Here is a 71,602-nt window from a genome sequence, read left to right as displayed (position 1 = left end):
CTGTTTATGACATAAGCGGAACACCTCTTGCCGTTCCATTCTCAGAGCTCCTGAGTTAAGTAATCTGCGACTCTTGGTGCGAATGATAGAGGAAAACATTTCCAAAGTGTCTGGCAGGGAGAAACTGAACCTGGAGAACACCTTTGTCAGGAGCTGGCACCTGCACCTTACACACACACAGATTTGCATCACATCTAAATGGCCAAGCTCTTTCTTCGACAAGTTGAAAGCTGCTGTCAGAAGGCTGTGCTCCTTGTCAGATGGAAGCAGCAGCACGCACATAGCAGTTTGGCAAGCACTAAAGAGCCACAGAAGAGCGTGGTCTAGCAAAATGAAACAGGAAAAAGCATTTACTGCATGTGTCCTTGGTGTCGCCTAACAACAGGTAGCAGCATAAACCAGATGCGGGTGAAGTTCTTGCAGGCGACATCTAACGTCAAATGAGCAAGCGGGCTTACCACAGCTGCGGTCCTCTGGCAGTCTGAAAGCTTTGCGCACAAGCCGCATGCTAAGCGCCTTCCTTTGCCTTTTGGCAGTGCTCGTGCATTGATAGCACTAGGCGGGAATGGTCACTATCCCGCACACACGTTTCGTTGTGCCCGTTGCTAAGCGCTCTGGAGCACTGTTTATGACGTAAGCAGAACACCTCTTGCCGTTCCATTCTCAGAGCTCCTGAGTTAAGTAATCTGCAACTCTTGGTGCGAATGATAGAGGAAAACATTTCCAATGTGTCTGGCAAGGAGAAACTGAACCTGGAGAACACCTTTGTCAGGAGCTTGCACCTGCACCTTACACACACACAGATTTGCATCACATCTAAATGGCCAACCTCTTTCTTCGACAAGTTGAAAGCTGCTGTCAGAAGGCAGTGCTCCTTGTCAGATGGAAGCAGCAGCACGCACATAGCAGTTTGGCAAGCACTAAAGAGCCACAGAAGAGCGTGGTCTAGCAAAATGAGGCAGGAAAAAGCATTTGCTACATGTGCCCTTGGTGTCGCCTAAGAACAGGTAGCAGCATAAACCAGATGCGGGTGAAGTTCTTGCAGGCGACATCTAACGTCAAATGAGCAAGCGGGCTTACCACAGCTGCGGTCCTCTGGCAGTCTGAAAGCTTTGCGCACAAGCCGCATGCTAAGCGCCTTCCTTTGCCTTTTGGCAGTGCTCGTGCATTGCCAGCACTAGGCGGGAATGGTCACTATCCCGCACACACGTTTTGTTGTGCCCGTTGCTAAGCGCTCTGGAGCACTGTTTATGACGTAAGCGGAACACCTCTTGCCGTTCCATTCTCAGAGCTCCTGAGTTAAGTAATCTGCGACTCTTGGTGCAAATGATAGAGGAAAACATTTCCAATGTGTCTGGCAAGGAGAAACTGAACCTGGAGAACACCTTTGTCAGGAGCTCGCACCTGCACCTTACACACACACAGATTTGCATCACATCTAAATGGCCAAGCTCTTTCTTTGACAAGTTGAAAGCTGCTGTCAGAAGGCTGTGCTCCTTGTCAGATGGAAGCAGCAGCACGCACATAGCAGTTTGGCAAGCACTAAAGTGCCACAGAAGAGCGTGGTCTAGCAAAATGAAACAGGAAAAAGCATTTACTGCATGTGTCCTTGTTGTCGCCTAAGAACAGGTAGCAGCATAAACCAGATGCTGGTGAAGTTCTTGCAGGCGACATCTAACGTCAAATGAGCAAGCGGGCTTACCACAGCTGCGGTCCTCTGGCAGTCTGAAAGCTTTGCGCACAAGCCGCATGCTAAGCGCCTTCCTTTGCCTTTTGGCAGTGCTCGTGCATTGCCATCACTAGGCGGGAATGGTCACTATCCCGCACACACGTTTCGTTGTGCCCGTTGCTAAGCGCTCTGGAGCACTGTTTATGACGTAAGCGGAACACCTCTTGCCGTTCCATTCTCAGAGCTCCTGAGTTAAGTAATCTGCGACTCTTGGTGCAAATGATAGAGGAAAACATTTCCAATGTGTCTGGCAGGGAGAAACTGAACCTGGAGAACACCTTTGTCACGAGCTTGCACCTGCACCTTAGACACACACAGATTTGCATCACATCTAAATGGCCAAGCTCTTTCTTTGACAAGTTGAAAGCTGCTGTCAGAAGGCTGTGCTCCTTGTCAGATGGAAGCAGCAGCACGCACATAGCAGTTTGGCAAGCACTAAAGAGCCACAGAAGAGCGTGGTCTAGCAAAATGAAACAGGAAAAAGCATTTGCTACATGTGCCCTTGGTGTTGCCTAACAACAGGTAGCAGCATAAACCAGATGCGGGTGAAGTTCTTGCAGGCGACATCTAACGTCAAATGAGCAAGCGGGCTTACCACAGCTGCGGTCCTCTGGCAGTCTGAAAGCTTTGCGCACGAGCCAGATGCTAAGCGCCTTCCTTTGCCTTTTGGCAGTGCTCGTGCATTGCTAGCACTAGGCGGGAATGGTCACTATCCCGCACACACGTTTTGTTGTGCCCGTTGCTAAGCTCTCTGGAGCACTGTTTATGACGTAAGCGGAACACCTCTTGCCGTTCCATTCTCAGAGCTCCTGAGTTAAGTAATCTGCGACTCTTGGTGCGAATGATAGAGGAAAACATTTCCAAAGTGTCTGGCAGAGAGAAACTGAACCTGGAGAACACCTTTGTCAGGAGCTTGCACCTGCACTTTACACACACACAGATTTGCATCACATCTAAATGGCCAAGCTCTTTCTTCGACAAGTTGAAAGCTGCTGTCAGAAGGCTGTGCTCCTTGTCAGATGGAAGCAGCAGCACGCACATAGCAGTTTGGCAAGCACTAAAGTGCCACAGAAGAGCGTGGTCTAGCAAAATGAAACAGGAAAAAGCATTTGCCACATGTGTCCTTGGTGTCGCCCAACAACAGGTAGCAGCATAAACCAGATGTGGGTGAAGTTCTTGCAGGTGACATCTAACGTCAAATGAGCAAGCGGGCTTACCACAGCTGCGGTCCTCTGGCAGTCTGAAAGCTTTGCGCACAAGCCGCATGCTAAGCGCCTTCCTTCGCCTTTTGGCAGTGCTCGTGCATTGCTAGCACTAGGCGGGAATGGTCACTATCCCGCACACACGTTTTGTTGTGCCCGTTGCTAAGCGCTCTGGAGCACTGTTTATGACGTAAGCGGAACACCTCTTGCCGTTCCATTCTCAGAGCTCCTGAGTTAAGTAATCTGCGACTCTTGGTGCGAATGATAGAGGAAAACATTTCCAAAGTGTTTGGCAGAGAGAAACTGAACCTGGAGAACACCTTTGTCAGGAGCTTGCACCTGCACCTTACACACACACAGATTTGCATCACATCTAAATGGCCAAGCTCTTTCTTCGACAAGTTGAAAGCTGCTGTCAGAAGGCTGTGCTCCTTGTCAGATGGAAGCAGCAGCACGCACATAGGAGTTTGGCAAGCACTAAAGAGCCACAGAAGAGCGTGGTCTAGCAAAATGAAACAGGAAAAAGCATTTACTGCATGTGTCCTTGTTGTCGCCTAAGAACAGGTAGCAGCATAAACCAGATGCGGGTGAAGTTCTTGCAGGCGACATCTAACGTCAAATGAGCAAGCGGGCTTACCACAGCTGCGGTCCTCTGGCAGTCTGAAAGCTTTGCGCACAAGCCGCATGCTAAGCGCCTTCCTTTGCCTTTTGGCAGTGCTCGTGCATTGCCAGCACTAGGCGGGAATGGTCACTATCCCGCACACACGTTTTGTTGTGCCCGTTGCTAAGCGCTCTGGAGCACTGTTTATGACGTAAGCGGAACACCTCTTGCCGTTCCATTCTCAGAGCTCCTGAGTTAAGTAATCTGCAACTCTTGGTGCGAATGATAGAGGAAAACATTTCCAATGTGTCTGGCAAGGAGAAATTGAACGTGGAGAACACCTTTGTCAGGAGCTTGCACCTGCACCTTAGACACACACAGATTTGCATCACATCTAAATGGCCAAGCTCTTTCTTCGACAAGTTGAAAGCTGCTGTCAGAAGGCTGTGCTCCTTGTCAGATGGAAGCAGCAGCACGCACATAGCAGTTTGGCAAGCACTAAAGTGCCACAGAAGAGCGTGGTCTAGCAAAATGAGGCAGGAAAAAGCATTTGCTGCATGTGCCCTTGGTGTCGCCTAACAACAGGTAGCAGCATAAACCAGATGCGGGTGAAGTTCTTGCAGGCGACATCTAACGTCAAATGAGCAAGCGGGCTTACCACAGCTGCGGTCCTCTGGCAGTCTGAAAGCTTTGCGCACAAGCCGCATGCTAAGCGCCTTCCTTTGCCTTTTGGCAGTGCTCGTGCATTGCCAGCACTAGGCTAGAATGGTCACTATCCCGCACACACGTTTTGTTGTGCCCGTTGCTAAGCGCTCTGGAGCACTGTTTATGACATAAGCGGAACACCTCTTGCCGTTCCATTCTCAGAGCTCCTGAGTTAAGTAATCTGCGACTCTTGGTGCGAATGATAGAGGAAAACATTTCCAATGTGTCTGGCAAGGAGAAACTGAACCTGGAGAACACCTTTGTCAGGAGCTTGCACCTGCACCTTAGACACACACAGATTTGCATCACATCTAAATGGCCAAGCTCTTTCTTCGACAAGTTGAAAGCTGCTGTCAGAAGGCTGTGCTCCTTGTCAGATGGAAGCAGCAGCACGCACATAGCAGTTTGGCAAGCACTAAAGAGCCACAGAAGAGCGTGGTCTAGCAAAATGAAACAGGAAAAAGCATTTGCCGCATGTGTCCTTGGTGTCGCCCAACAACAGGTAGCAGCATAAACCAGATGTGGGTGAAGTTCTTGCAGGTGACATCTAACGTCAAATGAGCAAGCCGGCTTACCACAGCTGCGGTCCTCTGGCAGTCTGAAAGCTTTGCGCACAAGCCAGATGCTAAGCGCCTTCCTTCGCCTTTTGGCAGTGCTCGTGCATTGCTAGCACTAGGCGGGAATGGTCACTATCCCGCACACACGTTTCGTTGTGCCCGTTGCTAAAGCGCTCTGGAGCACTGTTTATGACATAAGCGGAACACCTCTTGCCGTTCCATTCTCAGAGCTCCTGAGTTAAGTAATCTGCGACTCTTGGTGCGAATGATAGAGGAAAACATTTCCAAAGTGTCTGGCAGAGAGAAACTGAACCTGGAGAACACCTTTGTCACGAGCTTGCACCTGCACCTTAGACACACACAGATTTGCATCACATCTAAATGGCCAAGCTCTTTCTTCGACAAGTTGAAAGCTGCTGTCAGAAGGCTGTGCTCCTTGTCAGATGGAAGCAGCAGCACGCACATAGGAGTTTGGCAAGCACTAAAGTGCCACAGAAGAGCGTGGTCTAGCAAAATGAGGCAGGAAAAAGCATTTGCTACATGTGCCCTTGGTGTCGCCTAACAACAGGTAGCAGCATAAACCAGATGCGGGTGAAGTTCTTGCAGGCGACATCTAACGTCAAATGAGCAAGCGGGCTTACCACAGCTGCGGTCCTCTGGCAGTCTGAAAGCTTTGCGCACGAGCCAGATGCTAAGCGCCTTCCTTTGCCTTTTGGCAGTGCTCATGCATTGCCAGCACTAGGCGGGAATGGTCACTATCCCGCACACACGTTTTGTTGTGCCCGTTGCTAAGCGCTCTGGAGCACTGTTTATGACGTAAGCGGAACACCTCTTGCCGTTCCATTCTCAGAGCTCCTGAGTTAAGTAATCTGCGACTCTTGGTGCGAATGATAGAGGAAAACATTTCCAAAGTGTCTGGCAGAGAGAAACTGAACCTGGAGAACACCTTTGTCAGGAGCTTGCACCTGCACTTTACACACACACAGATTTGCATCACATCTAAATGGCCAAGCTCTTTCTTCGGCAAGTTGAAAGCTGCGGTCAGAAGGCTGTGCTCCTTGTCAGATGGAAGCAGCAGCACGCACATAGGAGTTTGGCAAGCACTAAAGTGCCACAGAAGAGCGTGGTCTAGCAAAATGAGGCAGGAAAAAGCATTTGCTACATGTGCCCTTGGTGTCGCCTAACAACAGGTAGCAGCATAAACCACATGCGGGTGAAGTTCTTGCAGGCGACATCTACCGTCAAATGAGCAAGCGGGCTTACCACAGCTGCGGTCCTCTGGCAGTCTGAAAGCTTTGCGCACAAGCCGCATGCTAAGCGCCTTCCTTTGCCTTTTGGCAGTGCTCCTGCATTGCCAGCACTAGGCGGAAATGGTCACTATCCCGCACACACGTTTCGTTGTGCCCGTTGCTAAGCGCTCTGGAGCACTGTTTATGACGTAAGCGGAACACCTCTTGCCGTTCCATTCTCAGAGCTCCTGAGTTAAGTAATCTGCGACTCTTGGTGCGAATGATAGAGGAAAACATTTCCAATGTGTCTGGCAAGGAGAAATTGAACCTGGAGAACACCTTTGTCAGGAGCTTGCACCTGCACCTTACACACATACAGATTTGCATCACATCTAAATGGCCAAGCTCTTTCTTCGGCAAGTTGAAAGCTGCTGTCAGAAGGCTGTGCTCCTTGTCAGATGGAAGCAGCAGCACACACATAGCAGTTTGGCAAGCACTAAAGAGCCACAGAAGAGCGTGGTCTAACAAAATGAAACAGGAAAAAGCATTTACTTCATGTGCCCTTGGTGTCGCCTAACAACAGGTAGCAGCATAAACCAGATGCGGGTGAAGTTCTTGCAGGGGACATCTAACGTCAAATGAGCAAGCGGGCTTACCACAGCTGCGGTCCTCTGGCAGTCTGAAAGCTTTGCGCACAAGCCGCATGCTAAGCGCCTTCCTTTGCCTTTTGGCAGTGCTCCTGCATTTCTAGCACTAGGCGGGAATGGTCACTATCCCGCACACACGTTTTGTTGTGCCCGTTGCTAAGCGCTCTGGAGCACTGTTTATGACGTAAGCGGAACACCTCTTGCCGTTCCATTCTCAGAGCTCCTGAGTTAAGTAATCTGCGACTCTTGGTGCGAATGATAGAGGAAAACATTTCCAATGTGTCTGGCAGAGAGAAACTGAACCTGGAGAACACCTTTGTCAGGAGCTTGCACCTGCACCTTACACACACACAGATTTGCATCACATCTAAATGGCCAAGCTCTTTCTTCGACAAGTTGAAAGCTGCTGTCAGAAGGCTGTGCTCCTTGTCAGATGGAAGCAGCAGCACGCACATAGGAGTTTGGCAAGCACTAAAGTGCCACAGAAGAGCGTGGTCTAGCAAAATGAGGCAGGAAAAAGCATTTGCTACATGTGCCCTTGGTGTCGCCTAACAACAGGTAGCAGCATAAACCAGATGCGGGTGAAGTTCTTGCAGGCGACATCTAACGTCAAATGAGCAAGCGGGCTTACCACAGCTGCGGTCCTCTGGCAGTCTGAAAGCTTTGCGCACAAGCCGCATGCTAAGCGCCTTCCTTTGCCTTTTGGCAGTGCTTGTGCATTGCCAGCACTAGGCGGGAATGGTCACTATCCCGCACACACGTTTCGTTGTGCCCGTTGCTAAGCGCTCTGGAGCACTGTTTATGACGTAAGCGGAACACCTCTTGCCGTTCCATTCTCAGAGCTCCTGAGTTAAGTAATCTGCGACTCTTGGTGCGAATGATAGAGGAAAACATTTCCAAAGTGTCTGGCAAGGAGAAACTGAACCTGGAGAACACCTTTGTCAGGAGCTTGCACCTGCACCTTAGACACACACAGATTTGCATCACATCTAAATGGCCAAGCTCTTTCTTCGACAAGTTGAAAGCTGCTGTCAGAAGGCTGTGCTCCTTGTCAGATGGAAGCAGCAGCACGCACATAGGAGTTTGGCAAGCACTAAAGTGCCACAGAAGAGCGTGGTCTAGCAAAATGAGGCAGGAAAAAGCATTTGCTACATGTGCCCTTGTTGTCGCCTAACAACAGGTAGCAGCATAAACCAGATGCGGGTGAAGTTCTTGCAGGCGACATCTAACGTCAAATGAGCAAGCGGGCTTACCACAGCTGCGGTCCTCTGGCAGTCTGAAAGCTTTGCGCACAAGCCGCATGCTAAGCGCCTTCCTTTGCCTTTTGGCAGTGCTCGTGCATTGCCAGCACTAGGCGGGAATGGTCACTATCCCGCACACACGTTTTGTTGTGCCCATTGCTATGCGCTCTGGAGCACTGTTTATGACATAAGCGGAGCACCTCTTGCCGTTCCATTCTCAGAGCTCCTGAGTTAAGTAATCTGCGACTCTTGGTGCAAATGATAGAGGAAAACATTTCCAAAGTGTCTGGCAGGGAGAAACTGAACCTGGAGAACACCTTTGTCAGGAGCTCGCACCTGCACCTTAGACACACACAGATTTGCATCACATCTAAATGGCCAAGCTCTTTCTTCGACAAGTTGAAAGCTGCTGTCAGAAGGCTGTGCTCCTTGTCAGATGGAAGCAGCAGCACGCACATAGCAGTTTGGCAAGCACTAAAGAGCCACAGAAGAGCGTGGTCTAGCAAAATGAAACAGGAAAAAGCATTTACTGCATGTGTCCTTGTTGTCGCCTAACAACAGGTAGCAGCATAAACCAGATGCGGGTGAAGTTCTTGCAGGCGACATCTAACGTCAAATGAGCAAGCGGGCTTACCACAGCTGCGGTCCTCTGGCAGTCTGAAAGCTTTGCGCACAAGCCGCATGCTAAGCGCCTTCCTTTGCCTTTTGGCAGTGCTCCTGCATTGCCAGCACTAGGCGGGAATGGTCACTATCCCGCACACACGTTTCGTTGTGCCCGTTGCTAAGCGCTCTGGAGCACTGTTTATGACATAAGCGGAACACCTCTTGCCGTTCCATTCTCAGAGCTCCTGAGTTAAGTAATCTGCGACTCTTGGTGCGAATGATAGAGGAAAACATTTCCAAAGTGTCTGGAAGAGAGAAACTGAACCTGGAGAACACCTTTGTCAGGAGCTTGCACCTGCACTTTACACACATACAGATTTGCATCACATCTAAATGGCCAAGCTCTTTCTTAGACAAGTTGAAAGCTGTGGTCAGAAGGCTGTGCTCCTTGTCAGATGGAAGCAGCAGCACGCACATAGGAGTTTGGCAAGCACTAAAGTGCCACAGAAGAGCGTGGTCTAGCAAAATGAGGCAGGAAAAAGCATTTGCTACATGTGCCCTTGGTGTCGCCTAACAACAGGTAGCAGCATAAACCAGATGCGGGTGAAGTTCTTGCAGGCGACATCTAACGTCAAATGAGCAAGCAAGCTTACCACAGCTGCGGTCCTCTGGCAGTCTGAAAGCTTTGCGCACAAGCCAGATGCTAAGCGCCTTCCTTCGCCTTTTGGCAGTGCTCGTGCATTGCTAGCACTAGGCGGGAATGGTCACTATCCCGCACACACGTTTCGTTGTGCCCGTTGCTAAGCGCTCTGGAGCACTGTTTATGACGTAAGCGGAACACCTCTTGCCGTTCCATTCTCAGAGCTCCTGAGTTAAGTAATCTGCGACTCTTGGTGCGAATGATAGAGGAAAACATTTCCAAAGTGTCTGGCAGAGAGAAACTGAACCTGGAGAACACCTTTGTCAGGAGCTTGCACCTGCACCTTACACACACACAGATTTGCATCACATCTAAATGGCCAAGCTCTTTCTTAGACAAGTTGAAAGCTGTGGTCAGAAGGCTGTGCTCCTTGTCAGATGGAAGCAGCAGCACGCACATAGGAGTTTGGCAAGCACTAAAGTGCCACAGAAGAGCGTGGTCTAGCAAAATGAGGCAGGAAAAAGCATTTGCTACATGTGCCCTTGGTGTCGCCTAACAACAGGTAGCAGCATAAACCAGATGCGGGTGAAGTTCTTGCAGGCGACATCTAACGTCAAATGAGCAAGCAAGCTTACCACAGCTGCGGTCCTCTGGCAGTCTGAAAGCTTTGCGCACAAGCCAGATGCTAAGCGCCTTCCTTCGCCTTTTGGCAGTGCTCGTGCATTGCTAGCACTAGGCGGGAATGGTCACTATCCCGCACACACGTTTTGTTGTGCCCGTTGCTAAGCGCTCTGGAGCACTGTTTATGACGTAAGCGGAACACCTCTTGCCGTTCCATTCTCAGAGCTCCTGAGTTAAGTAATCTGCGACTCTTGGTGCGAATGATAGAGGAAAATATTTCCAAAGTGTCTGGCAGAGAGAAACTGAACCTGGAGAACACCTTTGTCAGGAGCTTGCACCTGCACCTTACACACACACAGATTTGCATCTCATCGAAATGGCCAAGCTCTTTCTTCGACAAGTTGAAAGCTGCTGTCAGAAGGCTGTGCTCCTTGTCAGATGGAAGCAGCAGCACGCACATAGGAGTTTGGCAAGCACTAAAGTGCCACAGAAGAGCGTGGTCTAGCAAAATGAGGCAGGAAAAAGCATTTGCTACATGTGCCCTTGTTGTCGCCTAACAACAGGTAGCAGCATAAACCAGATGCGGGTGAAGTTCTTGCAGGCGACATCTAAGGTCAAATGAGCAAGCGGGCTTACCACAGCTGCGGTCCTCTGGCAGTCTGAAAGCTTTGCGCACAAGCCGCATGCTAAGCGCCTTCCTTTGCCTTTTGGCAGTGCTCGTGCATTGCCAGCACTAGGCGGGAATGGTCACTATCCCGCACACACGTTTTCTTGTGCCCGTTGCTAAGCGCTCTGGAGCACTGTTTATGACGTAAGCAGAACACCTCTTGCCGTTCCATTCTCAGAGCTCCTGAGTTAAGTAATCTGCGACTCTTGGTGCGAATGATAGAGGAAAACATTTCCAATGTGTCTGGTAGAGAGAAACTGAACCTGGAGAACACCTTTGTCAGGAGCTTGCACCTGCACCTTACACACACACAGATTTGCATCACATCTAAATGGCCAAGCTCTTTCTTCGACAAGTTGAAAGCTGCTGTCAGAAGGCTGTGCTCCTTGTCAGATGGAAGCAGCAGCACGCACATAGGAGTTTGGCAAGCACTAAAGTGCCACAGAAGAGCGTGGTCTAGCAAAATGAGGCAGGAAAAAGCATTTGCTACATGTGCCCTTGGTGTCGCCTAACAACAGGTAGCAGCATAAACCAGATGCGGGTGAAGTTCTTGCAGGCGACATCTAACGTCAAATGAGCAAGCGGGCTTACCACAGCTGCGGTCCTCTGGCAGTCTCAAAGCTTTGCGCACAAGCCGCATGCTAAGCGCCTTCCTTCGCCTTTTGGCAGTGCTCGTGCATTGCTAGCACTAGGCGGGAATGGTCACTATCCCGCACACACGTTTTGTTGTGCCCGTTGCTAAGCGCTCTGGAGCACTGTTTATGACGTAAGCGGAACACCTCTTGCCGTTCCATTCTCAGAGCTCCTGAGTTAAGTAATCTGCGACTCTTGGTGCGAATGATAGAGGAAAACATTTCCAAAGTGTCTGGCAGAGAGAAACTGAACCTGGAGAACACCTTTGTCAGGAGCTTGCACCTGCACCTTACACACACACAGATTTGCATCACATCTAAATGGCCAAGCTCTTTCTTCGACAAGTTGAAAGCTGCTGTCAGAAGGCTGTGCTCCTTGTCAGATGGAAGCAGCAGCACGCACATAGGAGTTTGGCAAGCACTAAAGTGCCACAGAAGAGCGTGGTCTAGCAAAATGAGGCAGGAAAAAGCATTTGCTACATGTGCCCTTGTTGTCGCCTAACAACAGGTAGCAGCATAAACCAGATGCGGGTGAAGTTCTTGCAGGCGACATCTAACGTCAAATGAGCAAGCGGGCTTACCACAGCTGCGGTCCTCTGGCAGTCTGAAAGCTTTGCGCACAAGCCGCATGCTAAGCGCCTTCCTTTGCCTTTTGGCAGTGCTCCTGCATTGCCAGCACTAGGCGGGAATGGTCACTATCCCGCACACACGTTTCGTTGTGCCCGTTGCTAAGCGCTCTGGAGCACTGTTTATGACATAAGCGGAACACCTCTTGCCGTTCCATTCTCAGAGCTCCTGAGTTAAGTAATCTGCGACTCTTGGTGCAAATGATAGAGGAAAACATTTCCAATGTGACTGGCAGGGAGAAACTGAACCTGGAGAACACCTTTGTCAGGAGCTCGCACCTGCACCTTAGACACACACAGATTTGCATCACATCTAAATGGCCAAGCTCTTTCTTCGACAAGTTGAAAGCTGCTGTCAGAAGGCTGTGCTCCTTGTCAGATGGAAGCAGCAGCACGCACATAGCAGTTTGGCAAGCACTAAAGAGCCACAGAAGAGCGTGGTCTAGCAAAATGAAACAGGAAAAAGCATTTACTGCATGTGTCCTTGTTGTCGCCTAAGAACAGGTAGCAGCATAAACCAGATGCGGGTGAAGTTCTTGCAGGCGACATCTAACGTCAAATGAGCAAGCGGGCTTACCACAGCTGCAGTCCTCTGGCAGTCTGAAAGCTTTGCGCACAAGCCGCATGCTAAGCGCCTTCCTTTGCCTTTTGGCAGTGCTCGTGCCTTGCCAGCACTAGGCGGGAATGGTCACTATCCCGCACACACGTTTCGTTGTGCCCGTTGCTAAGCGCTCTGGAGCACTGTTTATGACATAAGCGGAACACCTCTTGCCGTTCCATTCTCAGAGCTCCTGAGTTAAGTAATCTGCGACTCTTGGTGCGAATGATAGAGGAAAACATTTCCAAAGTGTCTGGCAGGGAGAAACTGAACCTGGAGAACACCTTTGTCAGGAGCTGGCACCTGCACCTTACACACACACAGATTTGCATCACATCTAAATGGCCAAGCTCTTTCTTCGACAAGTTGAAAGCTGCTGTCAGAAGGCTGTGCTCCTTGTCAGATGGAAACAGCAGCACGCACATAGCAGTTTGGCAAGCACTAAAGAGCCACAGAAGAGCGTGGTCTAGCAAAATGACACAGGAAAAAGCATTTACTGCATGTGTCCTTGGTGTCGCCTAACAACAGGTAGCAGCATAAACCAGATGCGGGTGAAGTTCTTGCAGGCAACATCTAACGTCAAATGAGCAAGCCGGCTTACCACAGCTGCGGTCCTCTGGCAGTCTGAAAGCTTTGCGCACAAGCCGCATGCTAAGCGCCTTCCTTTGCCTTTTGGCAGTGCTCGTGCATTGCCAGCACTAGGCGGGAATGGTCACTATCCCGCACACACGTTTCGTTGTGCCCGTTGCTAAGCGCTCTGGAGCACTGTTTATGACATAAGCGGAACACCTCTTGCCGTTCCATTCTCAGAGCTCCTGAGTTAAGTAATCTGCGACTCTTGGTGCAAATGATAGAGGAAAACATTTCCAATGTGACTGGCAGGGAGAAACTGAACCTGGAGAACACCTTTGTCAGGAGCTCGCACCTGCACCTTAGACACACACAGATTTGCATCACATCTAAATGGCCAAGCTCTTTCTTCGACAAGTTGAAAGCTGCTGTCAGAAGGCTGTGCTCCTTGTCAGATGGAAGCAGCAGCACGCACATAGCAGTTTGGCAAGCACTAAAGAGCCACAGAAGAGCGTGGTCTAGCAAAATGAAACAGGAAAAAGCATTTACTGCATGTGTCCTTGTTGTCGCCTAAGAACAGGTAGCAGCATAAACCAGATGCGGGTGAAGTTCTTGCAGGCGACATCTAACGTCAAATGAGCAAGCGGGCTTACCACAGCTGCAGTCCTCTGGCAGTCTGAAAGCTTTGCGCACAAGCCGCATGCTAAGCGCCTTCCTTTGCCTTTTGGCAGTGCTCGTGCCTTGCCAGCACTAGGCGGGAATGGTCACTATCCCGCACACACGTTTCGTTGTGCCCGTTGCTAAGCGCTCTGGAGCACTGTTTATGACATAAGCGGAACACCTCTTGCCGTTCCATTCTCAGAGCTCCTGAGTTAAGTAATCTGCGACTCTTGGTGCGAATGATAGAGGAAAACATTTCCAAAGTGTCTGGCAGGGAGAAACTGAACCTGGAGAACACCTTTGTCAGGAGCTGGCACCTGCACCTTACACACACACAGATTTGCATCACATCTAAATGGCCAAGCTCTTTCTTCGACAAGTTGAAAGCTGCTGTCAGAAGGCTGTGCTCCTTGTCAGATGGAAACAGCAGCACGCACATAGCAGTTTGGCAAGCACTAAAGAGCCACAGAAGAGCGTGGTCTAGCAAAATGAAACAGGAAAAAGCATTTACTGCATGTGTCCTTGGTGTCGCCTAACAACAGGTAGCAGCATAAACCAGATGCGGGTGAAGTTCTTGCAGGCGACATCTAACGTCAAATGAGCAAGCCGGCTTACCACAGCTGCGGTCCTCTGGCAGTCTGAAAGCTTTGCGCACAAGCCGCATGCTAAGCGCCTTCCTTTGCCTTTTGGCAGTGCTCGTGCATTGATAGCACTAGGCGGGAATGGTCACTATCCCGCACACACGTTTCGTTGTGCCCGTTGCTAAGCGCTCTGGAGCACTGTTTATGACGTAAGCAGAACACCTCTTGCCGTTCCATTCTCAGAGCTCCTGAGTTAAGTAATCTTCAACTCTTGGTGCGAATGATAGAGGAAAACATTTCCAATGTGTCTGGCAAGGAGAAACTGAACCTGGAGAACACCTTTGTCAGGAGCTCGCACCTGCACCTTAGACACACACAGATTTGCATCACATCTAAATGGCCAAGCTCTTTCTTCGACAAGTTGAAAGCTGCTGTCAGAAGGCTGTGCTCCTTGTCAGATGGAAGCAGCAGCACGCACATAGCAGTTTGGCAAGCACTAAAGAGCCACAGAAGAGCGTGGTCTAGCAAAATGAAACAGGAAAAAGCATTTACTGCATGTGTCCTTGTTGTCGCCTAAGAACAGGTAGCAGCATAAACCAGATGCGGGTGAAGTTCTTGCAGGCGACATCTAACGTCAAATGAGCAAGCGGGCTTACCACAGCTGCGGTCCTCTGGCAGTCTGAAAGCTTTGCGCACAAGCCGCATGCTAAGCGCCTTCCTTTGCCTTTTGGCAGTGCTCGTGCATTGCCAGCACTAGGCGGGAATGGTCACTATCCCGCACACACGTTTTGTTGTGCCCGTTGCTAAGCGCTCTGGAGCACTGTTTATGACATAAGCGGAACACCTCTTGCCGTTCCATTCTCAGAGCTCCTGAGTTAAGTAATCTGCGACTCTTGGTGCAAATGATAGAGGAAAACATTTCCAATGTGTCTGGCAGGGAGAAACTGAACCTGGAGAACACCTTTGTCAGGAGCTCGCACCTGCACCTTAGACACACACAGATTTGCATCACATCTAAATGGCCAAGCTCTTTCTTCGACAAGTTGAAAGCTGCTGTCAGAAGGCTGTGCTCCTTGTCAGATGGAAGCAGCAGCACGCACATAGCAGTTTGGCAAGCACTAAAGAGCCACAGAAGAGCGTGGTCTAGCAAAATGAAACAGGAAAAAGCATTTACTGCATGTGTCCTTGTTGTCGCCTAAGAACAGGAAGCAGCATAAACCAGATGCGGGTGAAGTTCTTGCAGGCGACATCTAACGTCAAATGAGCAAGCGGGCTTACCACAGCTGCGGTCCTCTGGCAGTCTGAAAGCTTTGCGCACAAGCCGCATGCTAAGCGCCTTCCTTTGCCTTTTGGCAGTGCTCGTGCATTGCCAGCACTAGGCGGGAATGGTCACTATCCCGCACACACGTTTCGTTGTGCCCGTTGCTAAGCGCTCTGGAGCACTGTTTATGACATAAGCGGAACACCTCTTGCCGTTCCATTCTCAGAGCTCCTGAGTTAAGTAATCTGCGACTCTTGGTGCAAATGATAGAGGAAAACATTTCCAATGTGTCTGGCAGGGAGAAACTGAACCTGGAGAACACCTTTGTCAGGAGCTCGCACCTGCACCTTAGACACACACAGATTTGCATCACATCTAAATGGCCAAGCTCTTTCTTCGACAAGTTGAAAGCTGCTGTCAGAAGGCTGTGCTCCTTGTCAGATGGAAGCAGCAGCACGCACATAGCAGTTTGGCAAGCACTAAAGAGCCACAGAAGAGCGTGGTCTAGCAAAATGAAACAGGAAAAAGCATTTACTGCATGTGTCCTTGTTGTCGCCTAAGAACAGGTAGCAGCATAAACCAGATGCGGGTGAAGTTCTTGCAGGCGACATCTAACGTCAAATGAGCAAGCGGGCTTACCACAGCTGCAGTCCTCTGGCAGTCTGAAAGCTTTGCGCACAAGCCGCATGCTAAGCGCCTTCCTTTGCCTTTTGGCAGTGCTCGTGCATTGCCAGCACTAGGCGGGAATGGTCACTATCCCGCACACACGTTTTGCTGTGCCCGTTGCTAAGCGCTCTGGAGCACTGTTTATGACATAAGCGGAACACCTCTTGCCGTTCCATTCTCAGAGCTCCTGAGTTAAGTAATCTGCGACTCTTGGTGCGAATGATAGAGGAAAACATTTCCAATGTGTCTGGCAAGGAGAAACTGAACCTGGAGAACACCTTTGTCAGGAGCTTGCACCTGCACTTTACACACACACAGATTTGCATCACATCTAAATGGCCAAGCTCTTTCTTCGACAAGTTGAAAGCTGCTGTCAGAAGGCTGTGCTCCTTGTCAGATGGAAGCAGCAGCACGCACATAGCAGTTTGGCAAGCACTAAAGAGCCACAGAAGAGCGTGGTCTAGCAAAATGAAACAGGAAAAAGCATTTGCCACATGTGTCCTTGGTGTCGCCCAACAACAGGTAGCAGCATAAACCAGATGCGGGTGAAGTTCTTGCAGGCGACATCTAACGTCAAATGACCAAGCGGGCTTACCACAGCTGCGGTCCTCTGGCAGTCTGAAAGCTTTGCGCACAAGCCGGATGCTAAGCGCCTTCCTTTGCCTTTTGGCAGTGCTCGTGCATTGCCAGCACTAGGCGGGAATGGTCACTATCCCACACACACGTTTCGTTGTGCCCGTTGCTAAGCGCTCTGGAGCACTGTTTATGACATAAGCGGAACACCTCTTGCCGTTCCATTCTCAGAGCTCCTGAGTTAAGTAATCTGCGACTCTTGGTGCGAATGATAGAGGAAAACATTTCCAAAGTGTCTGGCAGGGAGAAACTGAACCTGGAGAACACCTTTGTCAGGAGCTGGCACCTGCACCTTACACACACACAGATTTGCATCACATCTAAATGGCCAAGCTCTTTCTTCGACAAGTTGAAAGCTGCTGTCAGAAGGCTGTGCTCCTTGTCAGATGGAAGCAGCAGCACGCACATAGCAGTTTGGCAAGCACTAAAGAGCCACAGAAGAGCGTGGTCTAGCAAAATGAAACAGGAAAAAGCATTTACTGCATGTGTCCTTGGTGTCGCCTAACAACAGGTAGCAGCATAAACCAGATGCGGGTGAAGTTCTTGCAGGCGACATCTAACGTCAAATGAGCAAGCGGGCTTACCACAGCTGCGGTCCTCTGGCAGTCTGAAAGCTTTGCGCACAAGCCGCATGCTAAGCGCCTTCCTTTGCCTTTTGGCAGTGCTCGTGCATTGATAGCACTAGGCGGGAATGGTCACTATCCCGCACACACGTTTCGTTGTGCCCGTTGCTAAGCGCTCTGGAGCACTGTTTATGACGTAAGCAGAACACCTCTTGCCGTTCCATTCTCAGAGCTCCTGAGTTAAGTAATCTGCAACTCTTGGTGCGAATGATAGAGGAAAACATTTCCAATGTGTCTGGCAAGGAGAAACTGAACCTGGAGAACACCTTTGTCAGGAGCTTGCACCTGCACCTTACACACACACAGATTTGCATCACATCTAAATGGCCAACCTCTTTCTTCGACAAGTTGAAAGCTGCTGTCAGAAGGCAGTGCTCCTTGTCAGATGGAAGCAGCAGCACGCACATAGCAGTTTGGCAAGCACTAAAGAGCCACAGAAGAGCGTGGTCTAGCAAAATGAGGCAGGAAAAAGCATTTGCTACATGTGCCCTTGGTGTCGCCTAAGAACAGGTAGCAGCATAAACCAGATGCGGGTGAAGTTCTTGCAGGCGACATCTAACGTCAAATGAGCAAGCGGGCTTACCACAGCTGCGGTCCTCTGGCAGTCTGAAAGCTTTGCGCACAAGCCGCATGCTAAGCGCCTTCCTTTGCCTTTTGGCAGTGCTCGTGCATTGCCAGCACTAGGCGGGAATGGTCACTATCCCGCACACACGTTTTGTTGTGCCCGTTGCTAAGCGCTCTGGAGCACTGTTTATGACGTAAGCGGAACACCTCTTGCCGTTCCATTCTCAGAGCTCCTGAGTTAAGTAATCTGCGACTCTTGGTGCAAATGATAGAGGAAAACATTTCCAATGTGTCTGGCAGGGAGAAACTGAACCTGGAGAACACCTTTGTCAGGAGCTCGCACCTGCACCTTAGACACACACAGATTTGCATCACATCTAAATGGCCAAGCTCTTTCTTCGACAAGTTGAAAGCTGCTGTCAGAAGGCTGTGCTCCTTGTCAGATGGAAGCAGCAGCACGCACATAGCAGTTTGGCAAGCACTAAAGAGCCACAGAAGAGCGTGGTCTAGCAAAATGGAACAGGAAAAAGCATTTACTGCATGTGTCCTTGGTGTCGCCTAACAACAGGTAGCAGCATAAACCAGATGCGGGTGAAGTTCTTGCAGGCGACATCTAACGTCAAATGAGCAAGCGGGCTTACCACAGCTGCGGTCCTCTGGCAGTCTGAAAGCTTTGCGCACAAGCCGCATGCTAAGCGCCTTCCTTTGCCTTTTGGCAGTGCTCGTGCATTGCCAGCACTAGGCGGGAATGGTCACTATCCCGCACACACGTTTTGCTGTGCCCATTGCTAAGCGCTCTGGAGCACTGTTTATGACATAAGCGGAACACCTCTTGCCGTTCCATTCTCAGAGCTCCTGAGTTAAGTAATCTGCGACTCTTGGTGCGAATGATAGAGGAAAACATTTCCAATGTGTCTGGCAAGGAGAAACTGAACCTGGAGAACACCTTTGTCAGGAGCTTGCACCTGCACCTTACACACACACAGATTTGCATCACATCTAAATGGCCAACCTCTTTCTTCGACAAGTTGAAAGCTGCTGTCAGAAGGCTGTGCTCCTTGTCAGATGGAAGCAGCAGCACGCACATAGCAGTTTGGCAAGCACTAAAGTGCCACAGAATAGCGTGGTCTAGCAAAATGAAACAGGAAAAAGCATTTGCCACATGTGTCCTTGGTGTCGCCCAACAACAGGTAGCAGCATAAACCAGATGTGGGTGAAGTTCTTGCAGGCGACATCTAACGTCAAATGAGCAAGCCGGCTTACCACAGCTGCGGTCCTCTGGCAGTCTGAAAGCTTTGCGCACAAGCCAGATGCTAAGCGCCTTCCTTCGCCTTTTGGCAGTGCTCGTGCATTGCCAGCACTAGGCGGGAATGGTCACTATCCCGCACACACGTTTCGTTGTGCCCGTTGCTAAGCGCTCTGGAGCACTGTTTATGACATAAGCGGAACACCTCTTGCCGTTCCATTCTCAGAGCTCCTGAGTTAAGTAATCTGCGACTCTTGGTGCGAATGATAGAGGAAAACATTTCCAATGTGTCTGGCAAGGAGAAACTGAACCTGGAGAACACCTTTGTCAGGAGCTTGCACCTGCACCTTAGACACACACAGATTTGCATCACATCTAAATGGCCAAGCTCTTTCTTCGACAAGTTGAAAGCTGCTGTCAGAAGGCTGTGCTCCTTGGCAGATGGAAGCAGCAGCACGCACATAGCAGTTTGGCAAGCACTAAAGAGCCACAGAAGAGCGTGGTCTAGCAAAATGAAACAGGAAAAAGCATTTACTGCATGTGTCCTTGTTGTCGCCTAAGAACAGGTAGCAGCATAAACCAGATGCGGGTGAAGTTCTTGCAGGCGACATCTAACGTCAAATGAGCAAGCGGGCTTACCACAGCTGCGGTCCTCTGGCAGTCTGAAAGCTTTGCGCACAAGCCGCATGCTAAGCGCCTTCCTTTGCCTTTTGGCAGTGCTCGTGCATTGCTAGCACTAGGCGGGAATGGTCACTATCCCGCACACACGTTTCGTTGTGCCCGTTGCTAAGCGCTCTGGAGCACTGTTTATGACGTAAGCAGAACACCGCTTGCCGTTCCATTCTCAGAGCTCCTGAGTTAAGTAATCTGCGACTCTTGGTGCGAATGATAGAGGAAAACATTTCCAATGTGTCTGGCAAGGAGAAACTGAACCTGGAGAACACCTTTGTCAGGAGCTTGCACCTGCACCTTACACACACACAGATTTGCATCACATCTAAATGGCCAAGCTCTTTCTTCGACAAGTTGAAAGCTGCTGTCAGAAGGCTGTGCTCCTTGTCAGATGGAAGCAGCAGCACGCACATAGCAGTTTGGCAAGCACTAAAGAGCCACAGAAGAGCGTGGTCTAGCAAAATGAAACAGGAAAAATCATTTGCTACATGTGTCCTTGGTGTCGCCTAACAGCAGGTAGCAGCATAAACCAGATGCGGGTGAAGTTCTTGCAGGCGACATCTAACGTCAAATGAGCAAGCGGGCTTACCACAGCTGCGGTCCTCTGGCAGTCTGAAAGCTTTGCGCACAAGCCGCATGCTAAGCGCCTTCCTTTGCCTTTTGGCAGTGCTCGTGCATTGCCAGCACTAGGCGGGAATGGTCACTATCCCGCACACACGTTTTGTTGTGCCCGTTGCTAAGCGCTCTGGAGCACTGTTTATGACATAAGCGGAACACCTCTTGCCGTTCCATTCTCAGAGCTCCTGAGTTAAGTAATCTGCGACTCTTGGTGCGAATGATAGAGGAAAACATTTCCAATGTGTCTGGCAGGGAGAAACTGAACCTGGAGAACACCTTTGTCAGGAGCTCGCACCTGCACCTTAGACACACACAGATTTGCATCACATCTAAATGGCCAAGCTCTTTCTTCGACAAGTTGAAAGCTGCTGTCAGAAGGCTGTGCTCCTTGTCAGATGGAAGCAGCAGCACGCACATAGCAGTTTGGCAAGCACTAAAGAGCCACAGAAGAGCGTGGTCTAGCAAAATGAAACAGGAAAAAGCATTTGCTACATGTGTCCTTGGTGTCGCCTAACAGCAGGTAGCAGCATAAACCAGATGCGGGTGAAGTTCTTGCAGGCGACATCTAACGTCAAATGAGCAAGCGGGCTTACCACAGCTGCGGTCCTCTGGCAGTCTGAAAGCTTTGCGCACAAGCCGCATGCTAAGCGCCTTCCTTTGCCTTTTGGCAGTGCTCGTGCATTGCCAGCACTAGGCGGGAATGGTCACTATCCCGCACACACGTTTTGTTGTGCCCGTTGCTAAGCGCTCTGGAGCACTGTTTATGACATAAGCGGAACACCTCTTGCCGTTCCATTCTCAGAGCTCCTGAGTTAAGTAATCTGCGACTCTTGGTGCGAATGATAGAGGAAAACATTTCCAATGTGTCTGGCAGGGAGAAACTGAACCTGGAGAACACCTTTGTCAGGAGCTCGCACCTGCACCTTAGACACACACAGATTTGCATCACATCTAAATGGCCAAGCTCTTTCTTCGACAAGTTGAAAGCTGCTGTCAGAAGGCTGTGCTCCTTGTCAGATGGAAGCAGCAGCACGCACATAGCAGTTTGGCAAGCACTAAAGAGCCACAGAAGAGCGTGGTCTAGCAAAATGAAACAGGAAAAAGCATTTACTGCATGTGTCCTTGTTGTCGCCTAAGAACAGGTAGCAGCATAAACCAGATGCGGGTGAAGTTCTTGCAGGCGACATCTAACGTCAAATGAGCAAGCGGGCTTACCACAGCTGCGGTCCTCTGGCAGTCTGAAAGCTTTGCGCACAAGCCGCATGCTAAGCGCCTTCCTTTGCCTTTTGGCAGTGCTCGTGCATTGCCAGCACTAGGCGGGAATGGTCACTATCCCGCACACACGTTTTGTTGTGCCCATTGCTAAGCGCTCTGGAGCACTGTTTATGACATAAGCGGAACACCTCTTGCCGTTCCATTCTCAGAGCTCCTGAGTTAAGTAATCTGCGACTCTTGGTGCGAATGATAGAGGAAAACATTTCCAATGTGTCTGGCAAGGAGAAACTGAACCTGGAGAACACCTTTGTCAGGAGCTTGCACCTGCACCTTACACACACACAGATTTGCATCACATCTAAATGGCCAACCTCTTTCTTCGACAAGTTGAAAGCTGCTGTCAGAAGGCAGTGCTCCTTGTCAGATGGAAGCAGCAGCACGCACATAGCAGTTTGGCAAGCACTAAAGTGCCACAGAAGAGCGTGGTCTAGCAAAATGAAACAGGAAAAAGCATTTGCCACATGTGTCCTTGGTGTCGCCCAACAACAGGTAGCAGCATAAACCAGATGCGGGTGAAGTTCTTGCAGGCGACATCTAACGTCAAATGAGCAAGCGGGCTTACCACAGCTGCGGTCCTCTGGCAGTCTGAAAGCTTTGCGCACAAGCCAGATGCTAAGCGCCTTCCTTCGCTTTATGGCAGTGCTCGTGCATTGCTAGCACTAGGCGGGAATGGTCACTATCCCGCACACACGTTTCGTTGTGCCCGTTGCTAAGCGCTCTGGAGCACTGTTTATGACGTAAGCGGAACACCTCTTGCCGTTCCATTCTCAGAGCTCCTGAGTTAAGTAATCTGCGACTCTTGGTGCGAATGATAGAGGAAAACATTTCCAATGTGTCTGGCAAGGAGAAACTGAACCTGGAGAACACCTTTGTCAGGAGCTTGCACCTGCACCTTAGACACACACAGATTTGCATCACATCTAAATGGCCAAGCTCTTTCTTCGACAAGTTGAAAGCTGCTGTCAGAAGGCTGTGCTCCTTGTCAGATGGAAGCAGCAGCACGCACATAGCAGTTTGGCAAGCACTAAAGAGCCACAGAAGAGCGTGGTCTAGCAAAATGAAACAGGAAAAAGCATTTGCTACATGTGTCCTTGGTGTCGCCTAACAGCAGGTAGCAGCATAAACCAGATGCGGGTGAAGTTCTTGCAGGCGACATCTAACGTCAAATGAGCAAGCGGGCTTACCACAGCTGCGGTCCTCTGGCAGTCTGAAAGCTTTGCGCACAAGCCGCATGCTAAGCGCCTTCCTTTGCCTTTTGGCAGTGCTCGTGCATTGCCAGCACTAGGCGGGAATGGTCACTATCCCGCACACACGTTTTGTTGTGCCCGTTGCTAAGCGCTCTGGAGCACTGTTTATGACATAAGCGGAACACCTCTTGCCGTTCCATTCTCAGAGCTCCTGAGTTAAGTAATCTGCGACTCTTGGTGCGAATGATAGAGGAAAACATTTCCAATGTGTCTGGCAAGGAGAAACTGAACCTGGAGAACACCTTTGTCAGGAGCTCGCACCTGCACCTTAGACACACACAGATTTGCATCACATCTAAATGGCCAAGCTCTTTCTTCGACAAGTTGAAAGCTGCTGTCAGAAGGCTGTGCTCCTTGTCAGATGGAAGCAGCAGCACGCACATAGCAGTTTGGCAAGCACTAAAGAGCCACAGAAGAGCGTGGTCTAGCAAAATGAAACAGGAAAAAGCATTTACTTCATGTGTCCTTGGTGTCGCCTAACAACAGGTAGCAGCATAAACCAGATGCGGGTGAAGTTCTTGCAGGCGACATCTAACGTCAAATGAGCAAGCGGGCTTACCACAGCTGCGGTCCTCTGGCAGTCTGAAAGCTTTGCGCACAAGCCGCATGCTAAGCGCCTTCCTTTGCCTTTTGGCAGTGCTCGTGCATTGCCAGCACTAGGCGGGAATGGTCACTATCCCGCACACACGTTTCGTTGTGCCCGTTGTTAAGCGCTCTGGAGCACTGTTTATGACGTAAGCGGAACACCTCTTGCCGTTCCATTCTCAGAGCTCCTGAGTTAAGTAATCTGCAACTCTTGGTGCGAATGATAGAGGAAAACATTTCCAATGTGTCTGGCAGGGAGAAACTGAACCTGGAGAACATATTTGTCACGAGCTTGCACCTGCACCTTAGACACACACAGATTTGCATCACATCTAAATGGCCAAGCTCTTTCTTCGACAAGTTGAAAGCTGCTGTCAGAAGGCTGTGCTCCTTGTCAGATGGAAGCAGCAGCACGCACATAGGAGTTTGGCAAGCACTAAAGTGCCACAGAAGAGCGTGGTCTAGCAAAATGAGGCAGGAAAAAGCATTTGCTACATGTGTCCTTGGTGTCGCCTAAGAACAGGTAGCAGCATAAACCAGATGCGGGTGAAGTTCTTGCAGGCGACATCTAACGTCAAATGAGCAAGCGGGCTTACCACAGCTGCGGTCCTCTGGCAGTCTGAAAGCTTTGCGCACAAGCCGCATGCTAAGCGCCTTCCTTTGCCTTTTGGCAGTGCTCGTGCATTGCTAGCACTAGGCGGGAATGGTCACTATCCCGCACACACGTTTCGTTGTGCCCGTTGCTAAGCGCTCTGGAGCACTGTTTATGACGTAAGCAGAACACCTCTTGCCGTTCCATTCTCAGAGCTCCTGAGTTAAGTAATCTGCGACTCTTGGTGCGAATGATAGAGGAAAACATTTCCAATGTGTCTGGCAAGGAGAAACTGAACCTGGAGAACACCTTTGTCAGGAGCTTGCACCTGCACCTTACACACACACAGATTTGCATCACATCTAAATGGCCAAGCTCTTTCTTCGACAAGTTGAAAGCTGCTGTCAGAAGGCTGTGCTCCTTGTCAGATGGAAGCAGCAGCACGCACATAGCAGTTTGGCAAGCACTAAAGAGCCACAGAAGAGCGTGGTCTAGCAAAATGAAACAGGAAAAAGCATTTGCTACATGTGTCCTTGGTGTCGCCTAACAGCAGGTAGCAGCATAAACCAGATGCGGGTGAAGTTCTTGCAGGCGACATCTAACGTCAAATGAGCAAGCGGGCTTACCACAGCTGCGGTCCTCTGGCAGTCTGAAAGCTTTGCGCACAAGCCGCATGCTAAGCGCCTTCCTTTGCCTTTTGGCAGTGCTCGTGCATTGCCAGCACTAGGCGGGAATGGTCACTATCCCGCACACACGTTTTGTTGTGCCCGTTGCTAAGCGCTCTGGAGCACTGTTTATGACGTAAGCGGAACACCTCTTGCCGTTCCATTCTCAGAGCTCCTGAGTTAAGTAATCTGCAACTCTTGGTGCGAATGATAGAGGAAAACATTTCCAATGTGTCTGGCAGGGAGAAACTGAACCTGGAGAACATATTTGTCACGAGCTTGCACCTGCACCTTAGACACACACAGATTTGCATCACATCTAAATGGCCAAGCTCTTTCTTCGACAAGTTGAAAGCTGCTGTCAGAAGGCTGTGCTCCTTGTCAGATGGAAGCAGCAGCACGCACATAGCAGTTTGGCAAGCACTAAAGTGCCACAGAAGAGCGTGGTCTAGCAAAATGAAACAGGAAAAAGCATTTACTGCATGTGTCCTTGTTGTCGCCTAAGAAGAGGTAGCAGCATAAACCAGATGCGGGTGAAGTTCTTGCAGGCGACATCTAACATCAAATGAGCAAGCGGGCTTACCACAGCTGCGGTCCTCTGGCAGTCTGAAAGCTTTGCGCACAAGCCGCATGCTAAGCGCCTTCCTTTGCCTTTTGGCAGTGCTCCTGCATTGCTAGCACTAGGCGGGAATGGTCACTATCCCGCACACACGTTTCGTTGTGCCCGTTGCTAAGCGCTCTGGAGCACTGTTTATGACGTAAGCAGAACACCTCTTGCCGTTCCATTCTCAGAGCTCCTGAGTTAAGTAATCTGCAACTCTTGGTGCGAATGATAGAGGAAAACATTTCCAATGTGTCTGGCAAGGAGAAATTGAACCTGGAGAACACCTTTGTCAGGAGCTTGCACCTGCACCTTACACACACACAGATTTGCATCACACCTAAATGGCCAAGCTCTTTCTTCGACAAGTTGAAAGCTGCTGTCAGAAGGCTGTGCTCCTTGTCAGATGGAAGCAGCAGCACGCACATAGCAGTTTGGCAAGCACTAAAGAGCCACAGAAGAGCGTGGTCTAGCAAAATGAAACAGGAAAAAGCATTTGCTACATGTGTCCTTGGTGTCGCCTAACAGCAGGTAGCAGCATAAACCAGATGCGGGTGAAGTTCTTGCAGGCGACATCTAACGTCAAATGAGCAAGCGGGCTTACCACAGCTGCGGTCCTCTGGCAGTCTGAAAGCTTTGCGCACAAGCCGCATGCTAAGCGCCTTCCTTTGCCTTTTGGCAGTGCTCGTGCATTGCCAGCACTAGGCGGGAATGGTCACTATCCCGCACACACGTTTCGTTGTGCCCGTTGCTAAGCGCTCTGGAGCACTGTTTATGACATAAGCGGAACACCTCTTGCCGTTCCATTCTCAGAGCTCCTGAGTTAAGTAATCTGCAACTCTTGGTGCGAATGATAGAGGAAAACATTTCCAATGTGTCTGGCAGAGAGAAACTGAACCTGGAGAACATATTTGTCACGAGCTTGCACCTGCACCTTAGACACACACAGATTTGCATCACATCTAAATGGCCAAGCTCTTTCTTCGACAAGTTGAAAGCTGCTGTCAGAAGGCTGTGCTCCTTGTCAGATGGAAGCAGCAGCACGCACATAGCAGTTTGGCAAGCACTAAAGTGCCACAGAAGAGCGTGGTCTAGCAAAATGAAACAGGAAAAAGCATTTACTGCATGTGTCTTTGTTGTCGCCTAAGAAGAGGTAGCAGCATAAACCAGATGCGGGTGAAGTTCTTGCAGGCGACATCTAACATCAAATGAGCAAGCGGGCTTACCACAGCTGCGGTCCTCTGGCAGTCTGAAAGCTTTGCGCACAAGCCGCATGCTAAGCGCCTTCCTTTGCCTTTTGGCAGTGCTCCTGCATTGCTAGCACTAGGCGGGAATGGTCACTATCCCGCACACACGTTTCGTTGTGCCCGTTGCTAAGCGCTCTGGAGCACTGTTTATGACGTAAGCAGAACACCTCTTGCCGTTCCATTCTCAGAGCTCCTGAGTTAAGTAATCTGCAACTCTTGGTGCGAATGATAGAGGAAAACATTTCCAATGTGTCTGGCAAGGAGAAATTGAACCTGGAGAACACCTTTGTCAGGAGCTTGCACCTGCACCTTAGACACACACAGATTTGCATCACATCTAAATGGCCAAGCTCTTTCTTCGACAAGTTGAAAGCTGCTGTCAGAAGGCTGTGCTCCTTGTCAGATGGAAGCAGCAGCACGCACATAGGAGTTTGGCAAGCACTAAAGTGCCACAGAAGAGCGTGGTCTAGCAAAATGAGGTAGGAAAAAGCATTTGCTACATGTGCCCTTGGTGTCGCCTAACAACAGGTAGCAGCATAAACCAGATGCGGGTGAAGTTCTTGCAGGCGACATCTAACGTCAAATGAGCAAGCGGGCTTACCACAGCTGCGGTCCTCTGACAGTCTGAAAGCTTTGAGCACAAGCCGCATGCTAAGCGCCTTCCTTTGCCTTTTGGCAGTGCTCGTGCATTGCCAGCACTAGGCGGGAATGGTCACTATCCCGCACACACGTTTCGTTGTGCCCGTTGCTAAGCGCTCTGGAGCACTGTTTATGACGTAAGCGGAACACCTCTTGCCGTTCCATTCTCAGAGCTCCTGAGTTAAGTAATCTGCAACTCTTGGTGCGAATGATAGAGGAAAACATTTCCAATGTGTCTGGCAGGGAGAAACTGAACCTGGAGAACACCTTTGTCAGGAGCTCGCACCTGCACCTTACACACACACAGATTTGCATCACATCTAAATGGCCAAGCTCTTTCTTCGACAAGTTGAAAGCTGCTGTCAGAAGGCTGTGCTCCTTGTCAGATGGAAGCAGCAGCACGCACATAGCAGTTTGGCAAGCACTAAAGAGCCACAGAAGAGCGTGGTCTAGCAAAATGAAACAGGAAAAAGCATTTACTGCATGTGTCCTTGTTGTCGCCTAAGAACAGGTAGCAGCATAAACCAGATGCGGGTGAAGTTCTTGCAGGCGACATCTAACGTCAAATGAGCAAGCCGGCTTACCACAGCTGCGGTCCTCTGGCAGTCTGAAAGCTTTGCGCACAAGCCGCATGCTAAGCGCCTTCCTTTGCCTTTTGGCAGTGCTCGTGCATTGCCAGCACTAGGCGGGAATGGTCACTATCCCGCACACACGTTTTGTTGTGCCCGTTGCTAAGCGCTCTGGAGCACTGTTTATGACATAAGCGGAACACCTCTTGCCGTTCCATTCTCAGAGCTCCTGAGTTAAGTAATCTGCGACTCTTGGTGCGAATGATAGAGGAAAACATTTCCAATGTGTCTGGCAAGGAGAAACTGAACCTGGAGAACACCTTTGTCAGGAGCTTGCACCTGCACCTTACACACACACAGATTTGCATCACATCTAAATGGCCAAGCTCTTTCTTCGACAAGTTGAAAGCTGCTGTCAGAAGGCTGTGCTCCTTGTCAGATGGAAGCAGCAGCACGCACATAGCAGTTTGGCAAGCACTAAAGAGCCACAGAAGAGCGTGGTCTAGCAAAATGAAACAGGAAAAAGCATTTACTGCATGTGTCCTTGTTGTCGCCTAAGAACAGGTAGCAGCATAAACCAGATGCGGGTGAAGTTCTTGCAGGCGACATCTAACGTCAAATGAGCAAGCGGGCTTACCACAGCTGCGGTCCTCTGGCAGTCTGAAAGCTTTGCGCACAAGCCGCATGCTAAGCGCCTTCCTTTGCCTTTTGGCAGTGCTCGTGCATTGCCAGCACTAGGTGGGAATGGTCACTATCCCACACACACGTTTCGTTGTGCCCGTTGCTAAGCGCTCTGGAGCACTGTTTATGACATAAGCGGAACACCTCTTGCCGTTCCATTCTCAGAGCTCCTGAGTTAAGTAATCTGCGACTCTTGGTGCGAATGATAGAGGAAAACATTTCCAAAGTGTCTGGCAGGGAGAAACTGAACCTGGAGAACACCTTTGTCAGGAGCTGGCACCTGCACCTTAGACACACACAGATTTGCATCACATCTAAATGGCCAAGCTCTTTCTTCGACAAGTTGAAAGCTGCTGTCAGAAGGCTGTGCTCCTTGTCAGATGGAAGCAGCAGCACGCACATAGCAGTTTGGCAAGCACTAAAGAGCCACAGAAGAGCGTGGTCTAGCAAAATGAAACAGGAAAAAGCATTTACTGCATGTGTCCTTGGTGTCGCCTAACAACAGGTAGCAGCATAAACCAGATGCGGGTGAATATCTTGCAGGCGACATCTAACGTCAAATGAGCAAGCGGGCTTACCACAGCTGCGGTCCTCTGGCAGTCTGAAAGCTTTGCGCACAAGCCGCATGCTAAGCGCCTTCCTTTGCCTTTTGGCAGTGCTCGTGCATTGCTAGCACTAGGCGGGAATGGTCACTATCCCGCACACACGTTTCGTTGTGCCTGTTGCTAAGCGCTCTGGAGCACTGTTTATGACGTAAGCAGAACACCTCTTGCCGTTCCATTCTCAGAGCTCCTGAGTTAAGTAATCTGCAACTCTTGGTGCGAATGATAGAGGAAAACATTTCCAATGTGTCTGGCAAGGAGAAATTGAACCTGGAGAACACCTTTGTCAGGAGCTTGCACCTGCACCTTAGACACACACAGATTTGCATCACATCTAAATGGCCAAGCTCTTTCTTCGACAAGTTGAAAGCTGCTGTCAGAAGGCAGTGCTCCTTGTCAGATGGAAGCAGCAGCACGCACATAGGAGTTTGGCAAGCACTAAAGTGCCACAGAAGAGCGTGGTCTAGCAAAATGAGGCAGGAAAAAGCATTTGCTACATGTGCCCTTCGTGTCGCCTAACAACAGGTAGCAGCATAAACCAGATGCGGGTGAAGTTCTTGCAGGCGACATCTAACGTCAAATGAGCAAGCGGGCTTACCACAGCTGCGGTCCTCTGGCAGTCTGAAAGCTTTGCGCACAAGCCGCATGCTAAGCGCCTTCCTTTGCCTTTTGGCAGTGCTCGTGCATTGCCAGCACTAGGCGGGAATGGTCACTATCCCGCACACACGTTTCGTTGTGCCCGTTGCTAAGCGCTCTGGAGCACTCTTTATGACATAAGCGGAACACCTCTTGCCGTTCCATTCTCAGAGCTCCTGAGTTAAGTAATCTGCGACTCTTGGTGCAAATGATAGAGGAAAACATTTCCAATGTGTCTGGAAGGGAGAAACTGAACCTGGAGAACACCTTTGTCAGGAGCTCGCACCTGCACCTTAGACACACACAGATTTGCATCACATCTAAATGGCCAAGCTCTTTCTTCGACAAGTTGAAAGCTGCTGTCAGAAGGCTGTGCTCCTTGTCAGATGGAAGCAGCAGCACGCACATAGCAGTTTGGCAAGCACTAAAGTGCCACAGAAGAGCGTGGTCTAGCAAAATGAAACAGGAAAAAGCATTTACTGCATGTGTCCTTGTTGTCGCCTAAGAAGAGGTAGCAGCATAAACCAGATGCGGGTGAAGTTCTTGCAGGCGACATCTAACGTCAAATGAGCAAGCGGGCTTACCACAGCTGCGGTCCTCTGGCAGTCTGAAAGCTTTGCGCACAAGCCGCATGCTAAGCGCCTTCCTTTGCCTTTTGGCAGTGCTCGTGCATTGCTAGCACTAGGCGGGAATGGTCACTATCCCGCACACACGTTTCGTTGTGCCCGTTGCTAAGCGCTCTGGAGCACTGTTTATGACGTAAGCAGAACACCTCTTGCCGTTCCATTCTCAGAGCTCCTGAGTTAAGTAATCTGCAACTCTTGGTGCGAATGATAGAGGAAAACATTTCCAATGTGTCTGGCAAGGAGAAATTGAACCTGGAGAACACCTTTGTCAGGAGCTTGCACCTGCACCTTACACACACACAGATTTGCATCACATCTAAATGGCCAAGCTCTTTCTTCGACAAGTTGAAAGCTGCTGTCAGAAGGCTGTGCTCCTTGTCAGATGGAAGCAGCAGCACGCACATAGCAGTTTGGCAAGCACTAAAGAGCCACAGAAGAGCGTGGTCTAGCAAAATGAAACAGGAAAAAGCATTTGCTACATGTGTCCTTGGTGTCGCCTAACAGCAGGTAGCAGCATAAACCAGATGCGGGTGAAGTTCTTGCAGGCGACATCTAACGTCAAATGAGCAAGCGGGCTTACCACAGCTGCGGTCCTCTGGCAGTCTGAAAGCTTTGCGCACAAGCCGCATGCTAAGCGCCTTCCTTTGCCTTTTGGCAGTGCTCGTGCATTGCCAGCACTAGGCGGGAATGGTCACTATCCCGCACACACGTTTCGTTGTGCCCGTTGCTAAGCGCTCTGGAGCACTGTTTATGACATAAGCGGAACACCTCTTGCCGTTCCATTCTCAGAGCTCCTGAGTTAAGTAATCTGCAACTCTTGGTGCGAATGATAGAGGAAAACATTTCCAATGTGTCTGGCAGGGAGAAACTGAACCTGGAGAACATATTTGTCACGAGCTTGCACCTGCACCTTAGACACACACAGATTTGCATCACATCTAAATGGCCAAGCTCTTTCTTCGACAAGTTGAAAGCTGCTGTCAGAAGGCTGTGCTCCATGTCAGATGGAAGCAGCAGCACGCACATAGCAGTTTGGCAAGCACTAAAGAGCCACAGAAGAGCGTGGTCTAGCAAAATGAGGCAGGAAAAAGCATTTGCTACATGTGCCCTTCGTGTCGCCTAACAACAGGTAGCAGCATAAACCAGATGCGGGTGAAGTTCTTGCAGGCGACATCTAACGTCAAATGAGCAAGCGGGCTTACCACAGCTGCGGTCCTCTGGCAGTCTGAAAGCTTTGCGCACAAGCCGCATGCTAAGCGCCTTCCTTTGCCTTTTGGCAGTGCTCGTGCATTGCCAGCACTAGGCGGGAATGGTCACTATCCCGCACACACGTTTCGTTGTGCCCGTTGCTAAGCGCTCTGGAGCACTGTTTATGACGTAAGCGGAACACCTCTTGCCGTTCCATTCTCAGAGCTCCTGAGTTAAGTAATCTGCGACTCTTGGTGCAAATGATAGAGGAAAACATTTCCAATGTGTCTGGCAGGGAGAAACTGAACCTGGAGAACACCTTTGTCAGGAGCTCGCACCTGCACCTTAGACACACACAGATTTGCATCACATCTAAATGGCCAAGCTCTTTCTTCGACAAGTTGAAAGCTGCTGTCAGAAGGCTGTGCTCCTTGTCAGATGGAAGCAGCAGCACGCACATAGCAGTTTGGCAAGCACTAAAGTGCCACAGAAGAACGTGGTCTAGCAAAATGAAACAGGAAAAAGCATTTACTGCATGTGTCCTTGTTGTCGCCTAAGAAGAGGTAGCAGCATAAACCAGATGCGGGTGAAGTTCTTGCAGGCGACATCTAACATCAAATGAGCAAGCGGGCTTACCACAGCTGCGGTCCTCTGGCAGTCTGAAAGCTTTGCGCACAAGCCGCATGCTAAGCGCCTTCCTTTGCCTTTTGGCAGTGCTCGTGCATTGCCCGCACTAGGTGGGAATGGTCACTATCCCGCACACACGTTTTGTTGTGCCCGTTGCTAAGCGCTCTGGAGCACTGTTTATGACATAAGCGGAACACCTCTTGCCGTTCCATTCTCAGAGCTCCTGAGTTAAGTAATCTGCAACTCTTGGTGCGAATGATAGAGGAAAACATTTCCAATGTGTCTGGCAAGGAGAAACTGAACCTGGAGAACACCTTTGTCAGGAGCTTGCACCTGCACCTTAGACACACACAGATTTGCATCACATCTAAATGGCCAAGCTCTTTCTTCGACAAGTTGAAAGCTGCTGTCAGAAGGCTGTGCTCCTTGTCAGATGGAAGCAGCAGCACGCACATAGCAGTTTGGCAAGCACTAAAGAGCCACAGAAGAGCGTGGTCTAGCAAAATGAAACAGGAAAAAGCATTTGCTACATGTGTCCTTGGTGTCGCCTAACAGCAGGTAGCAGCATAAACCAGATGCGGGTGAAGTTCTTGCAGGCGACATCTAACGTCAAATGAGCAAGCGGGCTTACCACAGCTGCGGTCCTCTGGCAGTCTGAAAGCTTTGCGCACAAGCCGCATGCTAAGCGCCTTCCTTTGCCTTTTGGCAGTGCTCGTGCATTGCCAGCACTAGGCGGGAATGGTCACTATCCCGCACACACGTTTTGTTGTGCCCGTTGCTAAGCGCTCTGGAGCACTGTTTATGACGTAAGCGGAACACCTCTTGCCGTTCCATTCTCAGAGCTCCTGAGTTAAGTAATCTGCAACTCTTGGTGCGAATGATAGAGGAAAACATTTCCAATGTGTCTGGCAGGGAGAAACTGAACCTGGAGAACATATTTGTCACGAGCTTGCACCTGCACCTTAGACACACACAGATTTGCATCACATCTAAATGGCCAAGCTCTTTCTTCGACAAGTTGAAAGCTGCTGTCAGAAGGCTGTGCTCCTTGTCAGATGGAAGCAGCAGCACGCACATAGCAGTTTGGCAAGCACTAAAGTGCCACAGAAGAGCGTGGTCTAGCAAAATGAAACAGGAAAAAGCATTTACTGCATGTGTCCTTGTTGTCGCCTAAGAAGAGGTAGCAGCATAAACCAGATGCGGGTGAAGTTCTTGCAGGCGACATCTAACATCAAATGAGCAAGCGGGCTTACCACAGCTGCGGTCCTCTGGCAGTCTGAAAGCTTTGCGCACAAGCCGCATGCTAAGCGCCTTCCTTTGCCTTTTGGCAGTGCTCCTGCATTGCTAGCACTAGGCGGGAATGGTCACTATCCCGCACACACGTTTCGTTGTGCCCGTTGCTAAGCGCTCTGGAGCACTGTTTATGACGTAAGCAGAACACCTCTTGCCGTTCCATTCTCAGAGCTCCTGAGTTAAGTAATCTGCAACTCTTGGTGCGAATGATAGAGGAAAACATTTCCAATGTGTCTGGCAAGGAGAAATTGAACCTGGAGAACACCTTTGTCAGGAGCTTGCACCTGCACCTTACACACACACAGATTTGCATCACATCTAAATGGCCAAGCTCTTTCTTCGACAAGTTGAAAGCTGCTGTCAGAAGGCTGTGCTCCTTGTCAGATGGAAGCAGCAGCACGCACATAGCAGTTTGGCAAGCACTAAAGAGCCACAGAAGAGCGTGGTCTAGCAAAATGAAACAGGAAAAAGCATTTGCTACATGTGTCCTTGGTGTCGCCTAACAGCAGGTAGCAGCATAAACCAGATGCGGGTGAAGTTCTTGCAGGCGACATCTAACGTCAAATGAGCAAGCGGGCTTACCACAGCTGCGGTCCTCTGGCAGTCTGAAAGCTTTGCGCACAAGCCGCATGCTAAGCGCCTTCCTTTGCCTTTTGGCAGTGCTCGTGCATTGCCAGCACTAGGCGGGAATGGTCACTATCCCGCACACACGTTTCGTTGTGCCCGTTGCTAAGCGCTCTGGAGCACTGTTTATGACATAAGCGGAACACCTCTTGCCGTTCCATTCTCAGAGCTCCTGAGTTAAGTAATCTGCAACTCTTGGTGCGAATGATAGAGGAAAACATTTCCAATGTGTCTGGCAGGGAGAAACTGAACCTGGAGAACATATTTGTCACGAGCTTGCACCTGCACCTTAGACACACACAGATTTGCATCACATCTAAATGGCCAAGCTCTTTCTTCGACAAGTTGAAAGCTGCTGTCAGAAGGCTGTGCTCCTTGTCAGATGGAAGCAGCAGCACGCACATAGCAGTTTGGCAAGCACTAAAGTGCCACAGAAGAGCGTGGTCTAGCAAAATGAAACAGGAAAAAGCATTTACTGCATGTGTCCTTGTTGTCGCCTAAGAAGAGGTAGCAGCATAAACCAGATGCGGGTGAAGTTCTTGCAGGCGACATCTAACATCAAATGAGCAAGCGGGCTTACCACAGCTGCGGTCCTCTGGCAGTCTGAAAGCTTTGCGCACAAGCCGCATGCTAAGCGCCTTCCTTTGCCTTTTGGCAGTGCTCGTGCATTGCTAGCACTAGGCGGGAATGGTCACTATCCCGCACACACGTTTCGTTGTGCCCGTTGCTAAGCGCTCTGGAGCACTGTTTATGACGTAAGCAGAACACCTCTTGCCGTTCCATTCTCAGAGCTCCTGAGTTAAGTAATCTGCAACTCTTGGTGCGAATGATAGAGGAAAACATTTCCAATGTGTCTGGCAAGGAGAAATTGAACCTGGAGAACACCTTTGTCAGGAGCTTGCACCTGCACCTTACACACACACAGATTTGCATCACATCTAAATGGCCAAGCTCTTTCTTCGACAAGTTGAAAGCTGCTGTCAGAAGGCTGTGCTCCTTGTCAGATGGAAGCAGCAGCACGCACATAGGAGTTTAGCAAGCACTAAAGTGCCACAGAAGAGCGTGGTCTAGCAAAATGAGGCAGGAAAAAGCATTTGCTACATGTGCCCTTGGTGTCGCCTAACAACAGGTAGCAGCATAAACCAGATGCGGGTGAAGTTCTTGCAGGCGACATCTAACGTCAAATGAGCAAGCGGGCTTACCACAGCTGCGGTCCTCTGGCAGTCTGAAAGCTTTGAGCACAAGCCGCATGCTAAGCGCCTTCCTTTGCCTTTTGGCAGTGCTCGTGCATTGCCAGCACTAGGCGGGAATGGTCACTATCCCGCACACACGTTTCGTTGTGCCCGTTGCTAAGCGCTCTGGAGCACTGTTTATGACGTAAGCGGAACACCTCTTGCCGTTCCATTCTCAGAGCTCCTGAGTTAAGTAATCTGCAACTCTTGGTGCGAATGATAGAGGAAAACATTTCCAATGTGTCTGGCAGGGAGAAACTGAACCTGGAGAACACCTTTGTCAGGAGCTCGCACCTGCACCTTACACACACACAGATTTGCATCACATCTAAATGGCCAAGCTCTTTCTTCGACAAGTTGAAAGCTGCTGTCAGAAGGCTGTGCTCCTTGTCAGATGGAAGCAGCAGCACGCACATAGCAGTTTGGCAAGCACTAAAGAGCCACAGAAGAGCGTGGTCTAGCAAAATGAAACAGGAAAAAGCATTTACTGCATGTGTCCTTGTTGTCGCCTAAGAACAGGTAGCAGCATAAACCAGATGCGGGTGAAGTTCTTGCAGGCGACATCTAACGTCAAATGAGCAAGCCGGCTTACCACAGCTGCGGTCCTCTGGCAGTCTGAAAGCTTTGCGCACAAGCCGCATGCTAAGCGCCTTCCTTTGCCTTTTGGCAGTGCTCGTGCATTGCCAGCACTAGGCGGGAATGGTCACTATCCCGCACACACGTTTTGTTGTGCCCGTTGCTAAGCGCTCTGGAGCACTGTTTATGACATAAGCGGAACACCTCTTGCCGTTCCATTCTCAGAGCTCCTGAGTTAAGTAATCTGCGACTCTTGGTGCGAATGATAGAGGAAAACATTTCCAATGTGTCTGGCAAGGAGAAACTGAACCTGGAGAACACCTTTGTCAGGAGCTTGCACCTGCACCTTACACACACACAGATTTGCATCACATCTAAATGGCCAAGCTCTTTCTTCGACAAGTTGAAAGCTGCTGTCAGAAGGCTGTGCTCCTTGTCAGATGGAAGCAGCAGCACGCACATAGCAGTTTGGCAAGCACTAAAGAGCCACAGAAGAGCGTGGTCTAGCAAAATGAAACAGGAAAAAGCATTTACTGCATGTGTCCTTGTTGTCGCCTAAGAACAGGTAGCAGCATAAACCAGATGCGGGTGAAGTTCTTGCAGGCGACATCTAACGTCAAATGAGCAAGCGGGCTTACCACAGCTGCGGTCCTCTGGCAGTCTGAAAGCTTTGCGCACAAGCCGGATGAAAAGCGCCTTCCTTTGCCTATTGGCAGTGCTCGTGCATTGCCAGCACTAGGCGGGAATGGTCACTATCCCACACACACGTTTCGTTGTGCCCGTTGCTAAGCGCTCTGGAGCACTGTTTATGACATAAGCGGAACACCTCTTGCCGTTCCATTCTCAGAGCTCCTGAGTTAAGTAATCTGCGACTCTTGGTGCGAATGATAGAGGAAAACATTTCCAAAGTGTCTGGCAGGGAGAAACTGAACCTGGAGAACACCTTTGTCAGGAGCTGGCACCTGCACCTTAGACACACACAGATTTGCATCACATCTAAATGGCCAAGCTCTTTCTTCGACAAGTTGAAAGCTGCTGTCAGAAGGCTGTGCTCCTTGTCAGATGGAAGCAGCAGCACGCACATAGCAGTTTGGCAAGCACTAAAGAGCCACAGAAGAGCGTGGTCTAGCAAAATGAAACAGGAAAAAGCATTTACTGCATGTGTCCTTGTTGTCGCCTAACAACAGGTAGCAGCATAAACCAGATGCGGGTGAAGTTCTTGCAGGCGACATCTAACGTCAAATGAGCAAGCGGGCTTACCACAGCTGCGGTCCTCTGGCAGTCTGAAAGCTTTGCGCACAAGCCGCATGCTAAGCGCCTTCCTTTGCCTTTTGGCAGTGCTCGTGCATTGCTAGCACTAGGCGGGAATGGTCACTATCCCGCACACACGTTTCGTTGTGCCTGTTGCTAAGCGCTCTGGAGCACTGTTTATGACGTAAGCAGAACACCTCTTGCCGTTCCATTCTCAGAGCTCCTGAGTTAAGTAATCTGCAACTCTTGGTGCGAATGATAGAGGAAAACATTTCCAATGTGTCTGGCAAGGAGAAATTGAACCTGGAGAACACCTTTGTCAGGAGCTTGCACCTGCACCTTAGACACACACAGATTTGCATCACATCTAAATGGCCAAGCTCTTTCTTCGACAAGTTGAAAGCTGCTGTCAGAAGGCAGTGCTCCTTGTCAGATGGAAGCAGCAGCACGCACATAGGAGTTTGGCAAGCACTAAAGTGCCACAGAAGAGCGTGGTCTAGCAAAATGAGGCAGGAAAAAGCATTTGCTACATGTGCCCTTCGTGTCGCCTAACAACAGGTAGCAGCATAAACCAGATGCGGGTGAAGTTCTTGCAGGCGACATCTAACGTCAAATGAGCAAGCGGGCTTACCACAGCTGCGGTCCTCTGGCAGTCTGAAAGCTTTGCGCACAAGCCGCATGCTAAGCGCCTTCCTTTGCCTTTTGGCAGTGCTCGTGCATTGCCCGCACTAGGTGGGAATGGTCACTATCCCGCACACACGTTTTGTTGTGCCCGTTGCTAAGCGCTCTGGAGCACTGTTTATGACATAAGCGGAACACCTCTTGCCGTTCCATTCTCAGAGCTCCTGAGTTAAGTAATCTGCAACTCTTGGTGCGAATGATAGAGGAAAACATTTCCAATGTGTCTGGCAAGGAGAAACTGAACCTGGAGAACACCTTTGTCAGGAGCTTGCACCTGCACCTTACACACACACAGATTTGCATCACATCTAAATGGCCAAGCTCTTTCTTCGACAAGTTGAAAGCTGCTGTCAGAAGGCTGTGCTCCTTGTCAGATGGAAGCAGCAGCACGCACATAGCAGTTTGGCAAGAACTAAAGAGCCACAGAAGAGCGTGGTCTAGCAAAATGAAACAGGGAAAAGCATTTACTGCATGTGTCCATGTTGTCGCCTAAGAACAGGTAGCAGCATAAACCAGATGCGGGTAAAGTTCTTGCAGGCGACATCTAACGTCAAATGAGCAAGCGGGCTTACCACAGCTGCGGTCCTCTGGCAGTCTGAAAGCTTTGCGCACAAGCCGCATGCTAAGCGCCTTCCTTTGCCTTTTGGCAGTGCTCGTGCATTGCCAGCACTAGGCGGGAATGGTCACTATCCCGCACACACGTTTCGTTGTGCCCGTTGTTAAGCGCTCTGGAGCACTGTTTATGACATAAGCGGAACACCTCTTGCCGTTCCATTCTCAGAGCTCCTGAGTTAAGTAATCTGCGACTCTTGGTGCGAATGATAGAGGAAAACATTTCCAATGTGTCTGGCAGGGAGAAACTGAACCTGGAGAACACCTTTGTCAGGAGCTTGCACCTGCACCTTACACACACACAGATTTGCATCACATCTAAATGGCCAAGCTCTTTCTTCGACAAGTTGAAAGCTGCTGTCAGAAGGCTGTGCTCCTTGTCAGATGGAAGCAGCAGCACGCACATAGCAGTTTGGCAAGCACTAAAGAGCCACAGAAGAGCGTGGTCTAGCAAAATGAAACAGGAAAAAGCATTTGCTACATGTGCCCTTGGTGTCGTCTAACAACAGGTAGCAGCATAAACCAGATGCGGGTGAAGTTCTTGCAGGCGACATCTAACGTCAAATGAGCAAGCAAGCTTACCACAGCTGCGGTCCTCTGGCAGTCTGAAAGCTTTGCGCACAAGCCGCATGCTAAGCGCCTTCCTTTGCCTTTTGGCAGTGCTCGTGCATTGCCAGCACTAGGCGGAAATGGTCACTATCCCGCACACACATTTCGTTGTGCCCGTTGCTAAGCGCTCTGGAGCACTGTTTATGACGTAAGCGGAGCACCTCTTGCCGTTCCATTCTCAGAGCTCCTGAGTTAAGTAATCTGCGACTCTTGGTGCGAATGATAGAGGAAAACATTTCCAAAGTGTCTGGCAAGGAGAAACTGAACCTGGAGAACACCTTTGTCAGGAGCTTGCACCTGCACCTTACACACACACAGATTTGCATCACATCTAAATGGCCAAGCTCTTTCTTCGACAAGTTGAAAGCTGCTGTCAGAAGGCTGTGCTCCTTGTCAGATGGAAGCAGCAGCACGCACATAGCAGTTTGGCAAGCACTAAAGTGCCACAGAAGAGCGTGGTCTAGCAAAATGAAACAGGAAAAAGCATTTACTGCATGTGTCCTTGTTTTCGCCTAAGAACAGGTAGCAGCATAAACCAGATGCGGGTGAAGTACTTGCAAGCGACATCTAACGTCAAATGAGCAAGCGGGCTTACCACAGCTGCGGTCCTCTGGCAGTCTGAAAGCTTTGCGCACAAGCCGCATGCTAAGCGCCTTCCTTTGCCTTTTGGCAGTGCTCCTGCATTGCTAGCACTAGGCGGGAATGGTCACTATCCCGCACACACGTTTTGTTGTGCCCGTTGCTAAGCGCTCTGGAGCACTGTTTATGACATAAGCGGAACACCTCTTGCCGTTCCATTCTCAGAGCTCCTGAGTTAAGTAATCTGCGACTCTTGGTGCGAATGATAGAGGAAAACATTTCCAAAGTGTCTGGCAGAGAGAAACTGAACCTGGAGAACACCTTTGTCAGGAGCTTGCACCTGCACCTTACACACACACAGATTTGCATCACATCTAAATGGCCAAGCTCTTTCTTAGACAAGTTGAAAGCTGCGGTCAGAAAACTGTGCTCCTTGTCAGATGGAAGCAGCAGCACGCACATAGCAGTTTGGCAAGCACTAAAGTGCCACAGAAGAGCGTGGTCTAGCAAAATGAGGCAGGAAAAAGCATTTGCTACATGTGCCCTTGGTGTCGCCTAACAACAGGTAGCAGCATAAACCAGATGCGGGTGAAGTTCTTGCAGGCGACATCTAACGTCAAATGAGCAAGCGGGCTTACCACAGCTGCGGTCCTCTGGCAGTCTGAAAGCTTTGCGCACAAGCCGCATGCTAAGCGCCTTCCTTTGCCTTTTGGCAGTGCTCGTGCATTGCCAGCACTAGGCGGGAATGGTCACTATCCCGCACACACGTTTTGTTGTGCCCGTTGCTAAGCGCTCTGGAGCACTGTTTATGACATAAGCGGAACACCTCTTGCCGTTCCATTCTCAGAGCTCCTGAGTTAAGTAATCTGCAACTCTTGGTGCGAATGATAGAGGAAAACATTTCCAATGTGTCTGGCAAGGAGAAATTGAACCTGGAGAACACCTTTGTCAGGAGCTTGCACCTGCACCTTAGACACACACAGATTTGCATCACATCTAAATGGCCAAGCTCTTTCTTCGACAAGTTGAAAGCTGCTGTCAGAAGGCAGTGCTCCTTGTCAGATGGAAGCAGCAGCACGCACATAGCAGTTTGGCAAGCACTAAAGTGCCACAGAAGAACGTGGTCTAGCAAAATGAAACAGGAAAAAGCATTTACTGCATGTGTCCTTGTTGTCGCCTAAGAACAGGTAGCAGCATAAACCAGATGCGGGTGAAGTTCTTGCAGGCGACATCTAACATCAAATGAGCAAGCGGGCTTACCACAGCTGCGGTCCTCTGGCAGTCTGAAAGCTTTGCGCACAAGCCGCATGCTAAGCGCCTTCCTTTGCCTTTTGGCAGTGCTCGTGCATTGCCCGCACTAGGTGGGAATGGTCACTATCCCGCACACACGTTTTGTTGTGCCCGTTGCTAAGCGCTCTGGAGCACTGTTTATGACATAAGCGGAACACCTCTTGCCGTTCCATTCTCAGAGCTCCTGAGTTAAGTAATCTGCAACTCTTGGTGCGAATGATAGAGGAAAACATTTCCAATGTGTCTGGCAAGGAGAAACTGAACCTGGAGAACACCTTTGTCAGGAGCTTGCACCTGCACCTTAGACACACACAGATTTGCATCACATCTAAATGGCCAAGCTCTTTCTTCGACAAGTTGAAAGCTGCTGTCAGAAGGCTGTGCTCCTTGTCAGATGGAAGCAGCAGCACGCACATAGCAGTTTGGCAAGCACTAAAGAGCCACAGAAGAGCGTGGTCTAGCAAAATGAAACAGGAAAAAGCATTTGCTACATGTGTCCTTGGTGTCGCCTAACAGCAGGTAGCAGCATAAACCAGATGCGGGTGAAGTTCTTGCAGGCGACATCTAACGTCAAATGAGCAAGCGGGCTTACCACAGCTGCGGTCCTCTGGCAGTCTGAAAGCTTTGCGCACAAGCCGCATGCTAAGCGCCTTCCTTTGCCTTTTGGCAGTGCTCGTGCATTGCCAGCACTAGGCGGGAATGGTCACTATCCCGCACACACGTTTTGTTGTGCCCGTTGCTAAGCGCTCTGGAGCACTGTTTATGACGTAAGCGGAACACCTCTTGCCGTTCCATTCTCAGAGCTCCTGAGTTAAGTAATCTGCAACTCTTGGTGCGAATGATAGAGGAAAACATTTCCAATGTGTCTGGCAGGGAGAAACTGAACCTGGAGAACATATTTGTCACGAGCTTGCACCTGCACCTTAGACACACACAGATTTGCATCACATCTAAATGGCCAAGCTCTTTCTTCGACAAGTTGAAAGCTGCTGTCAGAAGGCTGTGCTCCTTGTCAGATGGAAGCAGCAGCACGCACATAGCAGTTTGGCAAGCACTAAAGTGCCACAGAAGAGCGTGGTCTAGCAAAATGAAACAGGAAAAAGCATTTACTGCATGTGTCCTTGTTGTCGCCTAAGAAGAGGTAGCAGCATAAACCAGATGCGGGTGAAGTTCTTGCAGGCGACATCTAACATCAAATGAGCAAGCGGGCTTACCACAGCTGCGGTCCTCTGGCAGTCTGAAAGCTTTGCGCACAAGCCGCATGCTAAGCGCCTTCCTTTGCCTTTTGGCAGTGCTCCTGCATTGCTAGCACTAGGCGGGAATGGTCACTATCCCGCACACACGTTTCGTTGTGCCCATTGCTAAGCGCTCTGGAGCACTGTTTATGACGTAAGCAGAACACCTCTTGCCGTTCCATTCTCAGAGCTCCTGAGTTAAGTAATCTGCAACTCTTGGTGCGAATGATAGAGGAAAACATTTCCAATGTGTCTGGCAAGGAGAAATTGAACCTGGAGAACACCTTTGTCAGGAGCTTGCACCTGCACCTTACACACACACAGATTTGCATCACATCTAAATGGCCAAGCTCTTTCTTCGACAAGTTGAAAGCTGCTGTCAGAAGGCTGTGCTCCTTGTCAGATGGAAGCAGCAGCACGCACATAGCAGTTTGGCAAGCACTAAAGAGCCACAGAAGAGCGTGGTCTAGCAAAATGAAACAGGAAAAAGCATTTGCTACATGTGTCCTTGGTGTCGCCTAACAGCAGGTAGCAGCATAAACCAGATGCGGGTGAAGTTCTTGCAGGCGACATCTAACGTCAAATGAGCAAGCGGGCTTACCACAGCTGCGGTCCTCTGGCAGTCTGAAAGCTTTGCGCACAAGCCGCATGCTAAGCGCCTTCCTTTGCCTTTTGGCAGTGCTCGTGCATTGCCAGCACTAGGCGGGAATGGTCACTATCCCGCACACACGTTTCGTTGTGCCCGTTGCTAAGCGCTCTGGAGCACTGTTTATGACATAAGCGGAACACCTCTTGCCGTTCCATTCTCAGAGCTCCTGAGTTAAGTAATCTGCAACTCTTGGTGCAAATGATAGAGGAAAACATTTCCAATGTGTCTGGCAGGGAGAAACTGAACCTGGAGAACATATTTGTCACGAGCTTGCACCTGCACCTTAGACACACACAGATTTGCATCACATCTAAATGGCCAAGCTCTTTCTTCGACAAGTTGAAAGCTGCTGTCAGAAGGCTGTGCTCCTTGTCAGATGGAAGCAGCAGCACGCACATAGCAGTTTGGCAAGCACTAAAGTGCCACAGAAGAGCGTGGTCTAGCAAAATGAAACAGGAAAAAGCATTTACTGCATGTGTCCTTGTTGTCGCCTAAGAAGAGGTAGCAGCATAAACCAGATGCGGGTGAAGTTCTTGCAGGCGACATCTAACATCAAATGAGCAAGCGGGCTTACCACAGCTGCGGTCCTCTGGCAGTCTGAAAGCTTTGCGCACAAGCCGCATGCTAAGCGCCTTCCTTTGCCTTTTGGCAGTGCTCCTGCATTGCCAGCACTAGGCGGGAATGGTCACTATCCCGCACACACGTTTCGTTGTGCCCGTTGCTAAGCGCTCTGGAGCACTGTTTATGACATAAGCGGAACACCTCTTGCCGTTCCATTCTCAGAGCTCCTGAGTTAAGTAATCTGCGACTCTTGGTGCAAATGATAGAGGAAAACATTTCCAATGTGACTGGCAGGGAGAAACTGAACCTGGAGAACACCTTTGTCAGGAGCTCGCACCTGCACCTTAGACACACACAGATTTGCATCACATCTAAATGGCCAAGCTCTTTCTTCGACAAGTTGAAAGCTGCTGTCAGAAGGCTGTGCTCCTTGTCAGATGGAAGCAGCAGCACGCACATAGCAGTTTGGCAAGCACTAAAGAGCCACAGAAGAGCGTGGTCTAGCAAAATGAAACAGGAAAAAGCATTTACTGCATGTGTCCTTGTTGTCGCCTAAGAACAGGTAGCAGCATAAACCAGATGCGGGTGAAGTTCTTGCAGGCGACATCTAACGTCAAATGAGCAAGCGGGCTTACCACAGCTGCAGTCCTCTGGCAGTCTGAAAGCTTTGCGCACAAGCCGCATGCTAAGCGCCTTCCTTTGCCTTTTGGCAGTGCTCGTGCCTTGCCAGCACTAGGCGGGAATGGTCACTATCCCGCACACACGTTTCGTTGTGCCCGTTGCTAAGCGCTCTGGAGCACTGTTTATGACATAAGCGGAACACCTCTTGCCGTTCCATTCTCAGAGCTCCTGAGTTAAGTAATCTGCGACTCTTGGTGCGAATGATAGAGGAAAACATTTCCAAAGTGTCTGGCAGGGAGAAACTGAACCTGGAGAACACCTTTGTCAGGAGCTGGCACCTGCACCTTACACACACACAGATTTGCATCACATCTAAATGGCCAAGCTCTTTCTTCGACAAGTTGAAAGCTGCTGTCAGAAGGCTGTGCTCCTTGTCAGATGGAAACAGCAGCACGCACATAGCAGTTTGGCAAGCACTAAAGAGCCACAGAAGAGCGTGGTCTAGCAAAATGACACAGGAAAAAGCATTTACTGCATGTGTCCTTGGTGTCGCCTAACAACAGGTAGCAGCATAAACCAGATGCGGGTGAAGTTCTTGCAGGCAACATCTAACGTCAAATGAGCAAGCCGGCTTACCACAGCTGCGGTCCTCTGGCAGTCTGAAAGCTTTGCGCACAAGCCGCATGCTAAGCGCCTTCCTTTGCCTTTTGGCAGTGCTCGTGCATTGCCAGCACTAGGCGGGAATGGTCACTATCCCGCACACACGTTTCGTTGTGCCCGTTGCTAAGCGCTCTGGAGCACTGTTTATGACATAAGCGGAACACCTCTTGCCGTTCCATTCTCAGAGCTCCTGAGTTAAGTAATCTGCGACTCTTGGTGCAAATGATAGAGGAAAACATTTCCAATGTGACTGGCAGGGAGAAACTGAACCTGGAGAACACCTTTGTCAGGAGCTCGCACCTGCACCTTAGACACACACAGATTTGCATCACATCTAAATGGCCAAGCTCTTTCTTCGACAAGTTGAAAGCTGCTGTCAGAAGGCTGTGCTCCTTGTCAGATGGAAGCAGCAGCACGCACATAGCAGTTTGGCAAGCACTAAAGAGCCACAGAAGAGCGTGGTCTAGCAAAATGAAACAGGAAAAAGCATTTACTGCATGTGTCCTTGTTGTCGCCTAAGAACAGGTAGCAGCATAAACCAGATGCGGGTGAAGTTCTTGCAGGCGACATCTAACGTCAAATGAGCAAGCGGGCTTACCACAGCTGCAGTCCTCTGGCAGTCTGAAAGCTTTGCGCACAAGCCGCATGCTAAGCGCCTTCCTTTGCCTTTTGGCAGTGCTCGTGCCTTGCCAGCACTAGGCGGGAATGGTCACTATCCCGCACACACGTTTCGTTGTGCCCGTTGCTAAGCGCTCTGGAGCACTGTTTATGACATAAGCGGAACACCTCTTGCCGTTCCATTCTCAGAGCTCCTGAGTTAAGTAATCTGCGACTCTTGGTGCGAATGATAGAGGAAAACATTTCCAAAGTGTCTGGCAGGGAGAAACTGAACCTGGAGAACACCTTTGTCAGGAGCTGGCACCTGCACCTTACACACACACAGATTTGCATCACATCTAAATGGCCAAGCTCTTTCTTCGACAAGTTGAAAGCTGCTGTCAGAAGGCTGTGCTCCTTGTCAGATGGAAACAGCAGCACGCACATAGCAGTTTGGCAAGCACTAAAGAGCCACAGAAGAGCGTGGTCTAGCAAAATGAAACAGGAAAAAGCATTTACTGCATGTGTCCTTGGTGTCGCCTAACAACAGGTAGCAGCATAAACCAGATGCGGGTGAAGTTCTTGCAGGCGACATCTAACGTCAAATGAGCAAGCCGGCTTACCACAGCTGCGGTCCTCTGGCAGTCTGAAAGCTTTGCGCACAAGCCGCATGCTAAGCGCCTTCCTTTGCCTTTTGGCAGTGCTCGTGCATTGATAGCACTAGGCGGGAATGGTCACTATCCCGCACACACGTTTCGTTGTGCCCGTTGCTAAGCGCTCTGGAGCACTGTTTATGACGTAAGCAGAACACCTCTTGCCGTTCCATTCTCAGAGCTCCTGAGTTAAGTAATCTTCAACTCTTGGTGCGAATGATAGAGGAAAACATTTCCAATGTGTCTGGCAAGGAGAAACTGAACCTGGAGAACACCTTTGTCAGGAGCTCGCACCTGCACCTTAGACACACACAGATTTGCATCACATCTAAATGGCCAAGCTCTTTCTTCGACAAGTTGAAAGCTGCTGTCAGAAGGCTGTGCTCCTTGTCAGATGGAAGCAGCAGCACGCACATAGCAGTTTGGCAAGCACTAAAGAGCCACAGAAGAGCGTGGTCTAGCAAAATGAAACAGGAAAAAGCATTTACTGCATGTGTCCTTGTTGTCGCCTAAGAACAGGTAGCAGCATAAACCAGATGCGGGTGAAGTTCTTGCAGGCGACATCTAACGTCAAATGAGCAAGCGGGCTTACCACAGCTGCGGTCCTCTGGCAGTCTGAAAGCTTTGCGCACAAGCCGCATGCTAAGCGCCTTCCTTTGCCTTTTGGCAGTGCTCGTGCATTGCCAGCACTAGGCGGGAATGGTCACTATCCCGCACACACGTTTTGTTGTGCCCGTTGCTAAGCGCTCTGGAGCACTGTTTATGACATAAGCGGAACACCTCTTGCCGTTCCATTCTCAGAGCTCCTGAGTTAAGTAATCTGCGACTCTTGGTGCAAATGATAGAGGAAAACATTTCCAATGTGTCTGGCAGGGAGAAACTGAACCTGGAGAACACCTTTGTCAGGAGCTCGCACCTGCACCTTAGACACACACAGATTTGCATCACATCTAAATGGCCAAGCTCTTTCTTCGACAAGTTGAAAGCTGCTGTCAGAAGGCTGTGCTCCTTGTCAGATGGAAGCAGCAGCACGCACATAGCAGTTTGGCAAGCACTAAAGAGCCACAGAAGAGCGTGGTCTAGCAAAATGAAACAGGAAAAAGCATTTACTGCATGTGTCCTTGTTGTCGCCTAAGAACAGGAAGCAGCATAAACCAGATGCGGGTGAAGTTCTTGCAGGCGACATCTAACGTCAAATGAGCAAGCGGGCTTACCACAGCTGCGGTCCTCTGGCAGTCTGAAAGCTTTGCGCACAAGCCGCATGCTAAGCGCCTTCCTTTGCCTTTTGGCAGTGCTCGTGCATTGCCAGCACTAGGCGGGAATGGTCACTATCCCGCACACACGTTTCGTTGTGCCCGTTGCTAAGCGCTCTGGAGCACTGTTTATGACATAAGCGGAACACCTCTTGCCGTTCCATTCTCAGAGCTCCTGAGTTAAGTAATCTGCGACTCTTGGTGCAAATGATAGAGGAAAACATTTCCAATGTGTCTGGCAGGGAGAAACTGAACCTGGAGAACACCTTTGTCAGGAGCTCGCACCTGCACCTTAGACACACACAGATTTGCATCACATCTAAATGGCCAAGCTCTTTCTTCGACAAGTTGAAAGCTGCTGTCAGAAGGCTGTGCTCCTTGTCAGATGGAAGCAGCAGCACGCACATAGCAGTTTGGCAAGCACTAAAGAGCCACAGAAGAGCGTGGTCTAGCAAAATGAAACAGGAAAAAGCATTTACTGCATGTGTCCTTGTTGTCGCCTAAGAACAGGTAGCAGCATAAACCAGATGCGGGTGAAGTTCTTGCAGGCGACATCTAACGTCAAATGAGCAAGCGGGCTTACCACAGCTGCAGTCCTCTGGCAGTCTGAAAGCTTTGCGCACAAGCCGCATGCTAAGCGCCTTCCTTTGCCTTTTGGCAGTGCTCGTGCATTGCCAGCACTAGGCGGGAATGGTCACTATCCCGCACACACGTTTTGCTGTGCCCGTTGCTAAGCGCTCTGGAGCACTGTTTATGACATAAGCGGAACACCTCTTGCCGTTCCATTCTCAGAGCTCCTGAGTTAAGTAATCTGCGACTCTTGGTGCGAATGATAGAGGAAAACATTTCCAATGTGTCTGGCAAGGAGAAACTGAACCTGGAGAACACCTTTGTCAGGAGCTTGCACCTGCACTTTACACACACACAGATTTGCATCACATCTAAATGGCCAAGCTCTTTCTTCGACAAGTTGAAAGCTGCTGTCAGAAGGCTGTGCTCCTTGTCAGATGGAAGCAGCAGCACGCACATAGCAGTTTGGCAAGCACTAAAGAGCCACAGAAGAGCGTGGTCTAGCAAAATGAAACAGGAAAAAGCATTTGCCACATGTGTCCTTGGTGTCGCCCAACAACAGGTAGCAGCATAAACCAGATGCGGGTGAAGTTCTTGCAGGCGACATCTAACGTCAAATGACCAAGCGGGCTTACCACAGCTGCGGTCCTCTGGCAGTCTGAAAGCTTTGCGCACAAGCCGGATGCTAAGCGCCTTCCTTTGCCTTTTGGCAGTGCTCGTGCATTGCCAGCACTAGGCGGGAATGGTCACTATCCCACACACACGTTTCGTTGTGCCCGTTGCTAAGCGCTCTGGAGCACTGTTTATGACATAAGCGGAACACCTCTTGCCGTTCCATTCTCAGAGCTCCTGAGTTAAGTAATCTGCGACTCTTGGTGCGAATGATAGAGGAAAACATTTCCAAAGTGTCTGGCAGGGAGAAACTGAACCTGGAGAACACCTTTGTCAGGAGCTGGCACCTGCACCTTACACACACACAGATTTGCATCACATCTAAATGGCCAAGCTCTTTCTTCGACAAGTTGAAAGCTGCTGTCAGAAGGCTGTGCTCCTTGTCAGATGGAAGCAGCAGCACGCACATAGCAGTTTGGCAAGCACTAAAGAGCCACAGAAGAGCGTGGTCTAGCAAAATGAAACAGGAAAAAGCATTTACTGCATGTGTCCTTGGTGTCGCCTAACAACAGGTAGCAGCATAAACCAGATGCGGGTGAAGTTCTTGCAGGCGACATCTAACGTCAAATGAGCAAGCGGGCTTACCACAGCTGCGGTCCTCTGGCAGTCTGAAAGCTTTGCGCACAAGCCGCATGCTAAGCGCCTTCCTTTGCCTTTTGGCAGTGCTCGTGCATTGATAGCACTAGGCGGGAATGGTCACTATCCCGCACACACGTTTCGTTGTGCCCGTTGCTAAGCGCTCTGGAGCACTGTTTATGACGTAAGCAGAACACCTCTTGCCGTTCCATTCTCAGAGCTCCTGAGTTAAGTAATCTGCAACTCTTGGTGCGAATGATAGAGGAAAACATTTCCAATGTGTCTGGCAAGGAGAAACTGAACCTGGAGAACACCTTTGTCAGGAGCTTGCACCTGCACCTTACACACACACAGATTTGCATCACATCTAAATGGCCAACCTCTTTCTTCGACAAGTTGAAAGCTGCTGTCAGAAGGCAGTGCTCCTTGTCAGATGGAAGCAGCAGCACGCACATAGCAGTTTGGCAAGCACTAAAGAGCCACAGAAGAGCGTGGTCTAGCAAAATGAGGCAGGAAAAAGCATTTGCTACATGTGCCCTTGGTGTCGCCTAAGAACAGGTAGCAGCATAAACCAGATGCGGGTGAAGTTCTTGCAGGCGACATCTAACGTCAAATGAGCAAGCGGGCTTACCACAGCTGCGGTCCTCTGGCAGTCTGAAAGCTTTGCGCACAAGCCGCATGCTAAGCGCCTTCCTTTGCCTTTTGGCAGTGCTCGTGCATTGCCAGCACTAGGCGGGAATGGTCACTATCCCGCACACACGTTTTGTTGTGCCCGTTGCTAAGCGCTCTGGAGCACTGTTTATGACGTAAGCGGAACACCTCTTGCCGTTCCATTCTCAGAGCTCCTGAGTTAAGTAATCTGCGACTCTTGGTGCAAATGATAGAGGAAAACATTTCCAATGTGTCTGGCAGGGAGAAACTGAACCTGGAGAACACCTTTGTCAGGAGCTCGCACCTGCACCTTAGACACACACAGATTTGCATCACATCTAAATGGCCAAGCTCTTTCTTCGACAAGTTGAAAGCTGCTGTCAGAAGGCTGTGCTCCTTGTCAGATGGAAGCAGCAGCACGCACATAGCAGTTTGGCAAGCACTAAAGAGCCACAGAAGAGCGTGGTCTAGCAAAATGAAACAGGAAAAAGCATTTACTGCATGTGTCCTTGGTGTCGCCTAACAACAGGTAGCAGCATAAACCAGATGCGGGTGAAGTTCTTGCAGGCGACATCTAACGTCAAATGAGCAAGCGGGCTTACCACAGCTGCGGTCCTCTGGCAGTCTGAAAGCTTTGCGCACAAGCCGCATGCTAAGCGCCTTCCTTTGCCTTTTGGCAGTGCTCGTGCATTGCCAGCACTAGGCGGGAATGGTCACTATCCCGCACACACGTTTTGCTGTGCCCATTGCTAAGCGCTCTGGAGCACTGTTTATGACATAAGCGGAACACCTCTTGCCGTTCCATTCTCAGAGCTCCTGAGTTAAGTAATCTGCGACTCTTGGTGCGAATGATAGAGGAAAACATTTCCAATGTGTCTGGCAAGGAGAAACTGAACCTGGAGAACACCTTTGTCAGGAGCTTGCACCTGCACCTTACACACACACAGATTTGCATCACATCTAAATGGCCAACCTCTTTCTTCGACAAGTTGAAAGCTGCTGTCAGAAGGCTGTGCTCCTTGTCAGATGGAAGCAGCAGCACGCACATAGCAGTTTGGCAAGCACTAAAGAGCCACAGAAGAGCGTGGTCTAGCAAAATGAAACAGGAAAAAGCATTTACTGCATGTGTCCTTGTTGTCGCCTAAGAACAGGTAGCAGCATAAACCAGATGCGGGTGAAGTTCTTGCAGGCGACATCTAACGTCAAATGAGCAAGCGGGCTTACCACAGCTGCGGTCCTCTGGCAGTCTGAAAGCTTTGCGCACAAGCCGCATGCTAAGCGCCTTCCTTTGCCTTTTGGCAGTGCTCGTGCATTGCCAGCACTAGGCGGGAATGGTCACTATCCCGCACACACGTTTTGTTGTGCCCATTGCTAAGCGCTCTGGAGCACTGTTTATGACATAAGCGGAACACCTCTTGCCGTTCCATTCTCAGAGCTCCTGAGTTAAGTAATCTGCGACTCTTGGTGCGAATGATAGAGGAAAACATTTCCAATGTGTCTGGCAAGGAGAAACTGAACCTGGAGAACACCTTTGTCAGGAGCTTGCACCTGCACCTTACACACACACAGATTTGCATCACATCTAAATGGCCAACCTCTTTCTTCGACAAGTTGAAAGCTGCTGTCAGAAGGCAGTGCTCCTTGTCAGATGGAAGCAGCAGCACGCACATAGCAGTTTGGCAAGCACTAAAGTGCCACAGAAGAGCGTGGTCTAGCAAAATGAAACAGGAAAAAGCATTTGCCACATGTGTCCTTGGTGTCGCCCAACAACAGGTAGCAGCATAAACCAGATGCGGGTGAAGTTCTTGCAGGCGACATCTAACGTCAAATGAGCAAGCGGGCTTACCACAGCTGCGGTCCTCTGGCAGTCTGAAAGCTTTGCGCACAAGCCAGATGCTAAGCGCCTTCCTTCGCTTTATGGCAGTGCTCGTGCATTGCTAGCACTAGGCGGGAATGGTCACTATCCCGCACACACGTTTCGTTGTGCCCGTTGCTAAGCGCTCTGGAGCACTGTTTATGACGTAAGCGGAACACCTCTTGCCGTTCCATTCTCAGAGCTCCTGAGTTAAGTAATCTGCGACTCTTGGTGCGAATGATAGAGGAAAACATTTCCAATGTGTCTGGCAAGGAGAAACTGAACCTGGAGAACACCTTTGTCAGGAGCTTGCACCTGCACCTTAGACACACACAGATTTGCATCACATCTAAATGGCCAAGCTCTTTCTTCGACAAGTTGAAAGCTGCTGTCAGAAGGCTGTGCTCCTTGTCAGATGGAAGCAGCAGCACGCACATAGCAGTTTGGCAAGCACTAAAGAGCCACAGAAGAGCGTGGTCTAGCAAAATGAAACAGGAAAAAGCATTTGCTACATGTGTCCTTGGTGTCGCCTAACAGCAGGTAGCAGCATAAACCAGATGCGGGTGAAGTTCTTGCAGGCGACATCTAACGTCAAATGAGCAAGCGGGCTTACCACAGCTGCGGTCCTCTGGCAGTCTGAAAGCTTTGCGCACAAGCCGCATGCTAAGCGCCTTCCTTTGCCTTTTGGCAGTGCTCGTGCATTGCCAGCACTAGGCGGGAATGGTCACTATCCCGCACACACGTTTTGTTGTGCCCGTTGCTAAGCGCTCTGGAGCACTGTTTATGACATAAGCGGAACACCTCTTGCCGTTCCATTCTCAGAGCTCCTGAGTTAAGTAATCTGCGACTCTTGGTGCGAATGATAGAGGAAAACATTTCCAATGTGTCTGGCAAGGAGAAACTGAACCTGGAGAACACCTTTGTCAGGAGCTCGCACCTGCACCTTAGACACACACAGATTTGCATCACATCTAAATGGCCAAGCTCTTTCTTCGACAAGTTGAAAGCTGCTGTCAGAAGGCTGTGCTCCTTGTCAGATGGAAGCAGCAGCACGCACATAGCAGTTTGGCAAGCACTAAAGAGCCACAGAAGAGCGTGGTCTAGCAAAATGAAACAGGAAAAAGCATTTACTTCATGTGTCCTTGGTGTCGCCTAACAACAGGTAGCAGCATAAACCAGATGCGGGTGAAGTTCTTGCAGGCGACATCTAACGTCAAATGAGCAAGCGGGCTTACCACAGCTGCGGTCCTCTGGCAGTCTGAAAGCTTTGCGCACAAGCCGCATGCTAAGCGCCTTCCTTTGCCTTTTGGCAGTGCTCGTGCATTGCCAGCACTAGGCGGGAATGGTCACTATCCCGCACACACGTTTCGTTGTGCCCGTTGTTAAGCGCTCTGGAGCACTGTTTATGACGTAAGCGGAACACCTCTTGCCGTTCCATTCTCAGAGCTCCTGAGTTAAGTAATCTGCAACTCTTGGTGCGAATGATAGAGGAAAACATTTCCAATGTGTCTGGCAGGGAGAAACTGAACCTGGAGAACATATTTGTCACGAGCTTGCACCTGCACCTTAGACACACACAGATTTGCATCACATCTAAATGGCCAAGCTCTTTCTTCGACAAGTTGAAAGCTGCTGTCAGAAGGCTGTGCTCCTTGTCAGATGGAAGCAGCAGCACGCACATAGGAGTTTGGCAAGCACTAAAGTGCCACAGAAGAGCGTGGTCTAGCAAAATGAGGCAGGAAAAAGCATTTGCTACATGTGTCCTTGGTGTCGCCTAAGAACAGGTAGCAGCATAAACCAGATGCGGGTGAAGTTCTTGCAGGCGACATCTAACGTCAAATGAGCAAGCGGGCTTACCACAGCTGCGGTCCTCTGGCAGTCTGAAAGCTTTGCGCACAAGCCGCATGCTAAGCGCCTTCCTTTGCCTTTTGGCAGTGCTCGTGCATTGCTAGCACTAGGCGGGAATGGTCACTATCCCGCACACACGTTTCGTTGTGCCCGTTGCTAAGCGCTCTGGAGCACTGTTTATGACGTAAGCAGAACACCTCTTGCCGTTCCATTCTCAGAGCTCCTGAGTTAAGTAATCTGCGACTCTTGGTGCGAATGATAGAGGAAAACATTTCCAATGTGTCTGGCAAGGAGAAACTGAACCTGGAGAACACCTTTGTCAGGAGCTTGCACCTGCACCTTACACACACACAGATTTGCATCACATCTAAATGGCCAAGCTCTTTCTTCGACAAGTTGAAAGCTGCTGTCAGAAGGCTGTGCTCCTTGTCAGATGGAAGCAGCAGCACGCACATAGCAGTTTGGCAAGCACTAAAGAGCCACAGAAGAGCGTGGTCTAGCAAAATGAAACAGGAAAAAGCATTTGCTACATGTGTCCTTGGTGTCGCCTAACAGCAGGTAGCAGCATAAACCAGATGCGGGTGAAGTTCTTGCAGGCGACATCTAACGTCAAATGAGCAAGCGGGCTTACCACAGCTGCGGTCCTCTGGCAGTCTGAAAGCTTTGCGCACAAGCCGCATGCTAAGCGCCTTCCTTTGCCTTTTGGCAGTGCTCGTGCATTGCCAGCACTAGGCGGGAATGGTCACTATCCCGCACACACGTTTTGTTGTGCCCGTTGCTAAGCGCTCTGGAGCACTGTTTATGACGTAAGCGGAACACCTCTTGCCGTTCCATTCTCAGAGCTCCTGAGTTAAGTAATCTGCAACTCTTGGTGCGAATGATAGAGGAAAACATTTCCAATGTGTCTGGCAGGGAGAAACTGAACCTGGAGAACATATTTGTCACGAGCTTGCACCTGCACCTTAGACACACACAGATTTGCATCACATCTAAATGGCCAAGCTCTTTCTTCGACAAGTTGAAAGCTGCTGTCAGAAGGCTGTGCTCCTTGTCAGATGGAAGCAGCAGCACGCACATAGCAGTTTGGCAAGCACTAAAGTGCCACAGAAGAGCGTGGTCTAGCAAAATGAAACAGGAAAAAGCATTTACTGCATGTGTCCTTGTTGTCGCCTAAGAAGAGGTAGCAGCATAAACCAGATGCGGGTGAAGTTCTTGCAGGCGACATCTAACATCAAATGAGCAAGCGGGCTTACCACAGCTGCGGTCCTCTGGCAGTCTGAAAGCTTTGCGCACAAGCCGCATGCTAAGCGCCTTCCTTTGCCTTTTGGCAGTGCTCCTGCATTGCTAGCACTAGGCGGGAATGGTCACTATCCCGCACACACGTTTCGTTGTGCCCGTTGCTAAGCGCTCTGGAGCACTGTTTATGACGTAAGCAGAACACCTCTTGCCGTTCCATTCTCAGAGCTCCTGAGTTAAGTAATCTGCAACTCTTGGTGCGAATGATAGAGGAAAACATTTCCAATGTGTCTGGCAAGGAGAAATTGAACCTGGAGAACACCTTTGTCAGGAGCTTGCACCTGCACCTTACACACACACAGATTTGCATCACACCTAAATGGCCAAGCTCTTTCTTCGACAAGTTGAAAGCTGCTGTCAGAAGGCTGTGCTCCTTGTCAGATGGAAGCAGCAGCACGCACATAGCAGTTTGGCAAGCACTAAAGAGCCACAGAAGAGCGTGGTCTAGCAAAATGAAACAGGAAAAAGCATTTGCTACATGTGTCCTTGGTGTCGCCTAACAGCAGGTAGCAGCATAAACCAGATGCGGGTGAAGTTCTTGCAGGCGACATCTAACGTCAAATGAGCAAGCGGGCTTACCACAGCTGCGGTCCTCTGGCAGTCTGAAAGCTTTGCGCACAAGCCGCATGCTAAGCGCCTTCCTTTGCCTTTTGGCAGTGCTCGTGCATTGCCAGCACTAGGCGGGAATGGTCACTATCCCGCACACACGTTTCGTTGTGCCCGTTGCTAAGCGCTCTGGAGCACTGTTTATGACATAAGCGGAACACCTCTTGCCGTTCCATTCTCAGAGCTCCTGAGTTAAGTAATCTGCAACTCTTGGTGCGAATGATAGAGGAAAACATTTCCAATGTGTCTGGCAGAGAGAAACTGAACCTGGAGAACATATTTGTCACGAGCTTGCACCTGCACCTTAGACACACACAGATTTGCATCACATCTAAATGGCCAAGCTCTTTCTTCGACAAGTTGAAAGCTGCTGTCAGAAGGCTGTGCTCCTTGTCAGATGGAAGCAGCAGCACGCACATAGCAGTTTGGCAAGCACTAAAGTGCCACAGAAGAGCGTGGTCTAGCAAAATGAAACAGGAAAAAGCATTTACTGCATGTGTCCTTGTTGTCGCCTAAGAAGAGGTAGCAGCATAAACCAGATGCGGGTGAAGTTCTTGCAGGCGACATCTAACATCAAATGAGCAAGCGGGCTTACCACAGCTGCGGTCCTCTGGCAGTCTGAAAGCTTTGCGCACAAGCCGCATGCTAAGCGCCTTCCTTTGCCTTTTGGCAGTGCTCCTGCATTGCTAGCACTAGGCGGGAATGGTCACTATCCCGCACACACGTTTCGTTGTGCCCGTTGCTAAGCGCTCTGGAGCACTGTTTATGACGTAAGCAGAACACCTCTTGCCGTTCCATTCTCAGAGCTCCTGAGTTAAGTAATCTGCAACTCTTGGTGCGAATGATAGAGGAAAACATTTCCAATGTGTCTGGCAAGGAGAAATTGAACCTGGAGAACACCTTTGTCAGGAGCTTGCACCTGCACCTTAGACACACACAGATTTGCATCACATCTAAATGGCCAAGCTCTTTCTTCGACAAGTTGAAAGCTGCTGTCAGAAGGCTGTGCTCCTTGTCAGATGGAAGCAGCAGCACGCACATAGGAGTTTGGCAAGCACTAAAGTGCCACAGAAGAGCGTGGTCTAGCAAAATGAGGTAGGAAAAAGCATTTGCTACATGTGCCCTTGGTGTCGCCTAACAACAGGTAGCAGCATAAACCAGATGCGGGTGAAGTTCTTGCAGGCGACATCTAACGTCAAATGAGCAAGCGGGCTTACCACAGCTGCGGTCCTCTGACAGTCTGAAAGCTTTGAGCACAAGCCGCATGCTAAGCGCCTTCCTTTGCCTTTTGGCAGTGCTCGTGCATTGCCAGCACTAGGCGGGAATGGTCACTATCCCGCACACACGTTTCGTTGTGCCCGTTGCTAAGCGCTCTGGAGCACTGTTTATGACGTAAGCGGAACACCTCTTGCCGTTCCATTCTCAGAGCTCCTGAGTTAAGTAATCTGCAACTCTTGGTGCGAATGATAGAGGAAAACATTTCCAATGTGTCTGGCAGGGAGAAACTGAACCTGGAGAACACCTTTGTCAGGAGCTCGCACCTGCACCTTACACACACACAGATTTGCATCACATCTAAATGGCCAAGCTCTTTCTTCGACAAGTTGAAAGCTGCTGTCAGAAGGCTGTGCTCCTTGTCAGATGGAAGCAGCAGCACGCACATAGCAGTTTGGCAAGCACTAAAGAGCCACAGAAGAGCGTGGTCTAGCAAAATGAAACAGGAAAAAGCATTTACTGCATGTGTCCTTGTTGTCGCCTAAGAACAGGTAGCAGCATAAACCAGATGCGGGTGAAGTTCTTGCAGGCGACATCTAACGTCAAATGAGCAAGCCGGCTTACCACAGCTGCGGTCCTCTGGCAGTCTGAAAGCTTTGCGCACAAGCCGCATGCTAAGCGCCTTCCTTTGCCTTTTGGCAGTGCTCGTGCATTGCCAGCACTAGGCGGGAATGGTCACTATCCCGCACACACGTTTTGTTGTGCCCGTTGCTAAGCGCTCTGGAGCACTGTTTATGACATAAGCGGAACACCTCTTGCCGTTCCATTCTCAGAGCTCCTGAGTTAAGTAATCTGCGACTCTTGGTGCGAATGATAGAGGAAAACATTTCCAATGTGTCTGGCAAGGAGAAACTGAACCTGGAGAACACCTTTGTCAGGAGCTTGCACCTGCACCTTACACACACACAGATTTGCATCACATCTAAATGGCCAAGCTCTTTCTTCGACAAGTTGAAAGCTGCTGTCAGAAGGCTGTGCTCCTTGTCAGATGGAAGCAGCAGCACGCACATAGCAGTTTGGCAAGCACTAAAGAGCCACAGAAGAGCGTGGTCTAGCAAAATGAAACAGGAAAAAGCATTTACTGCATGTGTCCTTGTTGTCGCCTAAGAACAGGTAGCAGCATAAACCAGATGCGGGTGAAGTTCTTGCAGGCGACATCTAACGTCAAATGAGCAAGCGGGCTTACCACAGCTGCGGTCCTCTGGCAGTCTGAAAGCTTTGCGCACAAGCCGCATGCTAAGCGCCTTCCTTTGCCTTTTGGCAGTGCTCGTGCATTGCCAGCACTAGGCGGGAATGGTCACTATCCCACACACACGTTTCGTTGTGCCCGTTGCTAAGCGCTCTGGAGCACTGTTTATGACATAAGCGGAACACCTCTTGCCGTTCCATTCTCAGAGCTCCTGAGTTAAGTAATCTGCGACTCTTGGTGCGAATGATAGAGGAAAACATTTCCAAAGTGTCTGGCAGGGAGAAACTGAACCTGGAGAACACCTTTGTCAGGAGCTGGCACCTGCACCTTAGACACACACAGATTTGCATCACATCTAAATGGCCAAGCTCTTTCTTCGACAAGTTGAAAGCTGCTGTCAGAAGGCTGTGCTCCTTGTCAGATGGAAGCAGCAGCACGCACATAGCAGTTTGGCAAGCACTAAAGAGCCACAGAAGAGCGTGGTCTAGCAAAATGAAACAGGAAAAAGCATTTACTGCATGTGTCCTTGGTGTCGCCTAACAACAGGTAGCAGCATAAACCAGATGCGGGTGAATATCTTGCAGGCGACATCTAACGTCAAATGAGCAAGCGGGCTTACCACAGCTGCGGTCCTCTGGCAGTCTGAAAGCTTTGCGCACAAGCCGCATGCTAAGCGCCTTCCTTTGCCTTTTGGCAGTGCTCGTGCATTGCTAGCACTAGGCGGGAATGGTCACTATCCCGCACACACGTTTCGTTGTGCCTGTTGCTAAGCGCTCTGGAGCACTGTTTATGACGTAAGCAGAACACCTCTTGCCGTTCCATTCTCAGAGCTCCTGAGTTAAGTAATCTGCAACTCTTGGTGCGAATGATAGAGGAAAACATTTCCAATGTGTCTGGCAAGGAGAAATTGAACCTGGAGAACACCTTTGTCAGGAGCTTGCACCTGCACCTTAGACACACACAGATTTGCATCACATCTAAATGGCCAAGCTCTTTCTTCGACAAGTTGAAAGCTGCTGTCAGAAGGCAGTGCTCCTTGTCAGATGGAAGCAGCAGCACGCACATAGGAGTTTGGCAAGCACTAAAGTGCCACAGAAGAGCGTGGTCTAGCAAAATGAGGCAGGAAAAAGCATTTGCTACATGTGCCCTTCGTGTCGCCTAACAACAGGTAGCAGCATAAACCAGATGCGGGTGAAGTTCTTGCAGGCGACATCTAACGTCAAATGAGCAAGCGGGCTTACCACAGCTGCGGTCCTCTGGCAGTCTGAAAGCTTTGCGCACAAGCCGCATGCTAAGCGCCTTCCTTTGCCTTTTGGCAGTGCTCGTGCATTGCCAGCACTAGGCGGGAATGGTCACTATCCCGCACACACGTTTCGTTGTGCCCGTTGCTAAGCGCTCTGGAGCACTCTTTATGACATAAGCGGAACACCTCTTGCCGTTCCATTCTCAGAGCTCCTGAGTTAAGTAATCTGCGACTCTTGGTGCAAATGATAGAGGAAAACATTTCCAATGTGTCTGGAAGGGAGAAACTGAACCTGGAGAACACCTTTGTCAGGAGCTCGCACCTGCACCTTAGACACACACAGATTTGCATCACATCTAAATGGCCAAGCTCTTTCTTCGACAAGTTGAAAGCTGCTGTCAGAAGGCTGTGCTCCTTGTCAGATGGAAGCAGCAGCACGCACATAGCAGTTTGGCAAGCACTAAAGTGCCACAGAAGAGCGTGGTCTAGCAAAATGAAACAGGAAAAAGCATTTACTGCATGTGTCCTTGTTGTCGCCTAAGAAGAGGTAGCAGCATAAACCAGATGCGGGTGAAGTTCTTGCAGGCGACATCTAACGTCAAATGAGCAAGCGGGCTTACCACAGCTGCGGTCCTCTGGCAGTCTGAAAGCTTTGCGCACAAGCCGCATGCTAAGCGCCTTCCTTTGCCTTTTGGCAGTGCTCGTGCATTGCTAGCACTAGGCGGGAATGGTCACTATCCCGCACACACGTTTCGTTGTGCCCGTTGCTAAGCGCTCTGGAGCACTGTTTATGACGTAAGCAGAACACCTCTTGCCGTTCCATTCTCAGAGCTCCTGAGTTAAGTAATCTGCAACTCTTGGTGCGAATGATAGAGGAAAACATTTCCAATGTGTCTGGCAAGGAGAAATTGAACCTGGAGAACACCTTTGTCAGGAGCTTGCACCTGCACCTTACACACACACAGATTTGCATCACATCTAAATGGCCAAGCTCTTTCTTCGACAAGTTGAAAGCTGCTGTCAGAAGGCTGTGCTCCTTGTCAGATGGAAGCAGCAGCACGCACATAGCAGTTTGGCAAGCACTAAAGAGCCACAGAAGAGCGTGGTCTAGCAAAATGAAACAGGAAAAAGCATTTGCTACATGTGTCCTTGGTGTCGCCTAACAGCAGGTAGCAGCATAAACCAGATGCGGGTGAAGTTCTTGCAGGCGACATCTAACGTCAAATGAGCAAGCGGGCTTACCACAGCTGCGGTCCTCTGGCAGTCTGAAAGCTTTGCGCACAAGCCGCATGCTAAGCGCCTTCCTTTGCCTTTTGGCAGTGCTCGTGCATTGCCAGCACTAGGCGGGAATGGTCACTATCCCGCACACACGTTTCGTTGTGCCCGTTGCTAAGCGCTCTGGAGCACTGTTTATGACATAAGCGGAACACCTCTTGCCGTTCCATTCTCAGAGCTCCTGAGTTAAGTAATCTGCAACTCTTGGTGCGAATGATAGAGGAAAACATTTCCAATGTGTCTGGCAGGGAGAAACTGAACCTGGAGAACATATTTGTCACGAGCTTGCACCTGCACCTTAGACACACACAGATTTGCATCACATCTAAATGGCCAAGCTCTTTCTTCGACAAGTTGAAAGCTGCTGTCAGAAGGCTGTGCTCCATGTCAGATGGAAGCAGCAGCACGCACATAGCAGTTTGGCAAGCACTAAAGAGCCACAGAAGAGCGTGGTCTAGCAAAATGAGGCAGGAAAAAGCATTTGCTACATGTGCCCTTCGTGTCGCCTAACAACAGGTAGCAGCATAAACCAGATGCGGGTGAAGTTCTTGCAGGCGACATCTAACGTCAAATGAGCAAGCGGGCTTACCACAGCTGCGGTCCTCTGGCAGTCTGAAAGCTTTGCGCACAAGCCGCATGCTAAGCGCCTTCCTTTGCCTTTTGGCAGTGCTCGTGCATTGCCAGCACTAGGCGGGAATGGTCACTATCCCGCACACACGTTTCGTTGTGCCCGTTGCTAAGCGCTCTGGAGCACTGTTTATGACGTAAGCGGAACACCTCTTGCCGTTCCATTCTCAGAGCTCCTGAGTTAAGTAATCTGCGACTCTTGGTGCAAATGATAGAGGAAAACATTTCCAATGTGTCTGGCAGGGAGAAACTGAACCTGGAGAACACCTTTGTCAGGAGCTCGCACCTGCACCTTAGACACACACAGATTTGCATCACATCTAAATGGCCAAGCTCTTTCTTCGACAAGTTGAAAGCTGCTGTCAGAAGGCTGTGCTCCTTGTCAGATGGAAGCAGCAGCACGCACATAGCAGTTTGGCAAGCACTAAAGTGCCACAGAAGAACGTGGTCTAGCAAAATGAAACAGGAAAAAGCATTTACTGCATGTGTCCTTGTTGTCGCCTAAGAAGAGGTAGCAGCATAAACCAGATGCGGGTGAAGTTCTTGCAGGCGACATCTAACGTCAAATGAGCAAGCGGGCTTACCACAGCTGCGGTCCTCTGGCAGTCTGAAAGCTTTGAGCACAAGCCGCATGCTAAGCGCCTTCCTTTGCCTTTTGGCAGTGCTCGTGCATTGCCAGCACTAGGCGGGAATGGTCACTATCCCGCACACACGTTTCGTTGTGCCCGTTGCTAAGCGCTCTGGAGCACTGTTTATGACGTAAGCGGAACACCTCTTGCCGTTCCATTCTCAGAGCTCCTGAGTTAAGTAATCTGCAACTCTTGGTGCGAATGATAGAGGAAAACATTTCCAATGTGTCTGGCAGGGAGAAACTGAACCTGGAGAACACCTTTGTCAGGAGCTCGCACCTGCACCTTACACACACACAGATTTGCATCACATCTAAATGGCCAAGCTCTTTCTTCGACAAGTTGAAAGCTGCTGTCAGAAGGCTGTGCTCCTTGTCAGATGGAAGCAGCAGCACGCACATAGCAGTTTGGCAAGCACTAAAGAGCCACAGAAGAGCGTGGTCTAGCAAAATGAAACAGGAAAAAGCATTTACTGCATGTGTCCTTGTTGTCGCCTAAGAACAGGTAGCAGCATAAACCAGATGCGGGTGAAGTTCTTGCAGGCGACATCTAACGTCAAATGAGCAAGCCGGCTTACCACAGCTGCGGTCCTCTGGCAGTCTGAAAGCTTTGCGCACAAGCCGCATGCTAAGCGCCTTCCTTTGCCTTTTGGCAGTGCTCGTGCATTGCCAGCACTAGGCGGGAATGGTCACTATCCCGCACACACGTTTTGTTGTGCCCGTTGCTAAGCGCTCTGGAGCACTGTTTATGACATAAGCGGAACACCTCTTGCCGTTCCATTCTCAGAGCTCCTGAGTTAAGTAATCTGCGACTCTTGGTGCGAATGATAGAGGAAAACATTTCCAATGTGTCTGGCAAGGAGAAACTGAACCTGGAGAACACCTTTGTCAGGAGCTTGCACCTGCACCTTACACACACACAGATTTGCATCACATCTAAATGGCCAAGCTCTTTCTTCGACAAGTTGAAAGCTGCTGTCAGAAGGCTGTGCTCCTTGTCAGATGGAAGCAGCAGCACGCACATAGCAGTTTGGCAAGCACTAAAGAGCCACAGAAGAGCGTGGTCTAGCAAAATGAAACAGGAAAAAGCATTTACTGCATGTGTCCTTGTTGTCGCCTAAGAACAGGTAGCAGCATAAACCAGATGCGGGTGAAGTTCTTGCAGGCGACATCTAACGTCAAATGAGCAAGCGGGCTTACCACAGCTGCGGTCCTCTGGCAGTCTGAAAGCTTTGCGCACAAGCCGGATGAAAAGCGCCTTCCTTTGCCTATTGGCAGTGCTCGTGCATTGCCAGCACTAGGCGGGAATGGTCACTATCCCACACACACGTTTCGTTGTGCCCGTTGCTAAGCGCTCTGGAGCACTGTTTATGACATAAGCGGAACACCTCTTGCCGTTCCATTCTCAGAGCTCCTGAGTTAAGTAATCTGCGACTCTTGGTGCGAATGATAGAGGAAAACATTTCCAAAGTGTCTGGCAGGGAGAAACTGAACCTGGAGAACACCTTTGTCAGGAGCTGGCACCTGCACCTTAGACACACACAGATTTGCATCACATCTAAATGGCCAAGCTCTTTCTTCGACAAGTTGAAAGCTGCTGTCAGAAGGCTGTGCTCCTTGTCAGATGGAAGCAGCAGCACGCACATAGCAGTTTGGCAAGCACTAAAGAGCCACAGAAGAGCGTGGTCTAGCAAAATGAAACAGGAAAAAGCATTTACTGCATGTGTCCTTGTTGTCGCCTAACAACAGGTAGCAGCATAAACCAGATGCGGGTGAAGTTCTTGCAGGCGACATCTAACGTCAAATGAGCAAGCGGGCTTACCACAGCTGCGGTCCTCTGGCAGTCTGAAAGCTTTGCGCACAAGCCGCATGCTAAGCGCCTTCCTTTGCCTTTTGGCAGTGCTCGTGCATTGCTAGCACTAGGCGGGAATGGTCACTATCCCGCACACACGTTTCGTTGTGCCTGTTGCTAAGCGCTCTGGAGCACTGTTTATGACGTAAGCAGAACACCTCTTGCCGTTCCATTCTCAGAGCTCCTGAGTTAAGTAATCTGCAACTCTTGGTGCGAATGATAGAGGAAAACATTTCCAATGTGTCTGGCAAGGAGAAATTGAACCTGGAGAACACCTTTGTCAGGAGCTTGCACCTGCACCTTAGACACACACAGATTTGCATCACATCTAAATGGCCAAGCTCTTTCTTCGACAAGTTGAAAGCTGCTGTCAGAAGGCAGTGCTCCTTGTCAGATGGAAGCAGCAGCACGCACATAGGAGTTTGGCAAGCACTAAAGTGCCACAGAAGAGCGTGGTCTAGCAAAATGAGGCAGGAAAAAGCATTTGCTACATGTGCCCTTCGTGTCGCCTAACAACAGGTAGCAGCATAAACCAGATGCGGGTGAAGTTCTTGCAGGCGACATCTAACGTCAAATGAGCAAGCGGGCTTACCACAGCTGCGGTCCTCTGGCAGTCTGAAAGCTTTGCGCACAAGCCGCATGCTAAGCGCCTTCCTTTGCCTTTTGGCAGTGCTCGTGCATTGCCCGCACTAGGTGGGAATGGTCACTATCCCGCACACACGTTTTGTTGTGCCCGTTGCTAAGCGCTCTGGAGCACTGTTTATGACATAAGCGGAACACCTCTTGCCGTTCCATTCTCAGAGCTCCTGAGTTAAGTAATCTGCAACTCTTGGTGCGAATGATAGAGGAAAACATTTCCAATGTGTCTGGCAAGGAGAAACTGAACCTGGAGAACACCTTTGTCAGGAGCTTGCACCTGCACCTTACACACACACAGATTTGCATCACATCTAAATGGCCAAGCTCTTTCTTCGACAAGTTGAAAGCTGCTGTCAGAAGGCTGTGCTCCTTGTCAGATGGAAGCAGCAGCACGCACATAGCAGTTTGGCAAGAACTAAAGAGCCACAGAAGAGCGTGGTCTAGCAAAATGAAACAGGGAAAAGCATTTACTGCATGTGTCCATGTTGTCGCCTAAGAACAGGTAGCAGCATAAACCAGATGCGGGTAAAGTTCTTGCAGGCGACATCTAACGTCAAATGAGCAAGCGGGCTTACCACAGCTGCGGTCCTCTGGCAGTCTGAAAGCTTTGCGCACAAGCCGCATGCTAAGCGCCTTCCTTTGCCTTTTGGCAGTGCTCGTGCATTGCCAGCACTAGGCGGGAATGGTCACTATCCCGCACACACGTTTCGTTGTGCCCGTTGTTAAGCGCTCTGGAGCACTGTTTATGACATAAGCGGAACACCTCTTGCCGTTCCATTCTCAGAGCTCCTGAGTTAAGTAATCTGCGACTCTTGGTGCGAATGATAGAGGAAAACATTTCCAATGTGTCTGGCAGGGAGAAACTGAACCTGGAGAACACCTTTGTCAGGAGCTTGCACCTGCACCTTACACACACACAGATTTGCATCACATCTAAATGGCCAAGCTCTTTCTTCGACAAGTTGAAAGCTGCTGTCAGAAGGCTGTGCTCCTTGTCAGATGGAAGCAGCAGCACGCACATAGCAGTTTGGCAAGCACTAAAGAGCCACAGAAGAGCGTGGTCTAGCAAAATGAAACAGGAAAAAGCATTTGCTACATGTGCCCTTGGTGTCGCCTAACAACAGGTAGCAGCATAAACCAGATGCGGGTGAAGTTCTTGCAGGCGACATCTAACGTCAAATGAGCAAGCAAGCTTACCACAGCTGCGGTCCTCTGGCAGTCTGAAAGCTTTGCGCACAAGCCGCATGCTAAGCGCCTTCCTTTGCCTTTTGGCAGTGCTCGTGCATTGCCAGCACTAGGCGGAAATGGTCACTATCCCGCACACACATTTCGTTGTGCCCGTTGCTAAGCGCTCTGGAGCACTGTTTATGACGTAAGCGGAGCACCTCTTGCCGTTCCATTCTCAGAGCTCCTGAGTTAAGTAATCTGCGACTCTTGGTGCGAATGATAGAGGAAAACATTTCCAAAGTGTCTGGCAAGGAGAAACTGAACCTGGAGAACACCTTTGTCAGGAGCTTGCACCTGCACCTTACACACACACAGATTTGCATCACATCTAAATGGCCAAGCTCTTTCTTCGACAAGTTGAAAGCTGCTGTCAGAAGGCTGTGCTCCTTGTCAGATGGAAGCAGCAGCACGCACATAGCAGTTTGGCAAGCACTAAAGTGCCACAGAAGAGCGTGGTCTAGCAAAATGAAACAGGAAAAAGCATTTACTGCATGTGTCCTTGTTTTCGCCTAAGAACAGGTAGCAGCATAAACCAGATGCGGGTGAAGTACTTGCAAGCGACATCTAACGTCAAATGAGCAAGCGGGCTTACCACAGCTGCGGTCCTCTGGCAGTCTGAAAGCTTTGCGCACAAGCCGCATGCTAAGCGCCTTCCTTTGCCTTTTGGCAGTGCTCCTGCATTGCTAGCACTAGGCGGGAATGGTCACTATCCCGCACACACGTTTTGTTGTGCCCGTTGCTAAGCGCTCTGGAGCACTGTTTATGACATAAGCGGAACACCTCTTGCCGTTCCATTCTCAGAGCTCCTGAGTTAAGTAATCTGCGACTCTTGGTGCGAATGATAGAGGAAAACATTTCCAAAGTGTCTGGCAGAGAGAAACTGAACCTGGAGAACACCTTTGTCAGGAGCTTGCACCTGCACCTTACACACACACAGATTTGCATCACATCTAAATGGCCAAGCTCTTTCTTCGGCAAGTTGAAAGCTGCGGTCAGAAAACTGTGCTCCTTGTCAGATGGAAGCAGCAGCACGCACATAGCAGTTTGGCAAGCACTAAAGTGCCACAGAAGAGCGTGGTCTAGCAAAATGAGGCAGGAAAAAGCATTTGCTACATGTGCCCTTGGTGTCGCCTAACAACAGGTAGCAGCATAAACCAGATGCGGGTGAAGTTCTTGCAGGCGACATCTAACGTCAAATGAGCAAGCGGGCTTACCACAGCTGCGGTCCTCTGGCAGTCTGAAAGCTTTGCGCACAAGCCGCATGCTAAGCGCCTTCCTTTGCCTTTTGGCAGTGCTCGTGCATTGCCAGCACTAGGCGGGAATGGTCACTATCCCGCACACACGTTTTGTTGTGCCCGTTGCTAAGCGCTCTGGAGCACTGTTTATGACATAAGCGGAACACCTCTTGCCGTTCCATTCTCAGAGCTCCTGAGTTAAGTAATCTGCAACTCTTGGTGCGAATGATAGAGGAAAACATTTCCAATGTGTCTGGCAAGGAGAAATTGAACCTGGAGAACACCTTTGTCAGGAGCTTGCACCTGCACCTTAGACACACACAGATTTGCATCACATCTAAATGGCCAAGCTCTTTCTTCGACAAGTTGAAAGCTGCTGTCAGAAGGCAGTGCTCCTTGTCAGATGGAAGCAGCAGCACGCACATAGCAGTTTGGCAAGCACTAAAGTGCCACAGAAGAACGTGGTCTAGCAAAATGAAACAGGAAAAAGCATTTACTGCATGTGTCCTTGTTGTCGCCTAAGAACAGGTAGCAGCATAAACCAGATGCGGGTGAAGTTCTTGCAGGCGACATCTAACATCAAATGAGCAAGCGGGCTTACCACAGCTGCGGTCCTCTGGCAGTCTGAAAGCTTTGCGCACAAGCCGCATGCTAAGCGCCTTCCTTTGCCTTTTGGCAGTGCTCGTGCATTGCCCGCACTAGGTGGGAATGGTCACTATCCCGCACACACGTTTTGTTGTGCCCGTTGCTAAGCGCTCTGGAGCACTGTTTATGACATAAGCGGAACACCTCTTGCCGTTCCATTCTCAGAGCTCCTGAGTTAAGTAATCTGCAACTCTTGGTGCGAATGATAGAGGAAAACATTTCCAATGTGTCTGGCAAGGAGAAACTGAACCTGGAGAACACCTTTGTCAGGAGCTTGCACCTGCACCTTAGACACACACAGATTTGCATCACATCTAAATGGCCAAGCTCTTTCTTCGACAAGTTGAAAGCTGCTGTCAGAAGGCTGTGCTCCTTGTCAGATGGAAGCAGCAGCACGCACATAGCAGTTTGGCAAGCACTAAAGAGCCACAGAAGAGCGTGGTCTAGCAAAATGAAACAGGAAAAAGCATTTGCTACATGTGTCCTTGGTGTCGCCTAACAGCAGGTAGCAGCATAAACCAGATGCGGGTGAAGTTCTTGCAGGCGACATCTAACGTCAAATGAGCAAGCGGGCTTACCACAGCTGCGGTCCTCTGGCAGTCTGAAAGCTTTGCGCACAAGCCGCATGCTAAGCGCCTTCCTTTGCCTTTTGGCAGTGCTCGTGCATTGCCAGCACTAGGCGGGAATGGTCACTATCCCGCACACACGTTTTGTTGTGCCCGTTGCTAAGCGCTCTGGAGCACTGTTTATGACGTAAGCGGAACACCTCTTGCCGTTCCATTCTCAGAGCTCCTGAGTTAAGTAATCTGCAACTCTTGGTGCGAATGATAGAGGAAAACATTTCCAATGTGTCTGGCAGGGAGAAACTGAACCTGGAGAACATATTTGTCACGAGCTTGCACCTGCACCTTAGACACACACAGATTTGCATCACATCTAAATGGCCAAGCTCTTTCTTCGACAAGTTGAAAGCTGCTGTCAGAAGGCTGTGCTCCTTGTCAGATGGAAGCAGCAGCACGCACATAGCAGTTTGGCAAGCACTAAAGTGCCACAGAAGAGCGTGGTCTAGCAAAATGAAACAGGAAAAAGCATTTACTGCATGTGTCCTTGTTGTCGCCTAAGAAGAGGTAGCAGCATAAACCAGATGCGGGTGAAGTTCTTGCAGGCGACATCTAACATCAAATGAGCAAGCGGGCTTACCACAGCTGCGGTCCTCTGGCAGTCTGAAAGCTTTGCGCACAAGCCGCATGCTAAGCGCCTTCCTTTGCCTTTTGGCAGTGCTCCTGCATTGCTAGCACTAGGCGGGAATGGTCACTATCCCGCACACACGTTTCGTTGTGCCCGTTGCTAAGCGCTCTGGAGCACTGTTTATGACGTAAGCAGAACACCTCTTGCCGTTCCATTCTCAGAGCTCCTGAGTTAAGTAATCTGCAACTCTTGGTGCGAATGATAGAGGAAAACATTTCCAATGTGTCTGGCAAGGAGAAATTGAACCTGGAGAACACCTTTGTCAGGAGCTTGCACCTGCACCTTACACACACACAGATTTGCATCACATCTAAATGGCCAAGCTCTTTCTTCGACAAGTTGAAAGCTGCTGTCAGAAGGCTGTGCTCCTTGTCAGATGGAAGCAGCAGCACGCACATAGCAGTTTGGCAAGCACTAAAGAGCCACAGAAGAGCGTGGTCTAGCAAAATGAAACAGGAAAAAGCATTTGCTACATGTGTCCTTGGTGTCGCCTAACAGCAGGTAGCAGCATAAACCAGATGCGGGTGAAGTTCTTGCAGGCGACATCTAACGTCAAATGAGCAAGCGGGCTTACCACAGCTGCGGTCCTCTGGCAGTCTGAAAGCTTTGCGCACAAGCCGCATGCTAAGCGCCTTCCTTTGCCTTTTGGCAGTGCTCGTGCATTGCCAGCACTAGGCGGGAATGGTCACTATCCCGCACACACGTTTCGTTGTGCCCGTTGCTAAGCGCTCTGGAGCACTGTTTATGACATAAGCGGAACACCTCTTGCCGTTCCATTCTCAGAGCTCCTGAGTTAAGTAATCTGCAACTCTTGGTGCAAATGATAGAGGAAAACATTTCCAATGTGTCTGGCAGGGAGAAACTGAACCTGGAGAACATATTTGTCACGAGCTTGCACCTGCACCTTAGACACACACAGATTTGCATCACATCTAAATGGCCAAGCTCTTTCTTCGACAAGTTGAAAGCTGCTGTCAGAAGGCTGTGCTCCTTGTCAGATGGAAGCAGCAGCACGCACATAGCAGTTTGGCAAGCACTAAAGTGCCACAGAAGAGCGTGGTCTAGCAAAATGAAACAGGAAAAAGCATTTACTGCATGTGTCCTTGTTGTCGCCTAAGAAGAGGTAGCAGCATAAACCAGATGCGGGTGAAGTTCTTGCAGGCGACATCTAACATCAAATGAGCAAGCGGGCTTACCACAGCTGCGGTCCTCTGGCAGTCTGAAAGCTTTGCGCACAAGCCGCATGCTAAGCGCCTTCCTTTGCCTTTTGGCAGTGCTCCTGCATTGCTAGCACTAGGCGGGAATGGTCACTATCCCGCACACACGTTTCGTTGTGCCCGTTGCTAAGCGCTCTGGAGCACTGTTTATGACGTAAGCAGAACACCTCTTGCCGTTCCATTCTCAGAGCTCCTGAGTTAAGTAATCTGCAACTCTTGGTGCGAATGATAGAGGAAAACATTTCCAATGTGTCTGGCAAGGAGAAATTGAACCTGGAGAACACCTTTGTCAGGAGCTTGCACCTGCACCTTACACACACACAGATTTGCATCACATCTAAATGGCCAAGCTCTTTCTTCGACAAGTTGAAAGCTGCTGTCAGAAGGCTGTGCTCCTTGTCAGATGGAAGCAGCAGCACGCACATAGGAGTTTAGCAAGCACTAAAGTGCCACAGAAGAGCGTGGTCTAGCAAAATGAGGCAGGAAAAAGCATTTGCTACATGTGCCCTTGGTGTCGCCTAACAACAGGTAGCAGCATAAACCAGATGCGGGTGAAGTTCTTGCAGGCGACATCTAACGTCAAATGAGCAAGCGGGCTTACCACAGCTGCGGTCCTCTGGCAGTCTGAAAGCTTTGAGCACAAGCCGCATGCTAAGCGCCTTCCTTTGCCTTTTGGCAGTGCTCGTGCATTGCCAGCACTAGGCGGGAATGGTCACTATCCCGCACACACGTTTCGTTGTGCCCGTTGCTAAGCGCTCTGGAGCACTGTTTATGACGTAAGCGGAACACCTCTTGCCGTTCCATTCTCAGAGCTCCTGAGTTAAGTAATCTGCAACTCTTGGTGCGAATGATAGAGGAAAACATTTCCAATGTGTCTGGCAGGGAGAAACTGAACCTGGAGAACACCTTTGTCAGGAGCTCGCACCTGCACCTTACACACACACAGATTTGCATCACATCTAAATGGCCAAGCTCTTTCTTCGACAAGTTGAAAGCTGCTGTCAGAAGGCTGTGCTCCTTGTCAGATGGAAGCAGCAGCACGCACATAGCAGTTTGGCAAGCACTAAAGAGCCACAGAAGAGCGTGGTCTAGCAAAATGAAACAGGAAAAAGCATTTACTGCATGTGTCCTTGTTGTCGCCTAAGAACAGGTAGCAGCATAAACCAGATGCGGGTGAAGTTCTTGCAGGCGACATCTAACGTCAAATGAGCAAGCCGGCTTACCACAGCTGCGGTCCTCTGGCAGTCTGAAAGCTTTGCGCACAAGCCGCATGCTAAGCGCCTTCCTTTGCCTTTTGGCAGTGCTCGTGCATTGCCAGCACTAGGCGGGAATGGTCACTATCCCGCACACACGTTTTGTTGTGCCCGTTGCTAAGCGCTCTGGAGCACTGTTTATGACATAAGCGGAACACCTCTTGCCGTTCCATTCTCAGAGCTCCTGAGTTAAGTAATCTGCGACTCTTGGTGCGAATGATAGAGGAAAACATTTCCAATGTGTCTGGCAAGGAGAAACTGAACCTGGAGAACACCTTTGTCAGGAGCTTGCACCTGCACCTTACACACACACAGATTTGCATCACATCTAAATGGCCAAGCTCTTTCTTCGACAAGTTGAAAGCTGCTGTCAGAAGGCTGTGCTCCTTGTCAGATGGAAGCAGCAGCACGCACATAGCAGTTTGGCAAGCACTAAAGAGCCACAGAAGAGCGTGGTCTAGCAAAATGAAACAGGAAAAAGCATTTACTGCATGTGTCCTTGTTGTCGCCTAAGAACAGGTAGCAGCATAAACCAGATGCGGGTGAAGTTCTTGCAGGCGACATCTAACGTCAAATGAGCAAGCGGGCTTACCACAGCTGCGGTCCTCTGGCAGTCTGAAAGCTTTGCGCACAAGCCGGATGAAAAGCGCCTTCCTTTGCCTATTGGCAGTGCTCGTGCATTGCCAGCACTAGGCGGGAATGGTCACTATCCCACACACACGTTTCGTTGTGCCCGTTGCTAAGCGCTCTGGAGCACTGTTTATGACATAAGCGGAACACCTCTTGCCGTTCCATTCTCAGAGCTCCTGAGTTAAGTAATCTGCGAC

Source organism: Poecile atricapillus, chromosome 11 (assembly GCF_030490865.1).
Source record: "Poecile atricapillus isolate bPoeAtr1 chromosome 11, bPoeAtr1.hap1, whole genome shotgun sequence".
Classification (NCBI taxonomy): domain Eukaryota; kingdom Metazoa; phylum Chordata; class Aves; order Passeriformes; family Paridae; genus Poecile; species Poecile atricapillus.
This window is presented reverse-complemented; position numbering follows the sequence as displayed.